This window comes from Lycium barbarum, chromosome 10, assembly GCF_019175385.1.
Source record: "Lycium barbarum isolate Lr01 chromosome 10, ASM1917538v2, whole genome shotgun sequence".
Taxonomy (NCBI): Eukaryota; Viridiplantae; Streptophyta; class Magnoliopsida; order Solanales; family Solanaceae; genus Lycium; species Lycium barbarum.
In genome coordinates this window covers 13,667,931-13,740,019 of record NC_083346.1, presented here as the reverse complement: position 1 = coordinate 13,740,019, position 72,089 = coordinate 13,667,931, and the positions used below count along the sequence as shown (strand labels likewise).

The window sequence follows — 72,089 nt, the reverse complement described above, 5'->3', positions numbered from 1 at the left end:
TCTGCTTTGCAAAAGAAAATTAAATTTTTGACTGAGCGGGAGTTCGAACCCGGAATCTATGGGTTTTAGCCGAAGGGCAAAATTTAAAGACCACAAATATGAGGGGCAAAATTTAAATACCACCCCAAAAAAAGGGCAATTATGCGAATTGCCCCTTATTTTAAGCACAAAATGACTTTAAGCTGGCCAGCCAAACACTCAAAAAAGCTGAAAAAAGCTTATAAGTAACTTATAAGCAACTTATAAGCCAATCCAAACGGGCTCTAAGTATATGTCATTTTCCAAAAAGTTGGTACAAGTTCCACTTGAGACCACCATAACGGGCAAAAAGAGGAATAAAGGTCTAAAAGATGGCACAACATAGATCATAGGGTGACTCTATGGGTATGAAAACAAAGTCTCGCGTTGGAAGTTGATAAACAAAGAGATCACATTTTTTTGGGATAACAGTTATGTCCTGACCAATTTGCCTAACGTGCATGATACTCTTTATGTTGTGAGATTTTAGACTCATAACACATATGTGCAATGTGCAGATTAGTAAATAACTTAATTAGTTCGTCTAATACAAAGATAGCCCAAGATGGTTCAAATGAATAATCAAGTCCCAAAATCTATATATATATATATATATATATATATATATATATATATATATATATATATATATATATATATATATATATATATATATATATATATAAAGCAGGGCATTAGCCCCGCTGATGTGGCATGCCTCTAAAGCCAGCATTGGGATTTATCTTTTACCTGGTTTTTTTGGACTTTTTTCCCATTTAAATTCTTTTCTTTCAGTTCTACCCACTTATTTTCCTTAATTAATATAACCACTAAAACCCGTTACTTTTAGCCAGCCACATGGCAGCACTAAATCGCACCGTTTCGAAAATTGACGGTCGGTCTTCCCCTTCTTCATCAATTACCATTAACCATACTTCTCCAAAAGAATCTACAATCAAATTATACCTTCACAAGCACATCAACTGCTTAACAGAGGTGAAAAATTCAACCCACCGGCTGCTTTATTTCAAATCATATACTTAAGTTTCCAATTATAATGGCAACAGAGGCTAAGAAGAAATCTGTTGAGGCGAAGAAGTTTACTTTTTGTATTCAATAATGTTTAATTTGGTATTATTAACGTGCCAAACTCACTTTATATCCAATATTTTGCTCCTCGATATTTACGGCAGTCTCACAATCCCCCTATTCACTAAAATTTTGGATTTTTTTATCCAAAAGTTGTGCTTCAAATATGATATTCACCTTTTATTTGTACAGGGAAAACATTTTGGATTGTGTTTTCAATATACCTGCCGCCAAAATCTCAACCTTTTGTTCATTTGCCTTCACTTTCTTGCAGGTCCGATCACAAAATGGACTAGAAGCATTTTCAGTCATTGGAGCAAAAGATAAATCATTATCATCGTTAATTGGTAATGTCTTCCTTCTTTCCATTTCCTTCTATGTTATTTTTTTGTATCAAGATCTACTTCTATTTAATTATTGTTCCTACTCTCTGAATTTGAGTCTATTAACAACATAAACTTGAGAATTTGTAAGGTTTCTTAAATAATAGTAGCTTTCTTAATGGTAAATATTTAATTGTTAAAATCCATTCACACCCGATATTTACACACCAACTCAATCAGTATATTAAACTATGTTTCTTTACGTTTTAGCACTTAATTATAGTTAATCAAGACGAACTTTGAGATGTAAAGTAGACAAACACATTAGTTTGATGGTTCTTTTGGTGGTCTTATTTTATTTGATTACGTGATAAAGTGACAGGGTGTTGATTTGTGCCGGAGGGTCACAATAGAAGCATCAAGTTCAATTGATGTTAGTGACGGTGGCTCTGCACCTAGGTTTGTCCATCTTTTCGTTTACGTTATTGCATAAAAGTTTATATATCTGTAATTTTGATTTTTTCCCTGAATTGATCAAGATTTTTTTTTTGTTGAGTTGTATAAGGGTCACAAATCCGCAACAATGTGTTGTATCGCCTCCCATAAAGCACTGATGTTATTGCCAGGGGACTGAGGTGCGCCTTTTTCCCCTTTGGGATTTAAGATGATTTTGTAGAAATGTGCTTACCGGACATGCCTTAGCAAGTGTATTTTAATTGAAATTTTAGCGTCCGTGTTTACGTAGTTGCTTCGGTGATTATCAAATTTTCAACCTCAAAATGCACCTTTTGGTTTCTGCTTTGAAAGTTCCTATTTAAGAAATAATATTTTGTTGTAGTTAGCCTCAGAAATACTCTTCTAATGAACCTGTAGAAACAATCAATTGTGAAAAGAGAATAAGCTAGCCAAGGGATAACACGATCAAATTTTGTCTCTGATAAAGATAAGCTACACCAACTTAAAACAGTAGGATACTTTAAGATGCACATTTTGGTTTCTATGTGTGATAGATAAAGCAGGGACATATGCCCAGTGATGTGGCGGTGGCGCTCTAAAATACTAAGAAACCTATTTATCTATTTTTTTTTTAAATTTCCTTTTAAGGGTTTCCGTCCCTTCTCCTCCTCACTAAACCAAACTATCTTCACTTAAAAGGCATCGTTTCTGGAGAGAAACAAACTAAACGTCTCTTTCAACAGGTAATTTCAACACCTCCTATCAAGTCTCTCATCCGTTCCTTCCACTCCGTTTTCTCACTTACAAAACAAAATATTTCTCTTTGATCTCTTCTTCCTCACTAAAGTGAGAGCCAAAATTTCTTCCTTGCTGTTAGTTAATTGTACCAAACAAATTTGCATGTTTTGGTGATTTTGTTGCCGCTTGGTGGGAGATTTAATTATTCTTGTGATCAGTAAAGAAAAAGTTTGATGAATACGGGCAATGCCCTTCATGAATTTTCGTTTGTCTTTTACCTAAGTTCTTTGTGTGGAATTATCAGCGGCCACCTCATCGAATGCTTCGAGTGAAGCGCCATCCCAAAACAAAAAGTACCCAAGAGACCTACGAAAAGTGTAGGTCTTTCTCCATGATCAGGTCTGCTATGTGATTCGGCTTCATTTTTCCCTCTTCTTAATTGTCCCTGATTGGGTTATGACGACAAGTTTGAAACTTTATGTGTTAGAAGGTAAGATTTGAGATCAACTGGTCTATTTCCTATTTATTTAACGTGAACATTCTATTTTCATTCAGCTATGGAGATTTTTAGTTTTTGTTCCAGATCTTTTGAAGATCTACAAGAGCCGTTTTCCGATTTGAGATATGAAATTTTGTACTCTGGATTTGGTGAAGAAAATTATCATTTGGGTAGAATTTTGTTGGGTCAATTATCAAAAATGCCGCTCAATTTTATTCAAATTCAAGAAATGTTCTTGCAGAAAAGTTTGCTTTGATCCGAGAAATCCTCGATGAATATCCTTACATTGATATGGAAATAGATTTGTTAACTCCTCCTTAATGACTAATCACACTCTATCTTCACGTGACTCCAAGTCTAATCGTCCCTTCCAAGACATCCCCTCTAACTTCCCTATTTCCAAAGAAAGAAAGAAAAGGTCGTAAGCTCTCTTTAAAGCCATCAATTCTCCAACTCTAAAATTCAGTTAGATTTTTTTTTTTTTTGGTATTATTAGGATGTTGTCAAGTTGTTGTTTCATTTCTTGTATTGTTGTTCTTGATTTAGTTCGCATTATTTTTTAACTACATGGCTTGACTAAAGTATTGCTTCATTAGGAACTTCTTTACCACAAAGAGAAGCTTCCTTAGAATGGTGATTGATATGGAAAACTCAGATTGCAGAGAATCTAGGATCTGTGTACTTTTGGTTAATTTTTGAGATGAGATACAATGAAACTTTCTAGCTTATGAGGAATTAATTAAATAACGGGATCTGTTGCAGGATATTCTCTTTTTGTTCTTTCCGTTGCCTTTCTATTGACGACTCTATTTAGTCTACAAATAGATTGGTGAAAAACTGAAAATATGGAACAGCATCTTATTATATTTCATTAAGGTTGATGCTACTTTTTTATGTATTCAAGCGTGACAAGATGACATTTTGTGAAGTAAAGTTTTTGTCAATGTAAGTTGCTTCATCAATGAAATAACATGGTAGCTCTTTTAGTTTTACGGAATTGGTGTTTATTCATTGAGATGTGCAGCCCATGTTGTATCCATCTGATCCTCTATTTGGTCATTATTACCAAGTTTTCGGTATTTCGGTCTTACCGCTTGAACAATGTCTTATCAGTCATCAGCAATATTAGTGAACTTTTTGACCATGGAAGAGAAATAAATAAAACTTGGAAGTATTGGATTATTTCAGCAAACTCTTATTAGGTTCAACTGTACTTTGTTATAAATGTTTTTAAAATAATCGATTAGAATACGTTTGGAAACCAAATGTTGAAGCAAAGAAGGGGGAAGAGTTTGAAGCCCAGGACAAAAGAACATGGTAAGCTTCAAATTGTTCTAACAAAGTTGTAGAAAATGGAGTTAATAAAAGGTCCAGTGATTTGCTCGCCAAATGAAAAATACTCTGTTAAGAGACTTTGCTCACCGCCTATGCTTTCTTTGGATATACTTGAAGCATGTCAAATCTACATTTAGTTCAACAACTATGTTTTTGTACTTATTACTAATTAATATGTTATCTCTACATGGAGAAAAATACACTTAGTTAAAAGGTGGAGATGATGTCATTGACTTCAGGCTCGAAAAATTTTTGATCTCCGTGATCTTTAATCTTTGTTAACGAAAATAATGTACACCATGAAGTAAAATAATCAGTAATTTTTTGTGCATATAAAAATATAGTGAGTAATGCTTGACTATTTCACGACAAATTATTCAATATTGATAAATCAATTATATGGAGGAACAAATGCCCTCAGAATATATGTAATAAAAGACAAAATTAATCAATGAGTAAGACTTTTATAATCATTCATTAGAGGTTCTTACAATGCCAAATCTTCTAAGTTATGTTCAAAAGTATTATTTTAAATATCTTTAATTTTACAACAATCATTCTTTACGTTATTTCTGTTATTTAGATTTCGAGAAAGGACCGCTAAGCTTAATGAGGTCAGACATGACCGCGCGAAGCGCGAACAAATTACCTAGTTAATATGTATAACTAGTATTAGTATAAGAGAAAACACTGAATCAAGAACATGATGTTCCTCTTGATAGTTCTAAAAAGAAATTGTTAAGAACTTCAATATGTCAAAAGGTGATTCCTTAGGTTGTATCTCCTTGTAATTGACTTGCTTCCTACTGAATTCTCAGCAACTTCTTCAGGAAATACGAAGTCAGGATCCTTCAATTTGTCAACATCTTCTGGTAATTCAGCTTCAATCCATGAAGACCAATCCACGTCACTGTCCGAATCGTCGTTCTCCATTTCCCATGACAAGTACTCCTTGTGTTTCTGAATTCCATTCACCTTCTCCACCAGTGTTTGAAACATCTTATAGTTCAGCACTTCATAATCCCTGCAACATTTTGTGGATGTTTTATGAAAATTTGTTATGATAAAAAGAAGTTTTAAAGTTTATGTTTGTTCCGTTTGTATGTACCTGTATGTCCAAATGGAATATAGAAGCTGGCATGAGGCCAGTAGCACAAATAGTGTCCTAACTATGCTCACAATCCACGCCTGATTCTCCATTTCGTTCGTTCCGTATCGAAGTATGGCTAGCTCAATCAAGACTGTGAGTACTAATCCTACATCAAAGCAAGAAATGATGCAACAATGATGAGAAAAGATTATGAAGTGCAACCTTCCCGAGCTTAGAAATCCAAATTAGCGAAATAACAAAGTTGATTTTGCATTTTGGGGCTTAATATAGTGTACCACGTTTGAGAGGCACCAGGTTCCAAACTGGGCGCCCATTCCAGTGCCCGCTGTTTTCAACAATGTAGTGAATAAAAAGAATCTTTTTTGAAAGATGTGATATTTTACCTATGTAAAGCCTAGGTCACACGTCATACGTTTGCTTCGTACTAGTGAACATGTAGAGGAGAAAGATAAACAATGAATAAAGCAAGAAAGCTTTGAATGAGTCTTGATTCAAGAAGCATGGCATTGTGCAAGGTGAACAGCTTCTCTAATGCAAGAAACATGCTTGCTTGTTTAGATTCAAAGGTTTCCTGTTGAGACAATTGATGAAATTAGTGAAAAAGTACAAGAAATCCAAGTGAGTTTCTTTCTTTAATATGAAGTAACAAACCTGAGCAGCTAATATTGATTTTGATTTCTCAAATAGGTGATCATGGGTTTGCTGGAGTTGCTTTTGCCTACTAAGAAGCTCCTCTTGTTGCTCGTGCCCTAATTGAGCCAATTGTTTCAGAGTTCCCCTGTAAAAGTATAAGATAATGCATTACATCTTTTCCACGGATACGGCCAACATGCTTAGGTTAAGTTGACCTACATGTGGAGTAATAACCTGCTATAACCAGTTAAATTGCACTGATGGAGTAAATGGTGTATATAACGTAATTCCTTGAATATAAGAACCACACAAGTTATCCTTCATGGTTTTTACTTGAAGTCTACGTTCGGTGGTCAATGTTATAACTTTCCACAGTATCATGTTAAATTGAACTACAACAATTGCACATAGAAATTCTTTACATTGTGAACGTATATAACTTAAACTCTTTACCTACTCTCTTCAAGTGCTTGAGACTGAACTTTATTGAGGATTTGAAGGCCATCAAGAGCTTTAGATTGTCCATCCAAAACTTGTTTCTGTTTATCCAAAGCTTGGCCAGCAATATTCCCAATATCATCAGCTTTACTCTGCAATTTGTCCATCCTAGCACTCATTTCATCCCCAACTTTCACAATCTCATCCTCAATTCCCTCCGTTTTAGTCCTCAAACCATTGATCCCATGGTCTAAGTTAGTATACGATTCATGAACTATCGCCATGTTTTCCTGCAAAGTCTCCTTCAGTTTCGACTGGCCTTCGTTCAGCTCTATTTGTGAAGCTGCTATTCCTTTAGATTGCTCCAGAATCACTTCTGACTGACTCAACACAGCGTTCACCCGGCCTTCAACATTCTTGGAAGTCTCCTCTACTTGTTGAGTACGAACATCAATCGAGGTTAAAGATTCTTGGACATTTTTCGAGTTTTGCAATAGCGACTCCCCTACTTGTAATATGTTCTCTAATTTTTCCTCAGCAACTTCACCAGAATCCTTCAAATTATTCACCAACCTCTCTACTGCATTCTTCCACGCATCCCTCCTGCAATTATCAAAAAGCATAAGAGTAAGACCCTCAATTTATTAACAATACTTTTGGATGGTTGTTACCTATTGTATTGCATCATATTGTAACTTTAAATGCAATGTTTTTTTTATTGTTACTTAAACTTTATAGTATAGTATCGTTAAATCCATCGTCATATATCGATGAAATGTCCCTACATAACAGCCATTTTGGTGTGATTGGGTCATTACCTTTTACTTATAATAACTCTACAAGGTATCCTACTTTTTTTATTATTGTATTATTATTCGAGAAAAACGATACAATCTATCGTACCATTGGATTCATCGAAAGAATATCACACAATACAGTACGATACGTTATGAAACAATGCGAAACAATCATCCAAACAAGCTGTAACTTTCACTAAAGCAACAAAAAAAAGTGAGAAAACTTACTGCAATTGATGGCAAATGGCAGGGGTTTCAAGAAAGAACTGTAAATATATCTTCTGAACACCATCATCTATTTTCTTGAGACAATTGGTAACTGGTGTATTTGCATCACAATAAGGCAAAGGAGACCTTCCAGTGTGTTGCTGAAAGCAATCACATATATTCCAAGAAAGCCTAGACTTCATTTCATCATCAGGAAGAAAAATCGGATTCCACCAGTTGGGAAGATCCAAAAGAAGCTTAAACATGCTATTAAACTGGGACTATAAGCAAAAATCATCCCCACTTTGCTTGGGATTTTAGCTTTGGCTTGCTTCTGATTATTCACATTCCAGAACTTTGAATACTCAAGATTCTGTTTGCCAGTGGCTTCTGAAATACCCAATATTGCAGATATTATTAGATTCATCACTATCATGACTTTGATGAAGATTGGACTTGGTTCTTGAAATAATATTTGTGTAAATATTTGTGCCATGGGAATAATTGGTTTCTCTCTGTTCAATTTTTTCTGCTTTATTTCTCTGTTAATTTGTTTAGCATGTGTGGATGATATTTTGTTGAGTTAGGGGAAGAAAAAGACAAAAGTGAAAATATATGAGGACTGCAGTATTTACAACAATAGCATCTTAACAAGTGGCTGATGCCTGACCTTATAAGAGCATCTGAAATGCTATATAAAGAAATAAGACAAAACAAAAACAAAAACTTAATCTCTTGTTTGGTTGCACTGACCAAAAAAATAAACGAGAATGTAGCTACCTATTTGCCACGATTCATAACTATCAAGCATTTAAATTCTCAACAACGATAAAGGTTTATAGCCATGTATGTATTAGTATTATATATTCAGACACTAAAAATTCAAGTGCAAACTTGAAATCAGTATGTATCACAAATAACAATTCACAGTAGACGTAGAATTTGTGAATAGACAATTCTTGGACGCATATGTTTTGAAAGGGAGAGGGTCGTCAGAGATGGACCTCATTTCAGCAAATAAAAAAAATCTTTTAACTTGGTTAAATTTGAGATGGAGTTCTGTTAGCGAAGAGGGGCAAGTGTGGTCCCATTTTTAGACGGCGAGGATAATTTTGATACCAAAAGATAACGGAGGGCAAAAGTGCTCTATTTCTGATAGTTCAAAGCTATTTTTGGCCCGTTTCTGTTCTTAAAATAATGTGAGATCCAAAATATAATTTTGACTATAGAATATCGAAAGGTATAAAGGCTCTAAAGAATAATACTCCTAATTTGTTCTTTGAGAAAAGTAAGCGCAGCTCCTTGACAACACAATTAATTTGGGAGAATATCAAATAAGTTGACACATTCTAGTTAATTAAGATGATTTAAGAAACATGTTATTCGTATTTTTATTCAAAGTCAACCTTTTCATAATCCATTCCCAAAAGAATTAATATCAAACAAGCCAAGAGAGTTGCGTCTGAACAATTGTAAAAGTGAAAGAAAACCCCTCTAAATTTCACAATAATTTTCCCTATTTTAGGAGTTAAAAGAGGTAGGTTTCGCTCTGTCTAAACACTTGCTGCGAGTAATAAATTTCCCTCTAAACTTAACAGATAAAAAGAAATCGCATAGTGTTTGTTGTTACAATTGAAATTTAGACCTTGGACTTGCAGATATTTCTAACTTCATTGAGCACTTCGCCACACCTTTGGATGGTTAAATCTCACCATAACATCATTAAGAAAAGTGAGTCCTCCCTTTGGTACAATAGCACTTTGAGGGGTACTATATTCTCTCTCACTTAAGAATAGTCTTCCCCTAATATAAAAGTAGGTATACTTGTGCTTTGGAACAGGGGCAATTCGCGCGAATGCCCTTCAAATGCGTTGGTCTTTAATTTTTGCCCCCGTAATGGGTGGTCTTTAATATTTGCCCTTCTAAGCTAAAAAATAATAAGAAAAAACGTTACTACCCCTGCCCATCATATATAAAAACCTGAAAGTCTGTAACGAACCCCAAATATCCAATTAAACCTATCCATCATTCCAACAACAAACCTTTCAATCATTCCATCGTTCCAACATTTCACCGGAGAAATCTCCATTGATTTTGCTGCTACACCATCGGAAAAGATAAATACATAATATATAGCATTTCAATTGAACGTAATTCAACTCAATTTGATGCTTTATTAAGTTTAGATTTGTTAATATTTGAAAGTAACAACAAATCATCTTCTATGAACTAAACAACTGATATTCAGTTGAGATTCAACATTGCGAATCATAATTTTACTCAACAACATAGAATTGATCAAATTTATTGCTTTGTTCTGATTTTGATTAGTTTATACGTTCCATTTGATTAGTATACAATGTTCAATGACTGAGACTTGAAATTATAGTAACTTCAGTTGACAAAAAATAATCAGGCAAAGTTCTGAACAAGTATGCCGGAGGAGGCAGAAGTTCACCTTGCAAAAGAACAAAGTATGCCGCTAGAGTCAAACTTTCATTTTCATAAGCAAAACATCAAGTATACAAGTGTTAAGAACTAGAAAAGTATGCCGGAGGAAGCAGAAGTTTACTTTACAAAAGAACAAAGTATGCTGTTAGAGGCAACTTTTATTTTCATGAGCAAAATAAAAATTTACGCAAGTGTTAAGAACTACAAAAGTATGCCGGAGGAGGCAAAAGTTTACTTTACAAAAGAACAAAGTATGCTGTTAGAGGCAACTTTCATTTTCATAAGCAAAATAAAAAAGGTCACAAGTGTTAAAAATTAGACAAGTCTGCCGGAGGAGGCAGAAGTTCACTTTACAAAAGAACAAATTATGCTGTTAGAGGCAAATTTTCATTTTCATAAGCAAAACATCAAGTATACAAGTGTTAAGAACTAGAAAAGTATGCCGGATGAGGCAGAAGTTACTTTACAAAAGAACAGAGTATGCTGTTAGAGGCAACTTTTGTTTTCATGAGCAAAACAAAAATTTACGCAAGTGTTAAGAACTAGAAAAGTATGCCGGAGGAGGCAGAAGTTTACTTTACAAAAGAACAAAGTATGCTGTTAGAGGCAGCTTTCATTTTCATAAGCAAAATAAAAAAGTACACAAGTGTTAAGAATTAGACAAGTCTGACAGAGGAGACAGAAGTTCACTTTACAAAAGAACAAATTATGCTGTTAGAGGTAAATTTTTATTTTCATAAGCAAAACATCAAGTATACAAATGTTAAGAACTAGAAAAGTATGCCGGATGAGGCATAAGTTTACTTTACAAAAGAACAAAGTATGTTGTTAGAGGAAACTTTCATTTTCATAAGCAAAATAAAAAAGTACACAAGTGTTAAGAATTAGACAAGTCTGTCAGAGGGGGCAGAAGTTCACGTTACAAAAGAACAAAGTATGCTGTTAGTGGCAAACTTTTATTTTCATGAGCAAAACAAAAATTTACGCAAGTGTTAAGAACTAGAAAAGTATACCGGAGGAGGCAGAAGTTCACTTTAGAGGCAACTTTCATTTTCATAAGCAAAACAAAAACATTATTAACAAAACAACACCAAAAACACATAAGATTGCATAAAAAACAAAATTATTAACAAGACAACACCAAAAAACCAAGCACACATAAATTAACTTAATTCATGAAGTTATGTCGGAACAAGCATAACTTTATGCCGGAACCGGCATAACTTCAGTTTACAAATTACAAAGTATGCCGTGAGAGGCAAACTTTCATTTTTCATAACCAAAACAAAACATTATTAACAAAACACCAAAAACACATAAGATTGCATAAAAACCAAAATTATTAACAAGACAACACCAAAAAACCAAGCACACATAAGTTAACTTAATTCATGAAGTTATGCCGGAACAAGCATAACTTTATGCCGGAACCGGCATAACTTCAGTTTCAAAAACCAAGAACTCTGCCGGACCCGACATATGTTGCTTCAGACAAACACATTCTTCACAAAAACCAGATTATTAAACAAAAACAGCAGCAGCAACATAAAGCAGCTGTTCACAGGCAAAACTTCAACGATTAAACAAAGAGAAAACCAAAACGCATATCAAAATCAACTAAAACATATTACGACATTCATAATACGATATTCAAAAAACCAAAATATATACATGGGGAATGAAACTAAAGTTCAAAAAATCATACAAACACTATAACAAAACACTATAATTTTAAATAAAAAAGGATCAATTAAATATAAAAAACGATGAAGAAAAGGATATCAATTCAACAAATAACAATTTAACATAATAACAATTATTGAAACGAGCAAAAGATCCAAATTCGTACCTAAGTTTAGAACAGATGAGACAAACACAAAACAGAGGAGGAAAGAAGAAGCAAAAAAAAAAAGGGCAAATGACGAAATAAAAAGGATTTTAATGGGGTAAGGGTAATTTTGTCAAAAAACTTTCATTAAACAGGCGGCAAGGGAAAAATTTAAAGAAGACATAAATGAGGGGCAAAATATAAAGACCAGCCAAAAGAAGGGCACTCCGCGCAAAAAATTGTTGGAACAGGTGAGGATATATTTTCTTCATGTTCTCCTCAACTTCCATGTTGCCATGTCGGTCGAATGGTTCCGCCAAAGAACTTCGACCAATTTTTTAGTTACATAAACTTAGTACAAGCTAGTATATATTGAAGACGAGTATGAATGTGTACCCCTTACAAAATCGTTTTCTTTTTATTAAGATGCAATATTTTTGAAGGATCATTACAAATTAAGAACCCAGGATTATGCTATATGTAATACCCCGAACCTTTAACGAAAGTTTTGACCACGATCCTAGACATAAAACATCAGATAAAGAATGTGGGAATTGAAATTTTTCCGTTCAGTTGTGATATGGTGGTTTACGCCCATGAACAGTGGTCGTATTCCAATTTACGACCATGAACAGTGCCCATAAACTGAAACCAAGAATTTCTGAACATTCTGGAATTTGACATTTTGAGGTCATATGGTTAAATACGAACCGTATTTTACTTTACGGCCCGTATTTCAAAACGTGTTTGGAATTTGGGAAAACTTCCTTGATGAAAGTTGTAGAGCATTGAAATACCTTTCCAACGGTATCTTACGGGGGTCAAATGGACATCTGTGAAAAGAGTTATGGCCATTTTACTGAAGAGACGCAGTGCAGTCCGTATTACAAAATACGGCCCGTATTGCAGTTTACGACCCGTAAACTGAATTTACGACCAGCACTGTTCAGAACGTAAATTGCAATTTCACAGGACAGTATATATTCATCCATATCAGTTCAACTCATTATTTTTCATTCCTTCAAACCCTAGAACGACCTCCTACTCTCCTCCAACATCAAGAACACCAAGGTAAGTCCATTCTAATTATTCCAACTCAATTCTAACATATATCCTTGTAATCTAAACAAGAAATCATCAATCCTAATCTAGGGTTTTCAAGTAAACCCATCTCAAGATTCAAGAATCAAGATTTAGGAAATCTTCTCCAAAATCCAAGTCTTTAATTCAAGTTTTGGAGCAATTAAGGTATGTAGAACTTCCATCCACATGTGGGAATCTCTATGTTCTTCCCCATGCTTCGTTTCCTTGATATTCATGAAGTTCAAATCTTAGGGCATTAAACCCAACATATTGGTAGCCCGTATTTATGTATTTATGTACATGAATTTTGTATCTATATTCGTTGTTGTATTCCTAATCTTCTATTACGGTTATTAGGAATCCTAGCTTAATCCATGAATCATGAATTCTTCCTCATGTGTTCTCATTATGTTTATATGAAACTTTATGATTTCATCCAGCAAGTTACAAGCATGTTTTCAAGTCAAGTATATATATATATGATTATGAACTATTGTTATTACTCATGCATCAAAAACATGTTTTGCAAGACTATGACAAGTTATCTTATGAAACTATATTTACAAGTTATGATTTATGAAAACCATGTACACGCAAGTTATGATTTATGAAAATCATGTACAAGCAAGTTATGATTCATGAAAACCATGTACAAGCAAGTTATGATCATGAATACTATGTACAAGCAAGTTACGATTCATGATATACCATGGGCAGCAAGTGTCACTATTTTACATGTTCATGTTTTGGGAGTTGCATTAATTACCGAGGAGGGCTTCAGATAGCTTGAAACTACGTAGCCACCGTAGGATGAGGATCGCTCCACCCATGTCTCGGACGATCTCTCATAATGACTGGATTCTTTCATATTTTATTAAATCTCATGTTCCCTGGCAAGGACTGAGTGTTCTGCTGGCGGGACGCAAGCACCAGACCATGGATCGGTTATAAGTTATTGCTCTCCCTACTTATGATATTTTCACCATGTTTTATATATATATATATGCACTCATGTTCATGTCCAGGTTTTCAGTTTCAGTTCTTATCATGTTATTCCATGTCCCATGTTATTTCTTTCAGTTGTTTTACATACAAGTACATTCAATGTGCTGACGTCCCCTTTTTATTGCCCGAGGGCCTGCATTTCACGATGCAGGTACTGATATACAGGATGACACATCTGCTCAGTAAGACAGCATTCGTATCAGCTTATTGGTGAGCCCCATCTCATTCGGGGTTTAGTCAACTTTTGTTTTATGCTTAGTTATGCATCTGAAGGTATGCTGGGGGCCTTGTCCCAGTAAGTATGTTTTCCAGTCAGACTCATGATAGAGGTTTCATAGACTAGACAAGTCAGTTATGTCAGGCCAAACATTCGGAGTCATATAGCCATTTTGGCTCATTCATGTTATTTTCGCACTCATGTTTAAACAAGTATTTATATTTAATATTATGACTTACTATGTTTTTATAAAGGCTCATCATGCACTTCACGTTATATTTCCGCTCATGTATGCCTCATGATAGTTCAGCAAGCCATGTGGTTCGCTCGGTCACATGCAGTCAGGCACCGAGTGCCGTGTTACGTCCAGGCCATGGTTCGGGGCGTGACAAAACTTGGTATCAGAGCCTAGGTTCAAGAGTCTTTAGGGAGTCTATGAAACCGTGTCCAGTGGGGTCACTTTTATATGTGTGAGGGCCCCATACATATAAATAGTTGACCACCAAGACATTCAGGATTTGTCTCATTTCTTTCTACTCTAGATCGTGCCATGAAGCTTAGAGCAATAAGTAACTTCTCTTCCTCTCGAATTACGTTTGTTTCGAATGCGCAAGAGATGAACAGGTAATTCAAGGTCCAAGTAAGGATGTTTACCCATAGGGAGTACAATTGTGCAGCACTTGCTGGTAACGAATGAGACTTCAAGTGCTATTGAAAGTGGAATACAATGTAAGTTGCCCGAGAAGGGGTGTAGTGGAATGAATAGTATGTTGAATGATAATGATGTTCTTGAGAAAGGAGAATGGGATACCACAGGGAGAGGATATTAGAGAAATTAGAAAAGGAGCTAAGTTTGCAAGAAACGTAAATCATGAAGGATCTCAAGAAAGTGGTGGCAGACAGTTTTCTACCGGAGGTCATCAGGACCCACTCCATCTGCTGTTAAAGATTGAAAAGGAAAATAAACAGGAAATTGTAACAAGTATAGTTGAGTTGGACATATGAGGTAAGTTCATCATTTTTATACTGTTGTTGAAATTGGGAGCCCTGTGTGGCTATGATATGATATATATATATATATATATATATATATATATATATATATATATATATATATATATATATATATATATATATATGTATATATGTTGGCCTTGTGAGGCATTGTTGGTATTTCCTGCGTGCAGGTTTTTGGGATAGTAAGAAATACAGAGGAAACTCTGCCAAAATTTTCCTAAAAATAGAAGGAGAATGAGATATAAGTTCGTAATATGTCTGGAAAAGCCATGTCAACAGTAATGATAAGATTTGACTTTACTAGTACGGCTGACTTTGAGAAATATGATTTTATTTCCTATTCAGATGAATACCTTGAGTAGGTGACAGTTCGGATACATCCGAACGTGTGTTAGAAACCAAGGGCTTACGTTAAGCGTGGAGTAGAGTGATTAGTGAAAGAAGAAATCAGCTAAACATTAAGAGAACAAACTATAGAAGAATAGCCTTTAAGAGTTGTCAAAAGGGGTTGACCTAAGATTTACAATGTGAGCAGAGTAAAGTCATTAAGATGGAGTATGCCAGTTATGAATACAGTAGCAACCGTTCATGTAAGTAAATTTAGTTTTTCCCCACGAGAAATTGCTCAAATGGGAGTCGAAAGATTCATCAATGTTGTAGAGTACAAAGGAATTACAGAAGATAAGGAATGTTAATTGGATCCCATCAAAGGAGAAGAGTTTGTAAGTATAAGATGTTAGCCTTGATCTAAGGGGGAGATGCATAAATCTCCAGTAAGTCCAGTGAGATAATTGAAGACCCGAAGGGTTAGTATGAGATATGAAGAACCTTAATTCAGTTAGGTTGGCATAATGAGATAGCCTCCATAGGGAATATGCCTAACCCGAAATGAGTAGAATGATCGTCAAACGAATCGTGTCAAGTTCAATTACTATCAATTAGGCGATCACAGAAAAGCTATAAGATCATGCCCAGTTATGTGTCACAAAGGTAGTGTCATTGCATAAGACTCTAATCTTTAGGGTGCTAGTCATAGACTTAGCGCACAACAGTACTATGAGTATTTTAGGAAGTATCTAAAATCAAGTATGGGAAGTATGGCTCATGATTTAGACAGACAAGAGAACTATGGTGAAAGAATTTCACCGCTTATCCAAGCTAGGAATTCGACTTTCAGGCTCCGAAGTAGGTGGAGTTGTTGCCCAGAACATGGCTTATTCCTCCTTAGTCATCGAAGTTAGAGAGAAGCAGTTTGGTGATTCCTACTTGCTGCAGATGAAAGAAGGGATTCATGAATAGAAAGCCTTAGCTTTTGAACAAGAGGGAGATAATGGTACCTTGAGATATCGAGGCAGATTATGTGTTCCAGATGTAGATGGGCTCAGAGAGCGAATCATGTCAGAAGCTCACAACTCTAGGTATTCCATTCGCCCAGGCTCCACTAAGAGGTACCATGATCTTAAGGAGATTTATTGGTGGAATGATATGAAGAAGAATGTAGCAGAGTTCGTAGCTGAGTGTCCGAGTTGTCAGCAAGTGAAAGTCGAACACCAGAGGCCTGGTGGCTTGGCTCAGGATAATGATATTCCTGTCTGGAAATGGGAAATGATCAATATGGGCTTTGTATCAGGTCTACCTCGTTCAACTATGAGGCATGATTTAATTTGGGTGATTGTGGACAGACTTACGAAGTCAGCGCACTTCTTGCCAGTTAAGACCACAGATTGAACAGAAGATTATGCCAAGTCATGTGTTAATGAAATTGCGGGATTGTATGGGACCCTAGAGTCCATTATTTCAGATTATGGTGCTCAGTTCACACCGAACTTCTGAAAATCCTTTCAGAAAGGATTGGGTACAGAGGTGAACCATAGCACAGCTTTTCATCCTCAGACAAATGGTCAGACAGATACGTTATTCATATCTCATGTTATAATATTCATGTTAGTTCAATACTCAGATATCAGTCCAGTACTCACGTATTCATGCCAGTTCAGTATTCAGCTAATTCAGTATTCATCTAATCCAGTATTAAGTCAGCTCAGTATTCAGCTAATCCAGTATTCAATTAGCTCAGTATTCAGTCATCCCAGTCTTCAATCAGTACAATAGACATTCAGTTTAGTATCTCAGCAGTTTAGTAATCTTGTATTCATTCAGTTCAGTAACCGTGTGTCCTTGATTTCAATGGTAATTGGGATGACCACCCGTCTCTTATTGAGTTTACTTACAACAAAAAAAAGGGAATTACCATGCTAGTATTGGTATGGCACTGTTTGAAACCCTTTTTGAGTGAAGGTGTAGATTACCAATTGGCTGGTTCGAAGTTGGTGAAGTAGAGTTGTTAGGACCAGATTTGGTTTATCAGGCTATGGAGAAAGTCAAGTTAATACAGGAGCGTTTGAAAACGGCTCAGAGTCGCCAGAAGTCTTATACAGATGTGAGGCGAAGGGACTTATAATTTTCAGTTGATGATTGGGTGTTCCCTAAAGTCTAACCTATGAAAGGTATTATGAGATTTGGCAAGAAAGGGAAGCTAAGTCCCAGATATATTGGACCTTACAGAATTCTACGAAAGGTTGGTCTAGTAGTTTATGAACTTGAGTTGCCACAAGATTTGGCTGCTGTACACCCAGAGTTTCATGTATCCACGTTGAGGAAATGTATAGGAGACCCATCGTTGGTTGTTCCTGCTAATACTATAACTGTTAAGGATGGCCTCACCTATGAGGAGATCCCCATAGCCATTCTTGACCGTCAAGTTCGCAAGTTGAAAACTAAGGAAGTAGCCTCAGTGAAAGTCCTGTGGAGGAGTCAGAAGGTTGAGGAAGCTACATGGGAAGCCGATGAGGGTATGAAATCCATGTACCCGCACTTGTTTCAGCCCGCAGAAGAGAATTATGATGAAACACCAAGATTTTGAGGTATGTAAGCTTTCTTTTCATGTTTTTGGTCGTGTGTGGCCAATTTATAGTGCTATTGTGATGTAGCCCTGTGAGGCAATGATATTATGGGATGTTGTGACAGGTTGGTAGTGCCATATTACAGGGGAAACTCTGGCGAAATTTTTGTAGAATCCCGAATGTTTAACATTCGAGGACGAATGCTCCAAAAAGGGGGGAGAATATTACACCTTGGAAATTTCCCCGTTAGCGTACCGCGAATAGAACCACAAATGATATGAAGTATACGATATGTTGACGAGTAAGAAGTAATATTTAATGATTCTAAATGAGATTTAAAAGACATTTGAGGTAAGAGACGAAAGTTGTTAAGGAAAGCAAGGTATATGTTGTGTGTCGGGCAAGAATTACAAGTATCGAATTAATGATGGCTTAATGACATTTTGGAAAAGATTTATAATGTCCCTTATGTATTCATGCCTCACGTTTCACGTCCAAGTTCATGTATTCTCTATTCATGTCTCACGTTTTAGCACTCATGTTTTCATGAAACTATGTCATGTCAGTTTTCCATGTTCCGTGTCATGTTTCTTCAAGTCCATGTATTCAAGCCATGTCCATCCATATCCTTAACCATGACCCATCATTCGAGGACGAATGATCCCAAGGGGGAGATATTGTAATACCCCGTACCTTTAACGAAAGTTTTGACCACGATCCTAGACTTAGAACATCAGATAAAGAATGTGGGAATTGAAATTTTTCCGTTCAGTTTTGATATGGTGGTTTACGCCCATGAACAGTGGTCGTATTCCAATTTACGACCATGAACAGTGCCCGTAAACTGAAACCAAGAATTTCTGAACATTCTGGAATTTGACATTTTGAGGTCATATGGTTAAATACGAACCGTATTTTACTTTACGGCCCGTATTTCAAAACGTGTTTGGAATTTGGGAAAACTTCCTTGATGAAAGTTGTAGAGCATTGAAATACCTTTCCAACGGTATCTTACGGGGGTCAAATGGACATCTGTGAAAAGAGTTATGGCCATTTTACTGAAGAGACGCAGTGCAGTCCGTATTACAAAATACGGCCCGTATTGCAGTTTACGACCCGTAAACTGAATTTACGACCAGCACTGTTCAGAACGTAAATTGCAATTTCACAGGACAGTATATATTCATCCATATCAGTTCAACTCATTATTTTTCATTCCTTCAAACCCTAGAACGACCTCCTACTCTCCTCCAACATCAAGAACACCAAGGTAAGTCCATTCTAATTATTCCAACTCAATTCTAACATATATCCTTGTAATCTAAACAAGAAATCATCAATCCTAATCTAGGGTTTTCAAGTAAACCCATCTCAAGATTCAAGAATCAAGATTTAGGAAATCTTCTCCAAAATCCAAGTCTTTAATTCAAGTTTTGGAGCAATTAAGGTATGTAGAACTTCCATCCACATGTGGGAATCTCTATGTTCTTCCCCATGCTTCGTTTCCTTGATATTCATGAAGTTCAAATCTTAGGGCATTAAACCCAACATATTGGTAGCCCGTATTTATGTATTTATGTACATGAATTTTGTATCTATATTCGTTGTTGTATTCCTAATCTTCTATTACGGTTATTAGGAATCTTAGCTTAATCCATGAATCATGAATTCTTCCTCATGTGTTCTCATTATGTTTATATGAAACTTTATGATTTCATCCAGCAAGTTACAAGCATGTTTTCAAGTCAAGTATATATATATATGATTATGAACTATTGTTATTACTCATGCATCAAAAACATGTTTTGCAAGACTATGACAAGTTATCTTATGAAACTATATTTACAAGTTATGATTTATGAAAACCATGTACAAGCAAGTTATGATTTATGAAAATCATGTACAAGCAAGTTATGATTCATGAAAACCATGTACAAGCAAGTTATGATCATGAATACTATGTACAAGCAAGTTACGATTCATGATATACCATGGGCAGCAAGTGCCACTATTTTACATGTTCATGTTTTGGGAGTTGCATTAATTACCGAGGAGGGCTTCAGATAGCCTGAAACTACGTAGCCACCGTAGGATGAGGATCGCTCCACCCATGTCCCGGACGATCTCTCATAATGACTGGATCCTTTCATATTTTATTAAATCTCATGTTCCCTGGCAAGGACTAAGTGTTCTGCTGGCGGGACGCAAGCACCAGACCATGGATCGGTTATAAGTTATTGCTCTCCCTACTTATGATATTTTTACCATGTTTTATATATATATGTATGCACTCATGTTCATGTCCAGGTTTTCAGTTTCAGTTCTTATCATGTTATTCCATGTCCCATGTTATTTCTTTCAGTTGTTTTACATACCAGTACATTCAATGTGCTGACGTCCCCTTTTTATTGCCCGGGGGCCTGCATTTCATGATGCAGGTACTGATATACAGGACGACACATCTGCTCAGTAAGACAGCATTCGTATCAGCTTATTGGTGAGCCCCATCTCATTCGGGGTTTAGTCAACTTTTGTTTTATGCTTAGTTATGCATCTGAAGGTATGCTGGGGGCCTTGTCCCAGTAAGTATGTTTTCCAGTCAGACTCATGATAGAGGTTTCATAGACTAGACAAGTCAATTATGTCAGGCCAGACATTCGGAGTCGTATAGCCATTTTGGCTCATTCATGTTATTTCCGCACTCATGTTTAAACAAGTATTTATATTTAATATTATGACTTACTATGTTTTTATAAAGGCTCATCATGAACTTCACGTTATATTTCCGCTCATGTATGTCTCATAATAGTTCAGCAAGCCATGTGATTCGCTCGGTTACATGCAGTCAGGCACCGAGTGCCGTGTTACGTCCAGGCCATGGTTCGGGGCGTGACACTATGCTTGTTCAACATAGGTACATAAACAAAAAATGAAGGCCCCTATATAAAGTAGCCTAAAATATGTAAGGAATAAGTGCCTTGATATCCTTTGGAAAATCATCAAACTTTGACTTGTACCATCTTCTTGTAGCAATGCTCCGTCCCATCAAGTAAAAGGTAGAGCCCAATGTGAAGGAAATTGCATATAAGGTTTGAGAAGTGCAAGAAATTCCTACAAAGATAAGAATCTCAAAGAGATAGTGTGGGCATATGGCAAACTTGAATAGGCCACCTTGAGGAATTTTGTACTCTTTTTCACCCTTTGTTCTCAATTTAGAAAGCAAATAATGATGGTATAAGTTGCCTATTATACCAACCAAAAATATTATGAATCCACCATACTTGAGATCAATTGATGGCTCTGGCAAACCTTGAGTTAGGTGTTGACTATAAATCATGGTAACTGTGAAGAGGAAATAACTAAATGATATTCTAATTGTAGCTTTAACATCCATTGAACCGCTGTATTTGTGAACAAATAGGACCTGGAATCAAAAAAGTAAAAGCATTACAATTTATTCAAGATAAGTTAGCAGCTTCAATCCTGAAATATCTATTATAACAACTGCATGTAAAAGAGACTCGTTAGTTTTCCCAAAAGTTAACAGGGCATACAAATTTTTAATTTGGCTTTGGGGCACCAATAGTTCGGATTCAACCTTGAAAGTTCCATTTTGGAGGTAAAACTTTCATTATCAAAGGCGACTACATTCTCAGGGCTTGAGACCTATGTTGCTCTGACTCTCTAAAATGATGTCGCACCTGTGTTGAATCCTCCGAAAATGCACTATTTTTGAAGAATTCAATACGGACCCGGCGGTGCTTTTAAAGAGTCTGAGCAACATAGCTCGCAAAATTTGATTAGCGAGGGAAGAATATTTATTTCTCCACCATAATCTTTAGTGGTGTTAAAAGGACACATTAATTCACAAGTACCCAACTACGTAGTGGTGGACCTTGTTGTTCTCAGGTTTAAGGAGCATAAGGCTATAAATACACTGAAATTGGGGCCACAATCATGTCTGGTGGCAATAACACTTTGGCATATGGTTCAAATTAGCTCGAATTGTAGTTTAAATGATGACCTCTTGATGACAGGTTTGTTCCTTAGGATTTAATACATATTTTAAGTATATTGTTATATGCTTGAAGTTAGAATGAATTTAAGTTGTATGCACTAACGTCGTTGTAAAAAGCACAAACTGGTCACTTAGAACGTAGTTATATTTACATCTAATCTTAATAAGCATTGGCAAAAATGATCACTAACTTGTCATCACAGGTTAAAATACATTGATAGCATTTAATAAGTTTTTACATTGTCGGTATTTATAACATAAATCCTAATAAATAAAAAAGCAAATTAAAAATAACAAAAAGTATATAAAGAGACTAGTTGAACAGTACCTCAAATACTCTCTTGAAGAAATGTATGGTTAAAGCAGAACACACCAAAGCAAACCTTAAATCCCCATCTGGGAAAATTGCAAAAGATGCAACACCAGCAAGAAATGCAGGACTATACGACAAAAGCATGCCTTTTTTACTCTCAATTCTTGCCTTCTCATTTTCACTTTTAGTTGTTCCAATGAACTTGGAATACTGCATATGCTTCCCTTTGATTTCCGAGAATCCACCATTTGCCATTGCAGCAAAGCTTATAACAGACATTGTATTAATATACAAAGATGGGGGTGGAGGGTATAGAAATTTCAACAATGTAGACATCACCATTTTTCAATTTCTTGAAATGTAGTATTTTTTTTCCAGATGTTAAGGAAATATGTGTATGTGTATATAAGTAACAAGACACCCTAATTTTTGTGCTACTTGTGCTCTTCTTGGATTTGGTGTATTTGACGAGTTGGAAAAGCAGAATTTTAAGTGCTACAATTATGTGGGAGTAACAGATTTGGAGAAAGAGAGGGAAAGAAGATAAGATATGTATCTAAAGTTGTGAATGGTATTTGGACAGTTGAAAGACCTACGCGGTCACAAATTTTGCCAGTAAAATTTATAGGTTGGCCTAGTGACAAGTGTCCAACGCATGGACTACTATTCTTCCTTGTTTAAGTATATGTCATTTTCCAAAAAGTTGGTACTAAGTTCCATTTGAGACCACCATAACGGGCAAAAAGAGGAATAAAGGTCTAAAAGATGGCACAACATAGATCATAGGGTGACTTTATGGGTATGAAAACAAAGTCTCGCATTGGAAGTTGATAAACAAAGAGATTACATTTTTTGGGATAACAGTAGTGTCCAGACCAACTTGCCTAACGTGCATGATACTCTTTATGTTGTGAGCTTTTAGACTCATAACGCATATGTGCAATGTGCGGATTAGTAAATAACTTAATTAGTTCGTCTAATACAAAAACAACCCAAGATGGTTCAAATGAATAATCAAGTCCCAAAATTAATATATATAACTAGTATTAGTATAAGAGAAAACACTGAATCAAGAACATGATGTTCCTCTAGATAGTTCTAAAAAAAATTGTTAAGAACTTCAATATGTCAAAAGGTGATTCCTTAGGTTGTATCTCCTTGTAATTGACTTGCTTCCTACTGAATTCTCAGCAACTTCTTCAGGAAATACAAAGTCAGGATCCTTCAATTTGTCAACATCTTCTGGTAATTCAGCTTCAATCCATGAAGACCAATCCACGTCACTGTCCGAATCGTCGTTCTCCATTTCCCATGACAAGTACTCCTTGTGTTTCTGAATTCCATTCACCTTCTCCACCAGTGTTTGTAACATCTTATAGTTCAGCACTTCATAATCCCTGCAACATTTTGTGGATGTTTTATGAAAATTTGTTATGATAAAAAGAAGTTTTAAAGTTTATGTTTGTTCCGTTTGTATGTACCTGTATGTCCAAATGGAATATAGAAGCTGGCATGAGGCCAGTAGCACAAATAGTGTCCTAACTATGCTCACAATCCACGCCTGATTCTCCATTTCGTTCGTTCCGTATCGAAGTATGGCTAGCTCAATCAAGAATGTGAGTACTAATCCTACATCAAAGCAAGAAATGATGCAACAATGATGAGAAAAGATTATGAAGTGCAACCTTCCCGAGCTTAGAAATCCAAATTAGCGAAATAACAAAGTTGATTTTGCATTTTGGGGCTTAATATAGTGTACCACGTCTGAGAGGCACCAGGTTCCAAACTGGGCGCCCATTCCAGTGCCCGCTGTTTTCAAAAATGTAGTGAATAAAAAGAATCTTTTTTGAAAGATGTGATATTTTACCTATGTAAAGCCTAGGTCGCACGTCATACGTTTGCTTCGTGCTAGTGAACATGTAGAGGAGAAAGATGGACAATGAATAAAGCAAGAAAGCTTTGATGAGTCTTGATTCAAGAAGCATGGCATTGTGCAAGGTGAACAGCTTCTCTAAGGCAAGAAACATGCTTGCTTGTTTAGATTCAAAGGTTTCCTGTTGAGACAATTGATGAAATTAATGAACAAGTACAAGAAATCCAAGTGAGTTTCTTTCTTTAATATGAAGTAACAAACCTGAGCAGCTAATATTGATTTTGATTTCTCAAATAGGTGATCATGGGTTTGCTGGAGTTGCTTTTGCCTACTAAGAAGCTCCTCTTGTTGCTCGTGCCCTAGTTGAGCCAATTGTTTCAGAGTTCCCCTGTAAAAGTATAAGATAATGCATTACATCTTTTCCACGGATACGGCCAACATGCTTAGGTTAAGTTGACCTACATGTGGAGTAATAACCTGCTATAACCAGTTAAATTGCACTGATGGAGTAAATGGTGTATATAATATAATTCCTTGAATATAAGAACCACACAAGTTATCCTTCATGGTTTTTACTTGAAGTCTACGTTCGGTGGTCAATGTTAAAACTTTCCACAGTATCATGTTAAATTGAACTACAACAATTGCACATAGAAATTCTTTACATTGTGAACTTACATAACTTAAACTCTTTACCTGCTCTCTTCAAGTGCTTGAGACTGAACTTTATTGAGGAGTTGAAGGCCATCAAGAGCTTTAGATTGTCCATCCAAAACTTGTTTCTGTTTATCCAAAGCTTGGCCAGCAATATTCCCAATATCGTCAGCTTTACTCTGCAATTTGTCCATCCTAGAACTCATCTCATCCCCAACTTTCACAATCTCATCCTCAATTCCCTCCGTTTTAGTCCTCAAACCGTCGATCCCATGGTCTAAGTTAGTATACGATTCATGAACTATCGCCATGTTTTCCTGCAAAGTCTCCTTCATTTTCGACTGGCCTTCGTTCAGCTCTATTTGTGAAGCTGCTATTCCTTTAGATTGCTCCAGAATCACTTCTGACTGACTCAACACAGCGTTCACCCGGCCTTCAACGTTCTTGGAAGTCTCCTCTACTTGTTGAGTACGAACATCAATCGAGGTTAAAGATTCTTGGACATTTTTTGAGTTTTGCAATAGCGACTCCCCTACTTGTAGTATGTTCTCTAATTTTTCCTCAGCAACTTCACCAGAATCCTTCAAATTATTCACCAACCTCTCTACTGCATTCTTCCACGCATCCCTCCTGCAATTATCAAAAAGCATAAGAGTAAGACCCTCAATTTATTAACAACTTGTTGGGATGGTTGTTACCTATTGTATTGCATCGTATTGTAACTTTAAATGCAATGTTTTTTTTATTGTTACTTAAACTTTATAGTATAGTATCGTTAAATCCATCGTCATATATCGATGAAATGTCCCTACATAACAGCCATTTTGGTGTGATCGGGTCATTAACTTTTACTTATAATAACTCTACAAGGTATCCTACTTTTTTTTATTATTGTAATATTATTCGAGAAAAACGATACAATCTATCATACCATTGTATTCATCGAAAGAATATCGTACAATACAGTACGATACGTTATGAAACAATACGAAATCATCCAAACAAGCTGTAACTTTCACTAAAGCAAAAAAAAAAAAAAAAAAAAAAAGGGTGAGAAAACTTACTGCAATTGATGGCAAATGGCAGGGGTTTCAAGAAAGAACTGTAAATATATCTTCTGAACATCATCATCTATTTTCTTGAGACAATTGATAACTGGTGTATTTGCATCACAATGAGGCAAAGGAGACCTTCCAGTGTGTTGCTGAAAGCAATCACATAAATTCCAAGAAAGCCTAGACTTCATTTCATCATCAGGAAGAACCTTTGAACACACAGTAAATAAGTTCTGATATGCTCTCTGCCAACAAGAACTGGAAACTAACATCTTTTGTTTAGCGTTTTCGACGAGTTCAACTCCCTTTTGATTCTCAAAAGCATCCATTGAGAATTCAGACATCAACTTAACCATTTGGTTTTTAGAAGAATATTTGCCTGAATCAGTCTCTTCTTGTTTATAATCATTCTTTTTATTATTATTAGATGAAAAGAACCAACCCCATGATGATGAACTTTGTAACAATAAAACCAATATCAAAATCGACAATTTTCTTATACGAAACCGATCCATTTTTGTTCTCAATCTGCACAACAACTCTGCAATATCAGAAACTCAAAATCAAAAAGCTTATGATTTTCTTTTTCTTTCTTTACTTTAACAAAAATATGAGACTTATCAGTTATACATACACTAGAAAGTAAAAATCAAACTACAAAATCAAAGTGTATATAAAGGTTTTACAAACTTGGGGAGAAAGTATCGGATGTATGCATGTATGTATCATAATGCTTTAAAGTGAAGTAAAAGAAAGAGACATAAAGAATTTAATATAAGAATCTACAAATATCAGGAGTCAACAATTTGGAAATTTTATCATAACGTAAAAGGAAGAAACTTCCATGTTCGCATTATTTTATGTTTGATGCATGACCTTATTTGATATGGTAAAATTAGTGAAAAACAAGAATGTCAGTGTCACTAATAATTAAAGTATTTCCAAGTGAACACTTGCCTAGTTAGTAAGATTAATAAAAGGAAACAAAACTTTCCTATTAGAGAGGATTAAAAAATTTAAGAAAAGAAACTCATTGAATTATTTTTCAATTAAAACAATAAAGGGAAGACAACTTATACCAGGATTAATCCCTAAGACGATGAATCTAATAATTAAGCCTCTGTCTTTTATTAATTATTATTATTATAATTATTAATAATAAAAACCACGAACAGTTATGAGTTTCGCGGCCTTTCATTACCGGTTGTGTCTTTTCCCTTTTAATCCCTCTTTTCAAAATTGAAAAAAAAAAAAAAAAAAAAAAAAAAAAAAAAAAAAACTGTGTTGTGGTTGTTTTTAATTCTTTTTAGATTACACTAATGCTGCGTATTTTATGGTGATTGTTTGTATTCATAATCTTCTTTTGTTTTTTAATCTGCTTTTGCATATGGCGATTGTCATTTGAGGTAGGTAATGGAACCGTGGAAGGCAAGTTTCAAAAAATATTAGATCCATTTAGTGGGGAAATATAATATACGCTGTTTGTTCCAATTTATATGATACAATTTGAATTTCGAGAGTTAAACTTTTTTATTTTGACCGTAATTTCGTACCTACAATCTTTAAGTTTTTCGAAATGTAATTTACATAGTTAAAAACTACATAAAAAGTACTATAAAATATAAATCACAATAGTTAATAATTTAAAATATTTAAAGGAGATATGAATAAATCGCGGTGAAAGATTTTTTGTTTTTTTCTCGAAATCCAACTTCACATAAATTGAAACAGAGGGAGATATATATATCGGAAACATGTTGTGACAACTCGAATTCCTAATGACCAGAACGTCACAGCGGCTCAAACCTTGTCTATCCCCCATTAAATACGTTAGAAATAGAACGTATTGAGGAAATAATGAAAAATATATTTTTGAGCGCTCTTAAAGAATGATTCGTTCAAATATGAGTATTAATAAAGAGGTTTGAAATTTGGAAATTTCTAACAAAATAGTTATGAGTATCATTTTAACTTTTAAGCATCGAATAAATTGTCATTGACAGCAAGACATGATAGATTTCAACTGCATAGTAGTATAGTACTTGCTGCGTCCCATTTTACCTAGGGGTGTACAAAGTAAACCGATAAACCGCACCAAATCGATAAACCGAATCAAACCGAGAAAAAAACCCAAATAGTGGTTTGGTTTGACTTGGTTTGGTGTTGAAAAAAAAAAACCCGACCATACTTGGTTTGGTTTGGTTTTAGCTAAAAAAAGTCAAACCGAACCAAACCAACCCGACATTACATGTATTCAATTTTTTAAATATTTTATACATAAAAATATTTATTTGTAATGTAATTTATAAATATTTCTTAAATTTTGTTTTTGTAATTTTTTTGTCTATTATCATATTATTCAAGCTTGAAATTAGAATTTTGAATGTGAATAGGTTTTATATCCTATGGATGTTATTAACTCATATAAAGTCCAAACCAAAATCAACTCAACACTAATACTAACAAAAGAAATTCAATTTACCACTAGAAATGACAATAATGTAGGATATATCTCCTTTTAGTTTTGCATAATTGATTTAGAGAGTGAAAATACACTACTTAAGTTTTTTTTTCTTGTCATGTAATTAATACTTATTAGCCGTACTTATTTTAGGATGACTTAGTATTTTTAGATTATGGTCATTTTCTTTATGGCTTATTAATTAGCAATATTTATTTTAACCGATTTTATTATCTTTTGTTAAATATCTTAATACAATGTCATCACTCTTCTCACATTTTGTGTTATTTTCTTATGAAACACTTTAATTACATAGTTGTATCTTACTAGGACTAAAGAAATATTTGAAGTAAAAGTTATATATTTTGTATCAAAACTATTCCGAAAACAACCCGAATAACCCGAGAAAACCCGAGGTTGAAAAACCCGAATTTTATTGGTTTGGTTTGGTATATAAATTTAAAAACCCGACGCAATTAGTTTGGTTTGGTGTTTAAGAAATCCGAACCAACCCGGTCCATGTACACCCCTAATTTTACCGTAGCTTTAGTCCAACACACTAAACTATAGCCTTTTTTTTTTTCGCAGATTTCCCTTCACTTGGGCTGGTCTTTAATTTTTGCCCTTCAAATTGGTGGTCTTTAAGTTTTGCCCTTCAAATTGGTGGTCTTTAAGTTTTGCCCTTCGTCTAACCCCCGAGGTTGTGAGTTCGAACCCCAGCTCAGTTAAAAAAAAAATTACAAGGCAAAATTTGAGCCTTAAGGCAGAATTTCTGCCTGAAGGGCAAAATTTAAAAACCACCATTTTGAGGGGTAAAAATTAAAGACCACCCCTAGCAAAGGGCAATCCTGCAAATTGCCCAACTATCGCTATGTGCGGCCTCCGAAAAAGGGCCGAACCACAATAATTAGCTTAAAAAGACTGTCCCAAAATAATAGCATTATTTTAAGAATTCAAGACTAAAGTTGACAATTACCTCCAACTATGCTCGATATGCTCTTAGCATTCGAGAAGTCTCAAAAAAACAATTGTCACTAATAAATAGAGGTAAATTAGTAAACTATACCTTGCACTTGTTGTTTTTCTTAACGGTGTGAAAGAGCTAAAGCAACACTTATGGAGGGAATAATTTTCCAGATTTTGGAGAAATTATATTAAAGGTCGATCATACGGTAGCAGATGTAAAAACAGATGAACCAAATTGTAGACGGTTAAGCATTCTGTTACCTCTTTTCATTTAAATTTAAAATAGAAAAATAGAAGTACAATTATTCTGACCTAAGCGACAACCATCCTCTTTTTGCGTTGACCTAATAAACTGAACATCTTACAAATCTCCCATCTCTACCACCTATGTGTTTATTTCGAATTTGGATAATCAATTGAATTTGTAAGTGAAGTATAGGATATGTGGGTGAACTTTAATCTATTTGGTTGATAGAAAATATATACGGATTCGCTGCAATTGATATGTGTCTATATGCGTGATTGCCGTGAGCAAATGGATCGATATTGACGATTTATATTAAATATATGTATTAAGTAGTATATAAATATTGGATGAGTAAATAAAGCTAAAGAACACACAAATCCGGACCAATATCAAAGAGAGAGAGAGATTTTATATATTTTGCTATTACAATGTTTTTGATCTTGAAAGGCTACCCTCAAAAGTAGGGAAATGACTCCTATTCATAGTTTTGCCTTATGGGCCTTCTAACAACATAAAACTCTTTTGAATAAAGAAAACCCTAAAAGGATAAGGTTAGGCCGTAAGGTCTGACATCCGTACGATTGGCAGTAAAATGTGACAGAACGGTTTTGACCCGTGGCAATTGTGTAACTGATCAACCGGACTAACGGTCACGATCAACCGGACTAACAGCCACGATCAACTCGGACTAACGGTCACGATCAACTCGGTTATGGAGAAACCGAACCAAACGATTTCCTTCGCTTCCTTCTGACCCACTTCTAGTGAGATACCTTCGGTCCGGGAGAAAGTCTTCATGCTCGTGCTTGTTTCTTTCTTCCCTCAATTCCCGGTCTCACCGGTCTAGCCTAAATCCAATTTTTACCGTATACACTATGACTTGGACATTTTGCAAGCAAAGACACTAAAAACTGCGATATATCCCTTTCAACTGTTCTACAACAATGTCACTATGGAATATCCCAGCCTTCTGTTCTTCCCGATCGTTATTTACGAGACATCTAATTATGGGAGAACTGAGAATGTCAAAAAGGAGGAACAGGAACTACGACAAAAAAAAAAAAAAAACAATGTCAAAACGAACATCTATACCCTCTATACATGCCCACCCGAAAATCATGTGCATCGCCTAAAATTACAATTGATCAACGTTTTCTGCCACCTAAACCTGCTTGAATCAAATAAGATGTTGCTTGCCAAATAGAATGTAAGCTCATATGCTCAACCACGTCCCCACAAAAGTTATATTACCACCGAGATGTCACTGCATTAACTGTCAGGCTGCTATCTTCTGATGATCCTAGTGCTGCTTCTTCGCGAGATCTTACATGCCCCATCAAAGATATTGATCAGTCATTTAGAAGACTAATTGTAGATCCGAACAGGCTTCTCAAAAGTTTGTCGATTCTGCAGTACCAACATGAGCCAGTTATACACCAACTAATTCAAGGTATTATCACTCGTGAATTAAGCATTATCAAATTGGCTTTGGGTTGGATTAATATATAACGATACGTTCTGATTTTTAATTTGAAAGGTAGGCCAAACGATATGTTCCTGAATTCTGTGATATATTGCAATACAAGACAACCACTGAGCCCACAGGTAAAAGATTAAGAGAAACCAATTTCAAGCAACCAAGAATCGTGAGCAGTGAAGTACTCTTATAATGCTAATATATGTTGACGTATATAAAAGTATTCCGGTCCAGCAGCATGGTGAAATCTAGTGTTTCCTTACGTTGACCGATGGGGGTAGTTGTCGCTCAACCAGCGTCAAAAGACATCCCAGAAAAAAGGACCTCAAAAAATATTTGCTGTTATATTTTTGCATTTCAATGATTAAAGACTTGGATGGTGGTCTTCGATGCCCCTCATCACCAGGATAACAGAAAAAGTAGCATACCTGGTTGGTAGCATATGACCTTTTAGGAGCATTGTCCGAATGCTCTAATCCAAGATACTGCTCCCAAGCACCATAAACATCTCTCCTCTGGAAACCAGTTAGGGAAACAGAATAACCAAACATTACACGAGGACTATAGAGGGAAGGGGTTTGGTGGGTGGGAGTGGGGGGATATGGAAGGAAAAGGGGCAAATACCTGAAAGCGACTGGACACAATATCTGAATCCTGGAGGTAGTCAGGACGGCCCAGGGACAAAAACGCAAACTTCCACTGCATAGTGAAAGTAGAACGTGTAAATAACAAAAAACAAATAAAACACATGAACCATTTTTTACTTCAAGTGAACATAGAAATTTTCCAAGACTACTCTCTATAGAAACAAGGAGGCAAAGCAAGGAAGCTTGAATACCTTTGAAAACTCCTCATTGGGAACCTGCAATTTTTTCTGAATGCGTGCTTTTACTTCAGTCAGTGTCTCACCCTCATGAATAACCAGAAAAAATGGCTCGCCAAAGTTTTGTACATGCTGCAAAATGACGGCATCAGAAACGATTAATTGAGGAAAGAACCTCCACCATATACACTGATGTAACTATAGCTATATATATAAGCACTTCTCAATTCCTACAGATGTACTTACTGCTTGATTTTGAGTTGCGTCCTTCGTAAAATGGTAAACATGAATCAAGCGATCATGAGGACCCAGGTTTTTCTCCTCTTCAGGGATCTGTAATGGAGAAAAGTTAGTCATTAATTGGATAACCATCTAAGAAATGTCCTACAAGATTACAACTCTAACTGAAGGTTATAAACTTAATTTATCACCAGACAAATGTTTTTTTTTTTTTTTTGTTGGTGAAGATTTTACGCCTTTGTCTTCCCTGATTTATTTGGTCGGTCCAGTCCATAAGTGCTACCATATATGTGGAGAAATAAACAGGACAACACAAATGACCTAAGCAAAGCCTATTGGACCAGCTGAACTGCAGATACTCAACCTTGCCCGCTCAGCACTCAGCAGCACCACAACATTAAGGGAAAGAAGTGCAGAGTAAAACTCAAAAGTTAAGTGCATCATCCGGACCCTTGGCTTCCCCAGCCACAAAGAGTTCTGACTACAACCCCCCAACCACCCCTGCTTCCTTTAATCAATATATTATCTCCCCAGACTACAGCTGTCCGTTAATGATTATCAAAGGACTAGTTCTAATTTTCAATTGATGAATATCCAGAAAGACTTTTGTGCAGTTGAATAACTACTTCATTAGCACATTGTCGCACTACCAGTATTATTTCTAAAATTTTCTTCATGATGTTCACATATTTATCAGGTAAATGACACATTAGAAAAACAACAGGTACATGATTCAGCAGATAAACCATTCTGAGATTTGTGCAGCTTTTTGAGGCCACTGAATTGCAAATTTCCGCCCAGGACTTCGAATTTGATATTTACCTTGGGTTTATGGAATATCCAAGGCATCCACAAACAATAAACCTTACATCTTAAATTCCCAAAACCAAAAATTCAATAATCTTTTCCATACCCAAAATAATAAAAGAGTTTCCAATTATAAGAACGAGAATAAAGTAGGTGTATCTGGTATTTCATAGCTTTTGCATAGGGTATAGCAAGCAAAACAGACTTACAGCACAACAACGACATCCAAGAATGGTCGATTGAATTAATTTAAGAAAAGAAAGCGAGAGCAAGAGAAAAGAGCCCGTATAATTATTTGATCAAAGTATACTGGATGGTCTAGTTGACAAGAAATGAGACAATCATAAAGATTACAGCAAAACATTCAAATAGATGCACAATCACCCCTAACTGCATATCCCCAGTAAAATCGGGACCTGCTCTTCTGCATAAAATAAACAAAAATACCAACAGAACATTTGGCGTACCTCCTCTGCACGCAAAGTCCAGTACTGATCATTTATGTTCTCAATCCTTTCAGTAGGTGGAAAAATCTGCAAAACAAATGTGAAGGATATGTTACAAAGGCTACCAAGAAGCAAAGCTGAGAAGCACGATGCCACGTGTCCTTTCATGAATTCTTATCTACTTCAAAATACATCAAACTGTTTGTGTGTGTTTTGTGTGTTGTCCTGTGTGTTTATATCTGTCTCTGTCTGTCCGTTTGTATATATCTAATGTATATCTGTATGTATGGGCACACAGACTGAAAGATCATTTAGAAGACAAAGAAAGGGTATCGTGCAATACTCCAACAACTTTATCTGAACACTGAAGAAGCATTTTCAGAAGATACAAAACTACAGCAGAAGGAAGTTATGCAACATAAATGGTACCTTATATATCTTGTGATAGAAAACTTCCAGCAATCTCAGTTCAGCCTCTGGATGTGACAACTCAACCTATTCCATAACATGAGACAAGATCAGCAAAAACAACAACAACAACAACAACATACCCAGTGAAATCCCACAAAACGGGGTCTGGGGAGGGTAGAATGTACGCAGACCTTACCCCTACCTTGGGAGGTAGGAGGTTGTTTCCATCAGACCCTTGGCACAAGAACACGCAATTCAAAGCAGTATAAAAAGTCATGGCGAAAGATAAGAGACTACAAGAATAATACTACGCCTACTAGTATGACACACTCAACTAACTACTAACCTTCTACCATAATCTGTGTCCTCCATAACCTCCTATCTAAGGTCATGTCCTCGGTAAGTCGGACCTGCGCCATGTCCTGTCTAATCACCTCTCCTCAATACTTCTTCGGCCTACCTCTACCCCTCCTAAAACCGTCCATAGCCAATCTCTCACACCTCCGAACTGGTGCATCCGTGCATATCCCATGTACATGCCCGAACCATCCTGCATCTTATCCTCCACAGAGGCCACTCCCACCTTGTCCCGGATTTCTCATCCATCGCAACATCCTCATTTCCGCAACTTTCATCTTCTGAATGTGAGAGTTCTTGACTGGCCAACACTCCGCCCCATAAAACATAGTTGGTCTGACCACCACTCTGTAAAACTTGACTTTAAGTTTAGGTGGCACCTTCTTATCACACAAAATTCCGAATGCGAGCCTCCATTTCATCCACCCTGCACCAATACGATGTGTGACATCATCGTCAATCTCTCCATTTACTTGAATAATAGACCCAAGATACTTGAAACTTCCTTTCTTTTGAATGGCCTGAGTACCCAGCTTCACTTCCCCATCCACATACTGTGTCCCGCTATTGAACTTGCACTCCAAGTATTCTGTCTCGGTCCTAATCAACCTGAACCCTTTAAACTCCAGAGTCCGTCTCCAAACCTCCAGCTTAGCGTCAACACCGCTGCGAGTCTCGTCAATCAGAACGCTGTCGTCCGCGAATAACATACACCATGGCATCTCACCTTAGATTTGCTACGTTAGTCCATCCATCACTAAGGCAAACAAAAATGGGCTAAGAGTTGATCCCTAGTGCAACCCCATCATCACTGGAAAGTGCTCCGAGTCTCCTCCCACTATTCTTACCCGGGTCTTGGCTCCATCGTACATGTCCTTAATCGCCCTAGTGTACGCCACAGGTACACCTCTAGCCTCCAAGCACCTCCTCAGAAATGAATCTAACAGTGTACTGATCAGAAAACCTTCCAATAAAATAAGTTACCAGATGACATATCTCAATGCAGACATCAGGTAGTTCTTTCTAAATTAACAGTGACATTGTATGGCTGGGGCGTGACATGAAATGTTTTTCCTACATTTCTTCCTAATTTCTACTTCCAGGTTTAATAGTTTAGGGCGGTAAAAACAATTTTAAGAAGGCATCACATTTTTTTTAATCGAGGCATTACATTTTATAGCAGTAGAAAAATTCAAAAGTACCTTTGTCTTCAGATGATTAAGGACATCACCTACAGTACTTTGTTTGGGCAATCTAATAGTATGGATTGTCACCTGAAAATGAACAGCCCAAGATTTTATATAAGAGTGTAGGAGACTGTATAAACCCTTATCAAAGGGCACTCTGCATAAAATGTATCAAATACTTACTTCATCTTTTGCAGCATTATAAAAGGCAACTTTGAGAGTTTTTAAGCACTGTAGCTCTGGTAATGGAATATCGAGGACTTCATAATACAAAATGTCTGAAGTCTATCCAAAGAGAAAGGATGGTAAGAAAATGTAGTTGCTGGTAAATAACTACGAGACGCAAAATTTTCTTTACAAAGAAAAGTTCCAATTAGCCCTAACCAGAGTAGATACTGTTCCAACAATTACCTGATTATAGTGAACAAGCATTTCCGTAAGACGGTCCACTCCTCGATACTTTATTGGCTGAGGTTTTGGCTGCTGTGAGTAGCAGTTATGTGATGTAAGCCTTATTTTTGATGGGTCATCCAAGCCGAGATGGCGAGCCAAACTTTCAACTACTTCATCATAATTGTTCTGCTTTGACCTAGAGTTTGTTTATCATCAGTGAGTTAACCAGTACAGGAAAAAGCTTCTCACTGAACTTACTGAAACAGATACATACAACTCAAGACTAAAATCGTCCTCCTTGGGTTTGTCCAATGAGCGGAAGCGAACAACCTGGGAGCGATCACATGGAAAACTCATAACCACGATAAATACAACATCTTGAGATTTACAAGACGATCAAGGTAAACTTTTATCTTAGCTATCAAGCCAAAAAAATTATTCAGAGCACTTTTGAAACTTAATACAAATGAAACAGTGTCACATGAATTAAAGTGAGTACAATGGAGTAAAGGCCTGTACTACCAGAGGAACTGCCTTCATCAAAGGGGAACAATTCTATTTCAGAGAGAACTACCCATCTAGCTACAAGAGGCAATATGACATATCAAGGTGCAACACATACCTGGCGATTGTGCACATACTCTAAAAATGAGGGAACGTCAGGAAATCGATACTGTTCACTAGTTTGACTTCGAAGAGGTTTCTGAATGCAAATAATGTCCCCATCTTCAAGCTGCAAAAGCAGAGGAGTATCATATAACAAATCCAGCACAAGAAATGAAAACCAGAACAATTGAAAGCAATTGGTCAAGACGGCGAATGGATAATAGTATACAAATGGCAAGTAATAGCACATACCTGACTGCCACGAAATGTTTGCTTCCGGTCAATAGGTTCACACATCACATTGGGTTCAAATTTTATTTCCTGTCAATAGAACATGGTATTAAGCACAACCTGAAAAGTCACGTTTATTACTACTGCAGGTCAACAAACTGGTAGCAAGATAAGAAAGACATGTACCTCAAAGAGTTCAATCTCTTCATCAGGTGAAAAGCCAGCCAACTCATTTAGCTTGGTCAATATCTCCAGTGGCTTGCCACTGCCTTCTACAAAGAGCCGCCCAACATACCTGACAACAATAAGGAAAACCAAGTAAAGAATAGACAAAGCCCCATCGATTGCATGGCCACTTGTATACAGACACCAAAATACGTGGACACTGACATCACAAGTTTCAATATCTCAAATACGTTTAAAATTTGAATTGTTCCCTATGACATAGAATTTACAGAACGAGGTTTCAATGATAAACTAATATTTTTCATGACAATAATACCTATAACAAACTATATTTAATGTCTACATCAACTCATCAAGTACAAGAAATTGCATAGACTGCAATGGAACTGAAGTAGTCTTTTTCCCACAGTAATCTCAGGTTAACTAAATATAGTTAGAGGAGTTAGATGCCCACCATGTTGAACAGTCTGACATCAAGTTGTTAACCTTAGTCGCTATGCGAACACTTAACACAAGACTGAAAGATTAGTGGTTTATGAATCAGCCATCAAGGATTTTAGCCAAACGATGACCTGCTGTGTGAGCTCTTTGCGCTCAGGTTTCTCAATCGGACTTGACAAATTGTCATTGTCACATTTCATATACCTACCATGTCTGCAGGCTCTAAGAATGAGAAGAAGATGATGCACTTTCTATTTTTCTTTGATAACCAATGATGCACTTTCCAGTTAAAAATCATATTTAGAGATCCCAAATTAGACAAGCATGGAAATAGCTACTCTTTTAAGGCAAGGATTTCGACCTATAGAGAGGCAAGAAGAAATACCTTATCTCCTCTTTCAGAGGGTCATAGAGTTTGAAAAATAGAAGAATATTGTCTTTGGTCTTCTCAGGTGGAGGACAAGGTAGCAAATCCTGCAACAATACACAACACAAAAATTGCAAAAAATAAAACTTGATATACACAAAAGTATAGCACCTGCGCCCACATAAATTCCAAGCATGAACCCTAAATAGAAAAATGAGTAGGCAATATTCCATTACCAGGCCAACTTCAACCTCCAAATAAAGTTTTAGCTCAGCGTTATTTGTTTTAGTAGAGACATCTTTCAATTGTCCAACCTGAAATACATTGAGCAAGATCATTAGCACCAAGTCAATCAAGCACCAATCTTAGTAATTCGACAGACAAAAATACCATTCATAGGAAGAAAAAAACACCACTGAATATAAGTGGCCGAAATAACTGCAGCAGCTGTTAAACAATAACATTTGTCGACTTCATAAGGTAGGATGAGTCCTGCACGAATAAACCTATCATCCTGGGATGATTACTACTTCCCCTCCCCAAGATTAATAGAATGCTCATCCTGGCAACTTTTCCACATCCAAAGAGGACTAGTCACCTTATTAATCAAAAAAAAAAAAAAAAAAAAAAAGGATGAGTCATCTTAATGACTCCCCATCTCACATCCAAAGACAGGATGAGATGATGACTCATCCTGATGTCTCCTCATCCACTCTCATCATGCTAAAAAAGGGCAGCCCGGTGCACTAAGCTCCCGCTATGCGCGGGATCCGGGGAAGGGCCGGACCACTCTCATCATGCTAATTGTTACAAAATGGACCTTAGGTCTAACTTAACAATAAAACTAGATCATGAGATGAGGATTGTCCAAGACCATATAAGAAAACGAGAGTCCACACCCTCAACCAATGTAGGCACTCTGAACATCCCCCACCCCCCCGCGCCTCTTCTTTTCCCCCAAGAGCAAGCCACCCAAGGCTGGACAATTGGAGCATGGGCAACATAACATTGAACCCAACATTGAGTAAACCAAAAATAAAGATGGTCTAATACCATGTAAAGAACATGGAACTTGGATCTAACTTAAGTCGAAAGCTAGCTCATCGCCCTATAACATGTAAAAGACAACTGCCCATACCATCAACCGATGTGGGAAACACTCACACAAACCATGGCAAACCTTCCACACCCAAAGAGGATGAGTCATCTTGTTTATCGGGAAAAAAAGGATAACTCGTTTTGTTCACATCCAAAGACAGGATGAGATATGACTCATCATGATGTCTCTTCACGCAAATCAAACATACACTAAAAGGGAAGCTCTAATGTAAGAATGTCCAAACACTGAATATCCCCAAAAGCATATGTTTCGTCCCTTTTTCCTGAGAGGGAGAGGACAGCGGAAAAGGGAGAAATCATCTGTGAACAAAAATAAACAGCCAAGCGTATCCAGTTACTCAGCAATAAACTCTGTTTAGACACTCTATTTTGCAGAGCAAGACAAGATCTGGGCGAGAAGCTCATAATCAATTTTAGGATAGCAGATTTAAGATCACCACAAAAACACATATGATACTCAACGACTCAAGGAAACATACTACTTTTTGTGTTACAAATTAAATCAGTGCAAGGTACGAGTACAGAAATATCAATATGCAGAAGGAAGATCAGATGTCTCCCGCATAAGTAAATATGTGTTTCACAGAGAAACAACAGAAGCAACAACAACAATTATTAGGTATAAATGGTAATAAAAAAAGGTCAACAGTTATCCCTATTCCCTAATTGTTGTTTTCCTAGCCATTTACACCTACTACAATGCAATAGATACAGATAACAAACCATCGCACTAACAAATCCCACGAAATTTCATGCTTGATCTTAGCATTTTTTTTGCTGACAAGGGAACCCGCAACCGCTACCCTTTAGGTGCGCACAGGGTAAACCCCGCTCATGTGCAATAGCCCACAGACCACACCGGAGAGATAACCCGCACTAGGCAAGCCCCCGTGTCGAGCTCGACCCAGAAGGCAAATCCCTGCTGTCATAGGCAGGGGGTTTCGAACCTGAGACCTCCATTATGAAAGCCCCATGTTCAACCAACTGAGCCACCATTGCGGGTATTTTTCTTTGCTTGTGTAATTACGGGACATTCCCTTGATTGATCTGCAGATGTATATGAAAGTATATATTCATTATTTCTCTCTTACTCTGTTTCTTAACAAAAATCTTTTTTTTAACCGAAGTTTTATTTCTACTAAATGTCAGTCAAATTGTACTGATAGATGGCACGGAGAGTAAATATGACACTTATCCTGGAATCTTTTGATCAGTATGTCAATACAAGCAGAATAGTAGAAGTGATTGGAAAGCTAGCGGGGTTTAAATATGGCAGCTGCGCACCACTTGAAAACAGAGGACACTTTCTAGAATCTGGATACAACTGCAGTGTACTCTTAATTCAGCTCCACAGAACACAATATAAGTCAGATAACTTACAGACTGAATTTCCTCTTGAGGTGTCAACGGCCGATTAGGCCGATATGTGTGGTTTTGTCGTTTTGCCCATAGCCAGTACCGCTGAAATTGCACCGGTATACCCAATTCCTTAGCAACCTCCTCCTGGAAAAAGACTTGCCATTAAAATAATTACAAACATAAGAGGTACAAGCATTGACCAAATACACAAATATAGTCTATAACTGTTTGACTTAGCATAGAGCATACAAAAAGCTGAACCATCATATTCCAGCCAAGAGATCCCATATTTTCAAGAATCATTCACCTAAATTTGCAATCAGAATCTGAAGTTTATCTTTAACTCAAGGTTAGATATTAAAATCTCAACACCGAAATTGACATCCCATTACCCATATTTCAGAAGACATAAAAGTGGCACATGAACCTCCATTGTTAGTTACTTGGACTCCAAGAGTCTATATGTTCTTGTTGAATTACGTTATCACATCATCTAAAAGCCTATATTGTTTGAGAGGGGCACTTCTATCCTATTGTTTTATGCATCAACACGCCCCTTTACGTGTGGACCTAATTCTTTTTCTCGGGCCCAACTTTTTTCTTGAGCCAAGCGCGTGAGAATATCTTATTCAAGGGTATCCGTGGGACTCAAAATCCGAACTTTTGTCAGCTTTGATACCATATTTAATCATGTAACTACGCAATCTAAAAAATCAAGTTGTTCAAGAGGAGACATTTCTATTATGTTCGTAATTCTGAAGCATATTTTGTGCAGTATCTACAGATTATGCTTCAGAAGAACAACCAAAACAGCAATGACGATGTGTAAGTAAATATGTACAAAAATAAATTGCAAAACAATACCTTGAATTGCGTAAATGCCATCTGTTTCTGGATACGGAAACTACGGACTTTGTCATGATCCACAAGATCAAAATAAATCTCGTTTCCAATTTGTTCACCAAGGTCTTCATCACGAGCAACCTAAGTATACAACACAAGTGTTTTCAGTAATTTCCAATTTACAAAGATGCAAGCAGTAAGGGATGGAGACCAGGTTTTAAAGGATACCTTGATGATAGTATAAAGGTGAGCCTCTGATTTTTCCTTTCTCTTTTGCTCCTTTTCATCTTGCTCTTTCTTTAGCCTTACCTGCAATATAATGTTAGATAGAAGATGACACGACTCAACCATATTATCATGAATTAAATGGACAGAGTTATGTAGCACACACACCCTGAGATGCTCCGCAATGTCCTTCTCGTCCACATTGCAGACAATCTTTTCTTTGTCACTTTCACGTATATAAACAAGCATATATGCGTTTGAATATTTTGTAAATTTGAATGGTGAATTGTTGAACCCAGGGTTTGCATGAGGTAACTGTTGCAAGAACAGTGAATGAATAATAGCTATAATACAAGAAAATAATGCATATGCAGATAACTTAAAGGACAGCAAGAATTGGACAAATACCTCTTCCTCACCACCATACTGCTCTTCCAAAGCCCTCTTTAAATCTTCTTTTGTCACACGCTCATCATCAAATTTAAACCTAAAAGTAATAAGCAAATAGTGAATCTTAAAAATCAAGACAGGCAGCAGAAACCAGAAAGATTCTGTCAAGGAAGTGAACTAGCTATAAACAATGCTCGAAGGGTGGCTGCTGCCTGAAATCTATCATGCATCATTTTATTTCGAAAAGAAAAAAGGACAATATAATAAATTATATCGCCTTAAAGATGATTAAACTTTCCTTCTGATGACCCGGATTAAGTGAGAGAACGCTAAAAATTACATGGCACAGAAAAACCAAAGAATTAAAGGATAAAGAAACATGTCTACCGACCGCAACATAATACATACCATTGATCAGAGAGTGTTGGCCTGATATAAGCATAATAGTGTCCCCCATGGACTCCACCACTGTGAACCAAAACACTGAAAACAAAAATAAAAGGATCAAATAAAACTCATTACCCAGTAATCCTGTCATTCAGAAATATGCCAAGTATACAAAGATTAAGAATCAAAATATATCATAGTCTAGACTGCAAAAACAAACCCATATATCTTTCTTTTTTCAGAAGCAGAATATATCAAACTACAACGCAGAATGGAGGGGGAGCAGATGATAACAACGTTCACAATTTCAAAAGCAGTTAGTTGAAGGCGAGGGAAAGGAAGAAAGGAAGTGGGGGAGACAAAAAAGGAGGGTGCTATTTCCATTTAGACAGTATCATCCAATTATATAGGTATTTCAATGAATCCCCACTGCTCTAATTAAGCAAAAATAGTAAAATATTAGTTTAACTCGGAGTCCTCTTTAGATGAATAGGACACTAAGAACACTAGCTGTGTAATCTCCTATTAGGAGCATAGATGGAATGGACTCACCTCTGACCAATCGAGCTACTAAGCTTTTAGTATATGAATAGGACACTAAGAACACGAGCTGTGTAATCTCCTATTAGGAGCATTGAGGGAATGGACTCACCTCTGAGCAATCGTGCTACTAAGCTTTTAGTGTGTAGCATAATATAGTAGCAGGATGATATTCAAGATTAAGCACCGCTAAAAATTAGAAAGGTGTAATAGGAAGTACAGAAACGATTTGATCAAAATAAACATGTACTAAACCATGAGGTAGGAGTGTTCGAAGTTCTATGATACAGTATGTGGCCATTAAAATAAGGTTACAAATTGAGGTAGAGTATACAGCATAAATTCAATGCCTAAGTTTTAAATCCTACAATCCTTCAGGCAAAAGCAAGTGATGTCCACATTATCATATCACTTGCATGATGACCAATGCATGATTTCTGACGTTAGAATTCTAGTGGACAACAGAAATCAGCATTGAAAAGAAAACAAACGAAAACAATTAAGGTATTAACTTGGAAACAGAAGATGCACACAGGCAGAGGCCATACCTCATGTACCAAAACTCAAAACTTGCTAGGGGGTAAAAATAAAACTTGGTTCACTGTGGAAGGGCCTCAATTTCCTAATTACATGTTTACTGAAAAAACTATACTGTTCTGTGAAATGTTCTGAGTAAAATCCAAAGTGATGGAATGCTGCAGTAAGAGTCCTTCCTATTGCTACCATTGCAGTGATGTTAGATTATTCAAATAGAGAAAGTTCACAAAGGTGGAAATAATATAAACCCAATTTGACAAAGGGAATTAAGAAGAAATTATATTTCTCGACAGATGGCTGATTTTGCACCATGGAACCAGTGGGAAATCAAGTTGTTAGTACTTAAAAGCAATCTTCTTATGTTAAATAAGCCACATTGTCAAGTAAAAGTTGATTGGCCATGGAAAACAACAAAGAATTATGCATAACCGCAGGCAGAAAAAGAAGAAGTAAACAGAATGATCAAATTGATGTAATGTGGCTCTTATGATTAGAATATCCAAATCTGTATGCAAAAATGGGTAGATCTGACATGCTCAACTAATCACAAGCATAAAGAAAGCAAATTAACCAGGAGAAATTTCTCAACACGAAGAATGCGAGATGATGAAGGAATTCTCTTAATGCAACCACGTGCCAGAGCATTAAGAAAATAGAAAAACATTTATATCATGGAAAAGAGATTGATACCTGTGAAGAGTATAGAGATTCCGAACGCTTCGATCTGCATCAGGAGATAAATATTTGCCATTTTCTCTATCAAGATCGAGTTGTAAAGGAAACTCATATCTGTCATTTATCTATTTAATCAATTCAACAAGAGAATCAGTAATTATCATAAAATATTTTCTTGGAATGTAAGGGGGTTAAATATAAAGAATAAAAGAGCTTTGGTTAGAGGAATAATTCAACAATGGGTGCTGATTTCAATGATTTGGTAGAAACTAAGACTCAAATTTATTACAACATCTGTGGTATAACACACGGATGGGTGAATTACATATGGATGCAATAGGAAGAAGTGGAGGAATAGTGGTGATGTGGGACAGAAGGTACTGGAAAGGGGAGTTAGTGGACTGTGGTAAAGGTACTGGAAAGGGGAGTTAGTGGACTGTGGTAATCAGATGATAACTTGCAAGTTTGTGGGCATTAATCGGGAGTTGAGTTGGTTCCTGAGTGCAGTATATGCAGATTATGATAGAATTGAGAGAAGGGAGCTCTGGTAGGAGTTGTCTGCTGTTAGAAGTATATGTGATGGGCCTTGGGTGATATATGGAGATTTTTAACATTACCAGATACCCTTCTGAGAGAACAAATTGCCACAGAATATCAGGGGCAATGGCTGAATTCTCAGAGTAGATTAATGATATGGAACTGTTTGATCCTCCTTTATTTGGAGGATCTTATAGTTGGAGAAGGAGAGAAAACCATAGGAGTGCATCAAGAATTGACAGGTTCCTTTACTTTTAAAGTGGCAGGAACTGTTCCTACAGATCAAACAGTCCATCCTTCCTAAGCTTGGTTCTGATCATAATCCAATTTTGTTCGCATGTGGTGTTTGGGAGTACAAGAAGTCTTGTTTTAAGTTTGAACAATGGTGGCTTGGACTGGAAGGATTCAGGGACAAAGTTCAAGAATGGTGGCAGTCCTTCAATGCCACTGGTCCGCCATGTTTTATTTCGGCATCTAAAATGAGGCTTCCTAAGGAAAAACTAAAGGAAAGGGCCAAGGAAAATAGGAACAACTTGAAGCAGAGGAGGGATAATATTATAAGCCAGATTCCCAGTCTTGAAAGCATCCAGGAGCAGAGACCACTTTCAGAGGATGAACTACTACAGAAACTCATCTAGCTATGGACATTGAAGAAGTTGCTAGGAATGAGGAGGTAGCATGGAGGCAGAGATCAGGAATTCAGTGGTTAAAAGTGGGGATAAAAAGACCAAGTTCTTCCACAGAATTGCCACAGCTCATAAAAGGTTCAACTCCATTGATACTTTAGAGGTAGAAGGGGCAACAATCACTGACCGTGAAGACATTAAAGTGGCCATCCAAAGCTTTTACCAGAAGCTTCTGTAATTGATAATGAAGAGCAGGAATGACTACAATGACAGTTTGAAGAGCAGGAAGTTTTTAGCTGTATCAATTATGTGCCAGGGATAAGGCTCCTGGACCTGATGGCTTTCCTATGAGTTTTTTCCAGTCTTTTTGGGAGATGCTCAAAGTAGATATCATGAATCCTTTGCATCACTTTCATTTACTCAGGTTTTTGAGAAGAGTTTTAATGCTACATATGTGGCCCTCATACCCTAGAAGAATAGTGCTTCTGAGCTCAGAGGTTTCAGGCCTATAAGTCTCATGGGAGGTGTCTAAAAGATTATTGCCAAGGTGCTAGCAAAAAGGTTGAAAAGGGTGGTGAGTAAGCTGATAAACAAACATCAGATGGCATTCAAAAAATGGAGACAAATAGTGAATGCGTGGATTCAAGATTAAGAGGTGAAGATCCAGGTATTATGTGCAAAATGAGCATTGAAGATCCAGGTATTATGTGCAAACTGAGCATTGAAAAGGCATATGATGTTAATTGGGAGTATCTCCTTAATATTCTGAAGCAGATGGGTTTTGGAGTGAGATGGCTGAATTGTGGGTTTTTGCATCAAAACTGAGAGGAATAAATTAAATACCTTGACCATAGTATCCCGTGCAAAATCATATTCAAATCGTTTTAACTGAAGCTGAAGAACAGGGGGGAAGTCAATGAAAAGGACACCTTTCCTAGCATCCTGAAAAAAAGGAAGTTCAGGTTAACAGCAATAAACATAACAGATATCATTATCCTTCTCAAAAAGTAAACAGAGACCATTATACTAATAACCAACCAACTACCGCCTCATTCTATTTCTCTCTCTTTTTTTTTTTTTTTTTTTTGGATGAATACAAAGGAAGGTAAAGAAGTGCTGTTTTTTTCTGATAACTAATCAAAGGTAAAAAAGTGCAGCTTGCGGGACTTGAATCTGCATTGGCGGCGAGACTCTTTAAAAAGGCGACTTAGAGCAATTGAGCTAATGCTGCCCTCAAATGTAGAAAAAGCAGCATTATAAGGTGCGTTTTCCAAATTTCACCTCCTTGATTTTTGTTATTTTGTGACTAACAGTTAGTAGCATCTTTTTGTCTCTCCATATACATCTGACTTCAAGTACCAAGTTATATCCTTCCTTTTATGGCTCACAGTAATGGCACGAATTTAATATCTAACCAACTCTGCAAACCATCATCCAAAAATCAATGAAGGGATTTGACCTGTAAACCATATTTCTCTGCATGGTATTTATTATCACCCTCAAGGCGTTCTACTTCAACATACTTGTCAAATGAAGCATAGACATCACGACACCCTTTGACGTCAAGCTGCAAGTCTGTCAAAAGAGATATGATTGCAAGTTAAACTGATAATGAGGCATTCCGTGTTTTACAAGAAAAAACATGAATAAATAAATATTGGTTCCAAAAATACCATAAAAAGATTCTTTTCTTGTTGATCTATAGTCCACATTGATACATTCAATATAATTCATATGATGCCCCTCGAACAGTTGTTGTATTGTGCCTTCTACAACGGTTCCCTGAGCCAAACAAACCCAAATAATCCATACAAACTAGTCTCGAATCTAAATAAGCATACCATCTATGGTACTATTTCTTTTAAGTTCACGTGTGTTACACAATTACAAATTACCTTCATTTTATCTTCAAGTTTTTCACAAAGAACCCTGTTAAGTTCTTGTACATCATGCTGCATGAAAGAATCATATGTGTCCCATCCAAAGGACTTCGTCAACTCTTTTGTTGCTACACTAGTGTCACTGTACTGTAGCTTATAGAACAAACTCTGCAAAGCCAAAGGGATGCTCCCAGATGGATTGTCATTCTCAGTTGTTGGCATATGATACACAGCCTGAAACATGTGTGAATTAGTCATCTGTGGGAAAATAATACCAAGGAAATTACTCATGCTTTTCTAGGCTAACCTTTCTAAAATAAGGAATATGGTACAACGTTTGGAGGAGAGAGTTCATATAACAAGTGGCTCCCTGATTCTTAAGGCCAACACAACCAGTCTCCTTCTTAGAGTCATGGGACCAGTAATCAACGACCCTACGAACAGCAACATCAGCTTCAACTATGACTGTATCATCCATAAGATAGCCTCTGCTAGGATCATATAATTCACTAAGGGGCATGAAGGATGTGAAACCCCAGTCACTCTCTCTTGCATTAAACTGGTGTTGAGTATCTACCATAACAATCATTTTTAGACGTAAGTTTCATAGATTGCAGCAAGAAGATGCCAATATCTACAGCAAATGTCTGCCATAAGAATCATAACATCAACGAAATAGCCAGCAGTTTACTTATCAAATCATAATAATATTTGGCACAAATTAGAACCTTCAAAAGGGAGAGAACACCAAAAACAGCATCCGTAAGGATTAAAAAGCTAAAGAGGCATAAATTAGAGAATGCTCGGACTCTTGCTTATTGCAAACTAAGAAATAGAGATTAAAGATACTCTCAAGAAAAGAGGTCAGTAGAACTAAGATTATTCTTCCAGGCATCCCCCAATCGCATCAGTCTATATTCCGATGCAAAGGTATGTCAATCCTGGCATCATCTAATTTTCTCTAATAAGCTACTTCAAAATCCGTTATCCGAGCTTTAATGCTTCATTTCGAAGCTCAACAAACCTTTATAGCATTTCCACATTTGACTTCACGAAACATCATAGGCTTAAAATAAGGTCAAGAATATTGTCAGCAAGACAAACAAAGCAAATGAAGCAACAGTTAGTAGTAAATATTGAAGAATTCTACTATGCGAATACTAAATAATACTACTAAAGAAGATGAATCACCCTAACCAGCAGATAGCCAACTGGCCTTGGAAACACATCTGGAAAACTAAAATTCCCCATAAGGTTGCATGTTTTGTGTGGTTTCTTGCTAAAGAAGCAGCTCTTACACAAGAAAATGTAATGAAAAGAGGACCTCCTTTATGTTCCAGATGCTATTTGTGTGGAGTAACAGCAGAGACAGTTAACTCAACTGTGGAGAATTATTCTAAACCTCAAAGGAATCTCTTGGAACATGCCGGGAAAGGTCACAGATGCTCTCAAAAGTTGGGAGGAAATAGGCTTACAGGCAAAGGACAGGAGCAGATGGAGAATTGTTCCTGCCTGCATTTGGTGGACAATTTAGAAGGAGAGAAATTCCAGATGTTTTGAGAATGTGGAGAATGGGTTGCAGAAGATTGAGCTAAACTTTATCTTGCTTTTGTGTTTTTGGTGCAATCAGATCTACTCAAATGACACTATCTCTATAATTGATGTTTTAGATTCAATAGAAATTGGACAGTAAGATTTACAGTTTGTTGTAAATATGGTTTCAGTACTACCTAAGTACTGTTTTGCTACATTTGAAATATAAAAGATACCAGTTTCAAAAACAACAAAAAAAAAAAAAAAAAAAAAAAAATACTACTACATAAGGAGAAGATGAGAAGAGGAGACTAGCCCCCTGCCTCTCCCACATAAAAGTACGACAACACTCGGCTACCTACTACCCTTCTACCCTGATCGTCGACCTACATACATTCCTATCCAGGGTCATGTCCTCAGTAAGCTGAAGATGTGCGAGCAAATGAGCAAACCATTCATGTAATTCGTTTCGGGATTTGACCGGTTTGACTGAGAGTTGACATTTAGGGTTGACTTTGACTAACTATTCCTAAAATTATTTACTTTAGGAAAGGGGATATTTACTTGTCCAAAAAAAAAAAAGTTAGGGTATATTTAATCTGCTTTCCTGAAATGAATGAAAAACTCAGATAATCAACTAAATCCGTCAGCGCAAGCATGTACATTAGGCAGAAAAGCAGAAGAAGACAGAAAATAGGTAAAGTATAGAATATAATCATTTTATTTATTTTTTATTGTTTAAAGTAGTACTATATGATTTTCAGCAGCAAGAATTGTGGAGATAATTATGTGTGCGTTTGTGGGGGTGGGTAGTCCAAAAATTTACATCTGGAATAGCCAAATTGTTGAAAAGAGTCTGCCAATGTTAGTAACTTTTAGCTTTTTTCCAATTTTATGCATTAGCATTTTCCAAGGTTGTACACACCTATTCCCCATGTGCTTTAAAAATACCCCTTTTTTGTTCTTTACTTTGTTTAACACCCTATATGCAATGCTATACATAAAATATACATTGATTATACATGTAATAACATACATTATTTTTTGGATGAAGATACATTTTTGGATAATGTAATAACATACATTATTTATACAGTGAATATACATCACCTGAAGCCAAAAACTCTAAACTCGACTCTATCATTATATACACTACTCCCTCCGTTTCAATTTATGTGAACCTATTTCCTTATTAGTCCGTGCCACTAAAGATTGACCCATTTCTATATTTGGAAACAATTTACCTTTATGCAATGATTTATAGCCACACAAAATATATATGTGACTCATTTAACACCACAAGTTTAAAAGTCTTCTCTTTCTTCTTAAACTTTGTGCCCAGTCAAATGGGTTCACATAAATTGAAACGAAGGGAATATTGTATATTATATATACAGTGTATAAATGATGTAACTGCTCTGTATAACCATATAAAAATATAAATATTGTATAACTGTGTATAATCATTAAAATTTGGTAAACGTAAAAAGAAACATGCATTGGGGTGAACATAACCTTTCTGATGTGTGAATGTTAGCCAGAGATCTCATGACTCATATTCCTATAGAACATAATATTTCACACCCCAATGCATAGGGTTGTAGGATAAATGCCCTCAATTCCGATTTACAAACAGTTTGGTAGCATTTTTCCCATTTTAATACCAATAAAAGTGTTAGATTCAAGCTTCTTCATTGATTTTGAAGTAACTTGCTATGGGATATAAAAAACACCATTGGAGACCTTGAAAAAACTTAAAAGAAATTTGAAATGAGTCTCTTTAATTTCGTTGATGCTAGCACAAATCAATATTTGGGGTTTGATCCTAGAATTATTTGGAGCTTGTGGTTGAAATTTTAACACTTAGGAGTAGAGAGCAATGTTATCAAAGGCGCGCTTTAAGCACGCTTAAGCCCTGAAGCGAGGCTCAAAACATGTTGAGCGCTTCGCCTCGCTTTATGTGCGCTTCAATGTCATCATCAAGGCTGTAAGACATACTTTTCTTTGCCAATGAGCCTCTCTTGGAGAGGTGACACTAGAGGATTGATATTTCACTTTATCGTACTATTTTTACAATTTCTTTGTCCATATATTTGTTATTCATGCTTATTATTTTCAATCTTGGACTAAACATATATATATTTGTATTTTTGCACCATTGCGCTTTTTTTCATTAAAGCCCACGCTTTATTTGCGCTTAAAGCCCCAGCAGACCTTAGAGCTTTTTTGCGCTTTTCGCTTTTGATAACACTGGTAGAGAGAGAAGGCAGAGATAGAGAGAGAAGAGACAAGCGAGAAGCAGTCATGCGTGAGAAGAAACAGCTGAGAAAGATTAAAAAATAGGTTTTTAATTAGGCTGAAAAAAAATTCAAAACATATACAATGTGGCTAAAACTGGGACAAATAAGGAAGTTTGGCCATTTTTGGTAGGCTAGATGACCGAAATGTTCTGGGACGTAATTATCTCCAATTACAGGAGGTGCGGGTGGGGGGGATTACATTATGAAATATAGACTAATTATATACCGGAGATGTGGGGGAGGGGGGGGGGGGGGCGGGTGGAATACATTATGAATTATAGACTATAATAATTTAATGCAAGACTTACCTCTAAACATAAGAAGAAACAATTAGAGCTTCTTGTACTAGTGAAAAACTCAACTGCTTGTTTTTCTTATTCTTTTTCTACTTCTATTTTTACGATAAGTAAGATGAATTTCAGTACTTGAACCATGAAGGTGCTACCGTGCATAAGCCTTGCTAACTATAAATCTACACAAAGGAACAATGATTCCTCGAGGTAATACAGAAAACTGTTCAGAGCATCCAATAAGATATCACAGGACGAACAATGTCAAGTGCAAAAAAAAAAAAAAAAAAAAAAAAAGGATTGCACATAAATAATAGTATCGTCTATGTACGCAACAAGCTAAATATATTTGGAAACTCTGTTAAATGACTGATTAAGAAAATATAGTCAAGATCCTAAAATGACTAAGACGGGGCGGACTAATGACCAGATATTGTAAGAATTAATGAATCTACCTTTCATCAATGTCATCCCCACGAAGTCCAATTGTCCAATATTAAATAGGCCCTCTTAAGAAATATCAGAAGTGCAGATTACGGTGATAAAGATGAACCTGCTACTACGTCATAAGCACTGAAGCGAGGCTCAAAACATGTTAAGCGCTTCAGTGTCATCATCAAGGCTCTAAGACATACTTTTCCTTGCTAATGAGCCTCTCTTGAAGACGTGACACTAGATAATTGATACTTCACTTTATCGTAATGTTTTTACAATTTCTTTGTCCATATATTTGTTATTCATGCTCATTATTATTAGTCTTGGCTATATATATATATATACATATATATTTGTATTTTTGCACCATTGCGCCTTTTTTCATTAAAGCCCACGATTTATTAGCGCTTTGCGCTTAAAGCCCCAGCTGACCTTAGAGCTTTTTTGCGTTTTTCACTTTTGATAACACTGGTCATAAGATGAAGCACACTTACAAATTAGCATTCACACATGTCCATACCAACGTGACAGCTATGCAACCTCTCTTTCCCTTCACTTATCATTGTTGAAAATGCATTGCAAAATAAAAAAGGGCAGCAGCAGAGTCCGGGGAAGGGCCGCACCCCAAGGGGTATGATGTAGACAGCCTACCCTACTACAAGCACTTGTGGCTACTTCCACGGCTCGAACCCATGACCTATAGGTCACACAGAGACAACTTTACCGTTTCAAAATATATAATTCTTTATCAGTATAGAAAATTTCATTCCAAAAGACAGCACTAAGAACACACTGAAATATGTACATTTAAACTAAGTAGCTCAGACACGAGTGCAGGTGCGGATCTAGAGGTCGGATCCTTCATGACCTAAATTTTAAGATTTGGGGGTACAGATTCGGTTAAAATAATTCAAATATCAACATAGAGTTATAAAAATATGTCTAAATTATGAGACATTATGTGAAAAATTTATAAGGTATTCTAGCAGAAAATATTGATCAAAAGGAGAATTTTGTGAGGAAATAAAAGGAAAAGGACTAGCATAGAAATTTATAGATAGAAGGTATTCCATTTTCTTCTATTGAGCCGAGGGTCTCTCGGAAACAGCCATCCTACCTTGGTAGGAGTAAGGTCTGCGTACATTCTACCCTCCCCAAACCCCAAGATGTGGGATTTCACTGGGTTGTTGTTGTTGTTGTTGTAAGGTATTCCATTTTCTTCAATTTCACCTTAACTATTCTTTTTATCTGTCTCGAATTTCTCCGTCGATTTTGGTCCAAGTACCCAAGATCGGTTGACTAGATTGGATACGGATCCCATACCCACACCCATGTCGTGTGGACACGGGTGCGGCACCGAAAGTGAAGTGTCCGATCAACTTAGCATCCAAATCAAAAGAGGAATTTCATTACTCTTGTATGGAACTAATGAAATCTGTTAAAGTTTCAGGCTCATTTACATTTCCATGCTACATCAAAAACTAAGCAAAGGTATAAAGTTAAGCTTGATCTGGTACACTCTGCTTTTCCCTGAAAACATATTGGTTTCTCTCTTTCCACAATGTCCACCAAAAGCAGGCTGGTACAGTGTTCCAGATTCTTCTCTGTTCTTCGCTCAACCCTTTCATTACACTCGGTTCTTTATAATCAAAAAGCTAACAGTTACGCACGTGACACGCCTGTACTAAGTAAAACCTGGAGAATCTATTATTTCACAACCTATCTCCAAGTAACGAGCAATGTCTCGAAAGGCTCAAACACATCACTTCTTCAACCAACAGCCAATCTTTTCTCAGCGGTTAAATTTCACAAATTCATGTCTCTTATTCAATAAACAAGATTTCTGTTCATGTCTCTTATTCAATAGACAAGAATTCTGACCTTTTCTCACTGTAAACTTGTTATGGGCTTGGTTGAGCACAGCTAAGCTAAACTGAGCATATCTACTCCACCCATAAGGCAATGACGGTGAATCTGCAACATCCAAATACATTGACAAATGGTCCACGTTGTTCCCTTTAGGAAATATCAATATCCTCCTGCCATACATAATGCACCATTAAGTACATCTAATCACTTACATATTAAAACAATAAAGCAATCCAGCAAAAGAAACACCTAGATACTTAAAAGATTACCATTTGTATCCTCCCACATGGAAAACTTCTGAGTATAGCTTCTTCACATTCAACCTCGAAAAGTTCTCTATCGTCCACGAAAACCGAGCAGATGGCGGATCATCCACTGGTGGACCATCCACCGTACTAGCTGTATCCGCAGTCGCAACTACCAACAATAAAAAGTGCAACTTCAAAACGAAATCTCATAATCCACAAGGCCACAAATAGACGTTCAGAAACATGCTAGTAGCAGGAAAAAACAAAGGCATAACACATAGATAGACACTTAAACTTGGCCTCTACTGTGTCAATTGAATACTACAACTTACTAAATGATCATATAGACACCTCCAAGATTTATGTGTCACGTCAGCATCAGGTGTCCACGAGACACCGTGGAAACGAGTTGAGGTGTCTAGATGTGCATTTTCAAAGTTGGAGAATTTAGTTGTTAGTTGAGGCCAAGTTAAGGTGTCTATCTATAAATTATGCCAAAAGCAAAAGTGGATTCAGATAACTACAATCAATTACTGCAATATATCAGTGTAAAGAAGGTAAAAACTACCTTCCATTGGCTGAGGACCTTCAACAGGAAAATCTGAATTAGGAACAAGCATCCCGTCTTCTTCAGGCTGCCAAAAAAAAAAAAAAAAACTAAAGTAAGATATTAGATCTAACAATACCTCACACTTCCGATTAACCTAATCCCTAGAAATTCACCATTGCCGCGTTTAAATCAAGGCGTTTACATAAATTTCACCCTGCAATTGCTTGTAAATGAAAATTCACTACTTATCCAATCCAAGAAATATCAAAAATCTACGAAACTCCACCATACGAAGCTCCTTTTCAAAGTTAAAAAAATAAAACACTCCACGACAAAGTGAATTTCACCATTGCCGCGTTTAAAATAAAACAAAGCAAGTAAAGTGAGATATTCGATCTAACAATAACTTACACTGCCAATTAACCTAATACCTAGAATTTCACCAATGCCACATTTAAATTAAGACGTTTGACAAAATACTTCACTCCGACATCGCTTTTAAATGAAAATTCACCACTTATCCAATCCAATGACTATCAAAAATTTATGGAACTCCACTAAACGAAGTTCCTTTTCAAAGTTAACAAAACAAAACAAGGCAACTAAAGTGAAACATTACCTTTCACTTCCGATTAACCTAATCCCTAGAATTTCACCATCGCCCCATTTAAATCAAGATGTTTTACATAAAACTTCACCCCGCCATCGCTTTTAAATGAAAATTCACTACTTATCCAATCCAATAACTATCAAAAATCTACAAAACTCCACTACATGAAGCTCCTTTTCAACGTTAACCAAATAAAACACTCCACGACAAAGTGAATTTCACCATTGTCACATTTAAAACAAAAACAAAGCAAGCAAGTAAATGTTACCTTTCACATCCGATTAACCTAATCCCTAGAATTTCACTACTGCCGCATCTAAATCAAACACATTTTACATAAAAGTTCACTCCGCCATCTCTTTTAAACGAAAATTCACCACTTATAAATAAACATAAAAAATTTATGAAACTCCACTACACAAAGCTCCTTCTCAAAGTTAAACAAAACAAAACAAAGTGAATTTGTCCTGTAAGAAGTGCACGACAACGTGAATTTCACCATTGCCGCATGTAAAACAAAAACAAATCAAGTAAAGTGAGATATTCGATCTAACGTTCCTACCACTTCCAATTAACCTAATCCCTAGAATTTCACCATCGCCGCATTAAAATCAAACACGTTTTACATAAAACTTCACTCCGCCACCGCTTTTAAATAACATTCACCACTTATCCAATCCAATAACTATCAAAAATCTATAAAAAACTCCACTACACAAAGCTCCTTTTCAAAGCTAACAAAAAACCAACTAAAGTGAGACATTCGATCTAACGCTACCTTTCACTTCCAATTAACCTAATACCTAGAATTTCACCATCACCGCATTAAAATCAGACACGTTTTACATAAAACTTCACTCCACCGCCTCTTTTAAATGAAAAGTCATCACTTATACAATCCAAAATAAACATTAAAAAATCTAAAACTCCATTATACGAAGCTCCTTTCCAAAGTTAACAAAACAAAATAAAGTGAGATATTCGATCTAACGTTACCGCCGATTAACCTAATCCTTAGAATTTCACCATTGCCGCATTTAAATGTTTACTCCGCCATCACTTTTAAATGAAAATTCACCACTTAATACAATCCAATAACAATCAAAAATTTACTACACGAAGCTCCTTTACAAAATTAAACAACAAAAAAAACACTCTACAATTAAGTGAATTTGGCGTGTAAGAAGTATTATTACGTACATCAACTGAATGAGTATCAATGAGAGTCATTTACAGTGACCCGAAAATGGGCGAATCGGTAAAAACGAAGAAGAATGCAAATGATGGAATGGATCCTTGGGCTAGGCGACGAAGAAAAGAAATTAGTAGTTTAGTGTGAAAGAAAGAAAAATTTAAAAAGGGATTTTAAATTGTTAAGGGTAAAATGGGTATTTAACTGGTTCTTTTATTATTTTGTTAGAGAAATTAGTATAGTGAAAGGAAAATAGAGGGAGTTAAAATTGCCAAGGGTGACTTGGGAATTTAACCGGCAATTTTTATTATTTTGTTATCCTCTTCTTTATGGATTTAACTTCCTTTTGTTCCCTCTTTTGGGAGTTGTTTATCTCATAGATATTTGCAATCTTGATTTATTGTTTTACCTCCATTTTATGATTATCTTGTTATAGTTGATCATTTAATTTACTTCCAATTAGGGGTGGGTTTTTGGTTAATATCATAATCAAATAAATTTAGTCAGTTCTTTAAGTACTTAATTAGCATATTTAATATATAGGAATTTAACATTTTTTTTAATTTTAGATTGCTTTTTCATTATCTCGCTTGAAATTATTTAAAATTTACTTTATCAACTGAATATCTGTGCGTATGATTTTTACTGTATAAAGGTTTAAAGTGTTTAACTTTAAGAAACAAGGATATACTAAATGTTGTAGCATTTTCATTATATATGTCGACATATAAGTATTTGATTTAAAAATATAAAAAGTGTCTTTGCAATAGAGTCAAGTAATTTACACAAACATTAAATGATAACAAAAATGTTAAGGTTAATGAGCGTCATATTTTATTGGAGATACTCTTGTTCTTCTATTTTACTTGTCTAGTTTGTATTTTGCACCCCGTCAACAAAATAAAAAATAATAATTGTTTTACAAAGCTGTCCTTATTAACTATGATAGCAAATCTAAACTAGACAACTAGTACTCTAATACAATGACAAAATGGTTATTTTAAAAAAAAACTTTAATTGTTAAAATGGATTAATATAGTAATAAACAACCAATTTTTAGTGTACGACACAAGTAAAAAAGGACGGACAAAAAGCAGTTTAAGAAAAATCAATCTACTGTGGCCGGTGGGTATTATATTTTTCAGATTTTATTCTCTTTTTCACTTTTTTACTTTTATTGTTGTTGGGAAAATAATTTGTACTATTTTTAAGGAATAATTGTTGTCAATGTTAAGAATGATTGAATGCATTTTGTTCAGGACAAGTCATGTCATATTCTCAGAAAAAGTTAACCAAGATAAAAGTTATCAACTAACCAATCAATCACTTAATCTTCATTTTCAAATTACTAACTGAAGTATCCCAGTCAATCACTTTAACTTTTTATTTTCAAGTTAATTAAGAGTGAATTCCACTTCAACCGTTAAAATCTTTTAGATTTGTAAAACAATAATCTTTCACTTCTTCAATTAAATGGGTTGCTCCTTCTTTAACCAGAGGTCTCGTGTTCGAGTTCTGAATATCAAAAAATCTTTGGTCCTACGCGGCGCGAAGCCGGATATAGTTGAGCTCCAATACGGGTATCGGACACGGGTGAGAAAAAAAAAATGAACCCCCATTGACTTAAAAGTCAACGACAAAAGACAATATACTCATTGTCAAAATACCACCAATTTTATGGATTATAATACGTTTGGTTTATAGAGAAAAAGCATAAATTCACTCCTAAACTTGCACCGAAAACTCACTTTAGCAATTAAACTTAACTTGTAATTCTTTACCCCCCTAAACAAACTATACGTGTATTATATTAGACCTTTCAATGCCCAGACCAGTTGTGACCTGGGTGTTGTTACACCACGCGCCTATTGATAGGTACACGTCATTTAATGAATTTTTTTTTATTAATTCGCTGAAATTAATTTAAAACTAAATAATTAATTCCCCAACACGCCCCAACTAAATAACCCGACCCATTCCCACACAAATACCCCTAATCCTAAACGAATAGTCACTCTAAACCCAAAATCACCCGATCAAAAGTAATCGCACACCCAAAATCACCCACTAACACAAATCTTCACTTCATTGCTTCTTTGGTTAGTATTTTGCAGTGTTGAAGTGTTCACTAACGTATACAAAGAGCCAGGTTAGTATTTTGCAGTTAGGTTTGATTTGGATTTAGTGTAATACTTAGAAAAAACCGGATCTTCGACTTGTATTTCATTTTGTTTGTGAAAAATGTGAGTTACTAAGCTTGTATTTTGTTATTGTTTTCAGTTTGAAGATGGCAGACGTGTACATCACTTTAAGGTTTCACCATGGAGGAAAATTACAACAAAAACCTCGTATTAAGTACACTGGAGGTATTGTCACTGATTGTTTGAATGTTGATGTTGATAATTCTCATATTTTGAGTTTGTGGACTATGTTAAAGAAATTGGCTACAACTGTTCGTCTTGCATTGTATATATTAGACCACTTAAATGTCGACATTTAGTAGCAGTTATTAGTGATAGGGACATTATTGGTGTTGTACCTCAATTAAAAAATAGGGATATTGTTGAACTCTTTGTGACCCACTTAGTTGAAGAACCTGTTGTGGTTCCCCCTCCTCTTTCATAAGTAAAACATGTGGGTGGGGAATCTAGTGTTGTTTTTGATAAATCTAGTCAAACTTTTGGGGGTAGTGAAGGTTTAGGGTTTGAAGAGCCTGCACAAACTCAAAATTGCATTAAGGAGGCTATAGGTGAAGAGTCTTGTGCTTTTGATAATGAGGGTACTGAAGGTGTAGGTTTTGAAGAGGTTGGTATTGGGGATTAGTTGGGTGGGACTGCTGGTGTTGGGGAGGAGTTTGGTGGGGCTGCTGCTGCTACTCCTACATCAGTTGATGCTCCATCTCTTGATGTTTCAATAGTGGATTCTGATTGGGAAAGTGAAACTGAAGCTTGTTAAAAGTCATACAATGTAGTGTCAGAGGAAAGTGAAGAAGAACATGGTAGTGATGTTCATGAGAAGGATAGGATTCTTAGGCAAGAAAGAGTTGCTGCCAAAACAAAGAAGACTAGAGAAAAGAGGAAGAGAAGTGAAGGGGTTGATTTAGATAAAAAGGGGTTAGATATGGGGCATGATGAGTATTTGTCTAGAAATAAGAGTACTTTTGAAGGTAAAATAGCTAGTGATGAGCCATATTATGATTCATATGAATATGTTAGCTTTGAGATAGATACAGATGATGATGCTGATGATGAAGGTGGGGTTCAACAACCTAAAAAAAAAAGGCAAAGAGAGTAAAAAGAAACAGAAATTGGGTGATTTTTTATCCTAGTTGTAGTTTAATAGCTTGGGAGACTGGGCTTGCTTTTGAAAGTGTTAAACAGTTTAGAGAAGCCATTACTAGGTATGCAGTTCAAGAACATGTAGAGTTAGAAAAATATGTGAATGAACCAACTAGGGTGAGGGTAAAGTGTACTGCTGGTTGTCCTTGGCTGTTGTTTGGCAGTTATGATTCTAGGACAAAATATTTTGTAGTGAAGAATTACAAGCATGTGCATAAGTGCACTGGCACAACCAAGAACAAACTTGTGAATTCCAAGTATTTGTCAGAAAGGTACAAGGATAGAATTATTTCTGAGCCTGGCATAAGAGTTGTTCAGTTGCAACTGTTGGTAAAAAAGGAGTTGGAGGTGTATATTGGGAGGACAGTGGCTGGGAAAGCTAGAAATATTGTTTTGCAACAGATTATGGGTGACCACTGATAAGAATCGACTTGGGGAAAAAACCAAATCAATACCTAAACGCGTAAATTAAAGATAACAAGAAATTGGGTCGAGAATTGAAGAAAGGGGATGAGAAAAAGTGGGGTAGAAGCTAGACCCTAATGATAATGAATCTGTGGACAAACCTAGATATATCAAATCTAGACCCTTCCAATTAGATTCAATCAAGAGAACATAAACTACTTGAATTCCAATCAAGAGAAATCAAGTGAATCCACAAATGACAACTCTCATGAAAATCAATGGATAATGATTCATAGCCAACAAAGGAATCCACCTATGATGAACTATCACTAAATCTATAGCTAAACAAACTCTCAATATCCAAAGAGTATTCTCAATACATAATTCATCCAATCTAAGTAAATGAAATGACCAAGTATGGTCTTTATAGTAACACAAGCTAAAGAAGACTAGGGTAGCTATTACAATAATACCCTTAATGAAGTAAGGGTCTTGTTTGGTAGCCTTCTTTAGGGATGATAGGTTGAATTACGAAAATAGCCCTCTTGCATAGCTAGCCACCATAGTGTCCCATCTTCTCATCTTCACTCCACGCGACCAAGCAATTATCCACACGTCATATGATCTCATAGGAAGCTCCTTAAAGGTCTCCAACGCCTCTTTTTGAATCATCATAGCTTGTGAGGCTTGAAGTTCCTTGGCTTGGCCTCGGATGAAGGATCTTGAATCATGTGTTTCTTGGGATCGTATCATCCTCCCTTTCTTGAAAAGGATTCGTCCTCAAATCCGAACCTTGCAAAACATAGGAGATAATAAGCACGTACCCCTTCACAAAACACACAAAGTAATCATCATAAGGCAAATGATATTACCTAAAGTAAGCAAAGCATGCAACCAAAAGACTAAATGGCTCACTCTTATGAAATAATCAAGTATCAAATGGATCTAAAAAGAATATGTATCCAAATAATGCCAAAGACACTTGGCTATTCAAATCATTTTGACAAAAGGGTAAATCAAATAAACCAATGCAATTAGGAATCCTAACATGCAAATCCACATTGGTCCTAGCAATCAAGAAGCGTATATCTCCCCATAAGTCAAGAAACAAGTGATATCCCACATGGCTAAGTGCAATTCTACAAACAAGTCTAACCCAAGTCAAGGGTCTAATCATCACACTAGCCCACCTAAAGTAAGGAATCACTCCTAAGTCATCACTGGGGTCAAATCCAAAGGTATCACCCATACTATTTTGCTCACATTCCCCATGACATCAAGTAATAACACTAGCAAATAATCACATGAATGGATAGAAGGGCTACTACTATACTCAACATACAAAAAAGTTACCTCCATGGCTTTAGAAAGCCCAAGAATAAGCATGAGCCACGAATACATACCGTCTTTGAAAGAAGTACAAGATGTAGCTTCATACCAAATTGTTGCCCAATGAGGTCTCCTTAAATGGTCTTCATCTTCAAGACTCCTCTTTTGATGAAACTTCATAAGCAAGTTAGTCAAGTAACCAAGTTTATCAAGAGAAAGAGTTTTACCTTTAGGCTCATTGAACCTATGGCAAGTTTTGATCAACATCTCCTCACCCTTTAGGTTCGAAGATCTAGCATAGTCGTTCAAAAATGTGGGCTTCTTTTCTTGCATATTACTCCCTTTCTTTAAAGGGCTCTTACATTCGGAAGCCTTCTCCAAATCCGACGTTGGTCCATTCATTTTCATACGTCGAGTTTCGCCGAATGCTAATTGTCCTAGCCTTGGGAAGTAAGACAAATTTTTTCGAGGTCATGGGAATAAATATGTCCATCTTGGGTATATCATGGAGTAAAACTATGTTTAGTAAGCCTCGGGAAGGTTTAAGACTCGTCGGATCATCGGAGTTAAGTGTCACGACCCAACCCCGTGGGCCGCGACCAGTGCCCTAGCTGGGCACCTATACGTACCCGATACCCAAATTAGCATATTATCAGAATAATAATACAATAATATTAGTGGATGCTACAGAATTTATCAGAAAAAGCCGACTTGGCACACATAGGCCGATAAGGCCATCATAGAACAAAGTATCCCAAACATATGTACAGAACCCACACAGATGTATCCACAGACCTCTACAGAACATATCATAATCATAAGACGGGACAGGGCCCCGTCATACCCTGAACAAAGTACATATCCCGATAGCAGTAACAGACTGTACCAAAAGATGGGCTCTGTAGAAGAGAGCGCCCCAAAATAGCAGAAATGGGATCCTAAACGTGTGGATCAGCAAACCTGTCGTCTGTACCTGCGCGGCATGAAAACGCAGCCCCCGAAGAAAGGGGGTCAGTACGAAATATGTACTGAATATGCAAAGCGGAATCACAGAAGTCAAATCATAATGGTTACAGAAAATGAGTACAGAATCCAGAGTGTCAAATGCATATTTCCAAAACAGACAGAATGCGTACAGAAACATATGTCATATCATATTATATCCGGTCCCTGCCACGGGACTCGGCAGACAGAATGTGGCCACCCTCCCGACGCTGGTGCCACTATACAGAGAAATCAGAAAAAGGGGCGTGGCCCCGTATCATATAATGTCATATCAAAATGGCCATAACAGATCAGATCAGAATAGGCGGACATGGCACATCATACTCCACAGACCCATGTACGCGTATACCTGCCCCCTCACATCGGGACGCGGCGAACAATGCAGAGAATTACGCTTGACAACATATCCTGGCCCGGGCTCAGTGTGGGAAACATTGGGACATCCACGAATGGAGTAGTGAGAGACTAATGCAATTTAAAAATATCATAAGTATTTTCAAAGACTCGATGAGGCGTAGCAAAGACAAACAAATCAAATGGAGTCGGACGGAATCATAATAAATGTATTCCAGATATCATAATAAATTACAGAAGTCTAACTTTCCCGAAGTCATTCCGGGTGTCAAAATAATGTATAAGGTTTAATAGAATATTTAAAATAATATTCGTTAAGCGATTAGTAGGGTAATTAAAACATTTTTTTCAAAAATCGCTTAAAAAGGAAGCTTTAGCATATTAGGGGCAAAACCGTAAATAGTGGGCCCGCCTCGGGACAAATAAGGCGGCGGGCTCAAATTGTGCCCTCTAAGCATATAGTGTCACCTAAAGAGGTTATACAGACATTCTATGACTTTCTGAATAATTTAGAGCAAGTTTGCATAATTTCAGAAAAAGCGTATCAAAGAGGTTCAATTCTACTGAAGGAAAAACTGAAATTTTGTCTTGCGGATTCTGAGGGCCAAGAGGTCCTTCGAGGCCCGGATCCGACCCTAATACACTAAGGGCATGCCAAGGGAAGAATTGGGTTTGCTTTACATACCTTTCACGCTCCTTAAGCCTTTCCAATCTCACTTCCCGTTTCGTCGAAAAACTGCAATTGGTCAAGTTTACCAATTGTGAATTATTAATGCCATTATTTCAACTTTAAGTATATTTGGCTACCGAAATTTCGGCAGCACTTCCCCTATACATATGACACCCCGAGAATTCAACTCGGCTATAAATCATCAACAACAACCCAAACGACAACAACAATATCAACAATGAACATTAAAAACACAACCAAACACTTCATTTCCTTAATGTCGGAAAATCATACTAAAACGACATAAGTGTTCACATTCCAATTCAACACAAACTTATATCATTCTAGCTTAATTCACATTACAAACATCACAATACCAACACTCCAACACATTACACAACTTGATTCATATTTATTCCAAGACCATTACACCACACGGCCATATGCTCATTTTGCAACATCAACTAAATTCATCCAACTTTCAATTCCCATATGCATTTCATTACAATCATGACTAGATTATAACATAAATTCAACACATAGAGGCTATATATGTAGTATATACCCACGGCCACACACCCACTTTGCAAACTTCTATTTCTTCATACAATCAACACATTTCCATAAACTACAACACAATCAAAACTTCATAACACAAATAAAAGGTAGAAATTCTTACCTTTTCTTCAAGTTTTCTTCACTTGGACTTGTGTTCAACTTGGAGATTATAAAGCTCCCCACTCCAAACCAACTATACCAAGATGCAAAGAAACCTTGAATTAGTAGGAAATCAACAAGATTTGAATTTTTGGGACAAGATTTTTGAGGGCTATTTTTGCCCCTCAAACCCGAGAACCTCACTTTCTCTCCTCTTCTATTTTTTTTGCTCTTGCTTGCTTCTAATGGATACACATGAAGACTTTGTCTTCTTATATAAAGTTGTCACATGCCATGCACATGACATAATTAATTTGGGCTTGGGCCAAGGCCTACTATGGCCGGCCACCCTTGTCTCTTTGGGCTTCAATTTGTTTCACATTTTGCAAGCCCAATAAGGTGTGGATCGTATTTTGTAATTCCCGAAACTAATTTCCAAAATTCCAAAATTACCCTTAGCCTTGTCCCACGCTTTCATGATTCTATTCTTTCATGCATAACTCCTATGTTCAACAAAATATCAAATTTGACATTATATCTCCAAAAATCCAATATTTCCAAGTTTTTCCAAACGTGTGAAAACACGGGATATAACATTAAGTTTCTGTGGAAGTTTGGTAAAATGTCACATTATGGTGCACTTTGTGGCGCAACATGCGAGCAGCAAAGTGCGCTTTGCGGCCACGCAGTTGGGCAGCAAAGTGTGACAGTGAATTTTGGTGATGTTGCGAGACTTGCGACACAACATGCATCTAGCAAAGCACGCTTTGCGTCTAGCAAAGCAGCATCATGTTGTGTCGGGCCAGAATTTTCTGGACCACTATAAATAGACCAAATTCGACCCTAACTCATTATTTTACCATTTTTGGACATAGAAACCTCTAGAATTCTCTCCACTCTCCATCCACAAGAAACCAAGAGAAATCCATGATCAACTACATTAAACCCACAAAATCAAGTGTAAGAAACCTACCAAAGTTCATCTAAGTCAAGAAATCCTAAATGAAGTGGACTAGGGCTTTTTTTTTTTTTTTTTTGTGCAAGAAGAGAATTTCCACTCCAAGATTATTCTTCCATTATCTAAGGTGAGTTTTATGATCATTCTATTTTGTTTAAGGGGTTGAAAGTTAAAACACTTGGATTGTAGAAAGATATAGAATTTGGGTCATGAATGTGTGCATAGTGCCATTGTTGAATAGTAGTTTGGGGTGAATTATGAATATTGATGTGTTGTGATTGTAAGTATGTTTTGAATGACATTTAGAAAGTGGGATAAGTATTATATGTGAGAAAATGCAATAATGAACTATGACCACGATTATGGAGGAATTGAAGTGAAATTGTGAATGTTGTTGTGGATGTTTGGGAGTTGATATAGAATATGGGGAAAGTTGTATAAACAAAGGAAATGCTGCCCAATTTTCGTTAGCTTTAGTAAGTGCGTTCTTAGCATGACTCCTTTTGAAGGTAGAAACGCGAGCATCAAAGGAGAACGATCAAGCGATAAAACTGCTAAACGAAAGAGGTATGTAAGGTTGGTTCCTTCTTTCTATGGCATGACTCCTATGACACGAATCTCCTAGACTTCCATAATCTTCCTAAGCAAAGGAACTACGAGTCGACGAATGTAATGAGCTATATATGTATGAGGTAAAGAAAAGAGATACGACGAGCAAGATAATGATGACGATGAGTTAAGCATAAAGAATCCTAAAGTAAAGTAAGAGTTCCATGAAGCTAATGATTCTAAGTATGATTTCATTGACGCTTTTATTTATGTACACTCACCTTAAATTGTTAGTTCCTTCAAGGTGAGAGATGGTGTTGATGATTACTCTATAATATAATCGGGGGTTCACGACCTTATGTCACCCCGACATTGCCATAGTTGCTTCAAGTCCTAATGTATGTTTTGATGAAAAATGTATAGTGATGGTAAGTCAGGATATGTCTATGAGATATACGATAATGTTAAGTTTATGAATGATTATGTGATGATACGATTCCACCGCGCCTAGTTGGCCGGGCATGTCACTGCGAAGGCGGGCTGCATACGATTCCACCGTGCCTAAATGTCCGGGCATGTCACCACTAAGGCGGGCCGCTATGTTTACACCGTGCCTAGAGGGCCGGGCATGATCACCACTAGTGGGCAGCATATGATGGTTACCCGGACGCGGGTTAACGATGATGATGATGATGCGATGATATATGTGCTATGATGATACATGTACTATGATTATATAAATATACAATATATGTATGAAATGTATCCACCTATAAAACTCATGCGGGTTACATTTTCCTCTTATGGCTTATGATTCTTCCATTATGTTCATTTCCTTCATGTCTTACATACTCAGTACAATGTTCGTACTGACGTCCGTTTTCTTTGGACGCTATGTTCATGCCTACAGGTAGACAGGGAGGTGATCCAGACTCGTAGGAGTTGTTAGCTGACTTGAGAGTACCCCATTGTTCCAGAGGTGCTATTTGGTTTATTCTTTTGTGTAGATATATGTATATGTATTTTGGGCACGACGGGGTCTTGTCCCGTCCATATGTCTAGTACTCTAGTAGAGGCTCGTAGATACGCATGTGTGGGTTATATGGTCTCAAGATGTTACTACTATATATATATATATTATCATTTTGATGGCCGAAAGGCTTGTGTATATAAAAGTATTTATATTCTCAATGAAAAATGGTTTTCTTATGGTATGAGTATGATAAGTAAGGGAATGAGTGGTGCTCGGTGGTAAGCCCCGGGTACCCGTCACGGCCCCTAGTCGGGTCGTGACAATCAAGTGGGTCACAAACCCTCAAGAAGGACTTTTTGTCATCAGGGATGGCACCCAAAACTTTGACCACCTCATGATTGTCATCAATACTAAGCTCACTATCATTCCATAGTGGGATATAACACACATTATAGCCCCCAACAAAAACTAAATGCCCAACATTACCATACAACCCACTTGGTACGTTATTTCCATAAGTCATGTCAACATCACATAAGGCATTATTCTTAAAGAGAGTAGAATCAATGATCAACGAGGAATTCAAGCATGCAATCTCATTCTCAACAAGACAATTGTCATCTTTTGAAGCATTTTCATTTTCATGACTTTCCATATGATCAATTATATCAACATCTTCACTAAATTTAGGGTCATTAAGCATATCACAAGGTTCCTCAATTAGTGGACTATCGTAGCAATCAAATTGATCAACAAAACTATCCTCACTAGGTAGATGCAAATCGATCTTGCAAGAAGAATCAATTCGGTCATCGCTAGGATCAACTAATGGGTGAGCTATCATAACATGAAAATGTACTAATATGCAAATCACAAGTGTCAACACTAGGTGACACAAATTATTCTCACAAGAAGAATCAATTCGATCATCTTAGGATCAACTAGTGTTGGATTACCCATATCAACACCATTGTCAATAATCTTTAAAGAACTAAGCTCATCACATGGTAAATATTCATTAAGCTCACATAAAGACAAGCTATTACTCAAACTCAATTTAACAACATGATCATTCTCATTCATTGGAGAATTGAGATTAGCTATGTTACCTTGAAGTGTGCACACATCATCCTTTTTACCATGGTTTTCAATTTTGGAGTCCATTTGTTCCTTCGGGAAGCTTTCAACTACCTCATGAATTTTAAAGTTTGAGGCTCATCATTTGATTTGCTTCTAAGAATACCTGCACCATCATTAAGACAACTAGAGAAGAAGGAAAAGTTACAAGGGTTAGAATAGGGTTGTGATGACTCCCTCACATCATCTCCTTTCTCTGCTCTAGAGTTGTCACTTTTGACTCCTTTACTCCTCTCAATCTTTTCTCTCTCAATTTCATTGTAATTGGAACAAGTGGCAAGTATTCCTTGGAGAGGGTTAATATGGTGGTGAGCTAGGTTAGGATCTTTGTATAAGCCTTGTGAGTTCCCAACTTGACTAGGAATCTCAATTGGTTCACAACTAGACTCTAAACATCCTAGTTTCTCCTCCACTCCACCTATTTTCGATGTCAAGTCCGTCAATTTCTTAAGGATCAAGTTCAAGGAGTCCATCATGGACGAGCCCTCCATTTTTTGTGTTCGACCTCCTTAATTAGACGTTATGACCTTCGTATTAGGATAAGAAGTATGATTCGTGGCATTCCTTGAGGTAGGAAAGGTAATTTTCCTTCTTTCACGACTACTACCATCTCTCCCAATAGACATTCTCTCACCATCTTGATTAGGTTATGACATAGGATAAGACTTTGGACACGAGTAGTCGCCATAAGAATTCCCATAATCAACGTGATGGTCATCACCTTTCAATACTTCCCTCCTCCTACCTTCCACATCATAACCAATTAAGAACATGGAACATTCGTATTCAAATAAGAAGCATGATTCATGGTATTTCTTGAATTAGGGAATGCATACCCTCTACTTTTTCTAGGATGACTCCTATTTTGCCCAACCCACACACTTATACCATTTTTCTTGGAGTAGGAAGTATCACAAGTGAATGTGCGTGAATACCTACTAGAAGATTCGTCACAGGGGCCATGTTCAAATTCACTATATTCACCACAAAGCGCATAACCATAAGGTTCATATTCATCATAACTTCCCAATTCACGCAAGTTTCGACCAAGTGGTTCATAATGTAAGTGTGAGGAAGGAATATACCTCAATTCGCATCCATGTCCATAGTGTGTAATATGAGACTCTCCATAGCTCTCGTATACACTGTAAGACTCCTCATCAAGCTCTCCTACTCCTTCTTCTTCATAAACCCCATGAGATGGACTTGTTTCGTATTCATTGTAGGAGTAGTGATTCTCACTTTGATATCCATACCCTCTATTACTATCATAATCATACCCTCCATCACTCGGGATGTCACGCCCCGAACCATGGCCTAGACGTAACACGACACTCGATGTCTTACTGTATGTGATCAAGCGAACCACATGGCTTGCTGAATCATCACGAGGCATAACATGAACGGAATATGACATGAAACATGATGAGCCTTAATAAAACATGAAAATTCATGATATTTAACAAAATACTTGTTTAAAACATTAATGGGAAATATCATAACTTGATCCAAAGATGGCTACTCGACTCTGAGTATCTGATATAACTGACTGACTGGTCTATGAAACCTCTAACATGAATGTGAGTCTGCTAAACATAATTGTTGGGACAAGGCCTCCAGCATACATTTAATGCATAACTAGCATAAACTAAATAAATGACTAAACCTCGAAGAAGATGAGGCTCACCAAAAAGCTGATATGTGCAAAGTCCTACTGAGCAAATGCGTCGTCCTATAAATCTATACCTGCATCGTGAAATATAGGACCCCGGGCAATAGAAAGGGGACGTCAGCACATTGAATGTACTGGTATGTAAAGCAACTGAATGAAATAAGCCTGGCACATAAAATAACAAGATAAGAGTTGAAGCTGAAACTAAAACCTGGTCATGAACATGGACATGAATACATACATATATATAACATGATTAAAAATATTTGAGGGAGAGCATTAGTATAACCGACATGTAACCACTACGTTAACACGTAACGTTTGATCTCTGCCCGATCAGCTAAGCCGTCCTGTACCTTGCCGGGGTGCAAGACGTGAACATGGCATGAATGGATCCAAATCGCTCAATGGGAAAAAATAAAAAGGTTATCGTCCTAAATATGGGCAGAGCGATCCTTATCCTACGCTAGCAAACGCAGTTTCAGGTATAAAACCTTCTCGGTAATCTGTGTAACTCCCATAACATGAATATGGATATAGTTGGCTTAATAGCCCATGAAATATATAACTTTCTTGTAAACATAATTCTTTCTTATATAACAACATGAAGATAATATATAATATAACTTGTATGGAAATATGGAAAACATGTAGAAGTTCATGAAAATAAACATAAAAGTTCATATCTAGCATTTAAGAACCCATGGAATGCAAAGTATGGGTTTTCATGGATTACAGACAGATTCTCAATAACCCAAAGGGAACATTAAGAACACAATAACGAACTACTAAAGCAAACATGGTACATCAATTTAGGGTTATCATGAACATGGCTAAAACCCTAGTTTTGGTAAACATCTGCATAACCATGAAGGAACGTGGCATGGGGAAGAACAATGATATTCCCACATGTAGATAGAAAATATACATACCTGGTAATGCTCCAATCTTGTAGTAAAGGTCTGGACTTGAAGAGGAACTCCTAAAGCCTTAGTCTTGAATCCCTTTAATTATGTTTTCTTGAAAACCCTAGGTTAAGAACGTTGAATTTCTACTTAATAATCATGAACATATGTTGGAATTGACTAGGAATGCATGGAATAGGCTTAAATTAAAGTATCTTGAAGGTTGGGAGAGAAGAGCTTCGTCCTTAGGGCTTGAGAGACTTCTTTAGGATTCTTTTCCTCAGAAAAATTGGTTTAAAACGAAGTGGGGATGAATATAACGAAGTTAGGCTTTTAAAACGTAGTGTTTGGTGCACGGCCGCGCAGCTGGAGGCCCACTTCGTGCAGATGATCATGCAGCGAAGACAGTAACACTGCCTCTGGTGCGCGATTGCTCACATGAAGGGCATTTTACGCAGCACTTCGCGCAAACTGCGTAGCGTCCAGTAAAACAAGCATAACTCATAGAACAGAGCTCCATAATATATTTTTGGAAAGGTATTTCAAAGACCTACAACTTTCATTTTTGAGTTTCCTCAAATTCCTATCGCAAATACCCAAAAATTGGCCATAAATACAGAATGTCTCAGACTTAGACGGATTTAAAAGGCCTAAAGAACTTCACTTTTTGGTTTGACTTCAAAACGACTGTTTATCACCCGAACTCATACATAATGGATTCATATAGCTAAAATATCATCTTTATACTAGTTTCATACATTCACACCTAACTCGGATTTACGGGACGTTACAGGATATAACCTCTCATATGATCACCATAAGACTTCGAGGCTATGGAACACATAATCCCTTATCTCTCCTATTCTTATGACTTCCCTTCTTGTACCTACAAAATGAGCAAACAAGATTAGTAGAAAAAGTTCCTCACGTCACTCGTATTTGCACTCAAGCTTACCTCTCAACCCAAAGCTTCTTCCAAAGTTGGCCAAGAACCGCTTATCCAAATCAATTCACAAGGTTGATAATCTTTGTGGAAGAATAGATTCTTGTTAATTGAAAGACGGAAGACTCAATTAAACGAAAGGGCTTGAGCCAAGGAAGTTTCAACAAAGTTAAAACGAGAAAATCTTGAAAGAATTGGTACGAAATAAATTCGGACTCAAGAACTAATCAACAACTAAGTAAGGTCAATTACTAGTGTTAATTAGCTTGGAAGATCAAAGAAAGGATGAATAAATACCTAACGAAACTTAGAACTGAAAATGAAATGAAACGAATCTGGATTGCAGAACGAACTTGCAATGCAATTTCGGGAAATGCGGTTACATCCAGGGGTTGTGGCTTTGCATGTAGGTTGTGGCTTTGCATGTACGTTGTACATGGCATGTAATATGATCCTGCAAAGGGTCGTTACGGGCCCACAAGTGTAAGCATAAAATACATTTGTGGAATGCATTTTACGGTACGTATTTTGTGACCGTGAAACTGGAACAATGAGCTCAATTTGGACCCTCCAATTCACGCTGGGCTTTCACGATTCGTGGATTTGGGGCGTGAAATCGCTTCAGTGGTGAGCCCTGTACGCCTTTCTTTAGAATTTGTGCTAGATTTTTTGAATTTTCTGAATGTCTTGGGCCCACACAACCTTGTATTTACTCTTTTGGGGTAGAAAAAACAAATTTCCACTAATTTGACTTGGACTACTTGGATCAAATGACCCCTTTAGTCATCTTCTTCCTTATGAATTTATGAAGGAGCTCAAGAACACTATGAACACCTAAAATTCAATTCACCTCCAAATCAACTTATTTTTTCACCAAATTTCAAATCTAGACTCCCTTTCACCTAGAGAACAAAGCCCAATAACAATTCGACGTCAATTTATCCTCAATCACCAAGACCCAAGTTGTGTTCTTCAAAAAGCTTGAAGGTCTTCAATGGTGATTTTTTAAAACTTGTCCAAACACTCCGAAATTTTAGATCTAGGTAGATTTGATATCAAGGAACTCAGATCTATACTCAATTTCACACAAATCCAATGAACAAACCAATTTTTTGTTTTTTTGGGAATTTTTAGATTCTTTAATTTTTATGAGATTTTCGAAATAAAATGAACCTAGGATTGAGGATTGTAGAAACAACACTCTAGCCTAAGCTCTGATGCCAAATGATAAGAATCGACTTGGGAAAAACACCAAATCAATACATGAACGCGAAAATTAAAGATAACAAGAAATTGGGATGAGAATTGAAGAAAGAGGATGAGAAAAAAAGTGATAGAAGCT

At 36.5% G+C, this 72,089-nt stretch overlaps 3 protein-coding genes, 1 long non-coding RNA gene and 1 pseudogene across 10 annotated transcripts; 1 reads left to right on the top strand and 4 right to left on the bottom strand.

Annotated features, from left to right (window-relative positions):
• The first annotated feature begins 885 nt into the window (after nucleotides 1-885).
• LOC132614095 (uncharacterized) lies at nucleotides 886-4,843 on the top strand. 5 transcript variants are annotated; one of them, XR_009572180.1, is made up of 4 exons: nucleotides 886-1,014; nucleotides 1,382-1,454; nucleotides 1,807-1,889; nucleotides 1,996-4,843. It is a non-coding gene; the product is annotated as an uncharacterized LOC132614095 (long non-coding RNA). The 5 variants fall into 5 exon arrangements; XR_009572178.1 differs by having other exon boundaries at nucleotides 1,987-4,843; XR_009572181.1 differs by having other exon boundaries at nucleotides 1,807-3,114; nucleotides 3,720-4,843.
• A 260-nt stretch (nucleotides 4,844-5,103) lies between these two features.
• Nucleotides 5,104-8,372, bottom strand: LOC132614093 (protein GAMETE EXPRESSED 1-like; annotated as a pseudogene).
• Nucleotides 8,373-20,625: 12,253 nt separating this feature from the next.
• On the bottom strand, nucleotides 20,626-23,040 carry LOC132615850 (uncharacterized). Its single transcript, XM_060330446.1, has 2 exons — nucleotides 22,495-23,040; nucleotides 20,626-21,572 (listed from the first exon to the last, which is right to left on the bottom strand). The coding sequence occupies exons 1-2, from the start codon at nucleotides 22,819-22,821 to the stop codon at nucleotides 21,102-21,104; spliced, it is 798 nt and encodes a 265-aa protein (XP_060186429.1). The 5' UTR covers nucleotides 22,822-23,040; the 3' UTR covers nucleotides 20,626-21,101.
• A 373-nt stretch (nucleotides 23,041-23,413) lies between these two features.
• On the bottom strand, nucleotides 23,414-26,678 carry LOC132614235 (protein GAMETE EXPRESSED 1-like). Its single transcript, XM_060328649.1, has 6 exons — nucleotides 26,071-26,678; nucleotides 25,049-25,636; nucleotides 24,614-24,740; nucleotides 24,347-24,533; nucleotides 23,961-24,108; nucleotides 23,414-23,876 (listed from the first exon to the last, which is right to left on the bottom strand). Exons 1-6 carry the CDS (start codon nucleotides 26,574-26,576, stop codon nucleotides 23,600-23,602), a joined length of 1,833 nt encoding a protein of 610 aa, XP_060184632.1. The 5' UTR covers nucleotides 26,577-26,678; the 3' UTR covers nucleotides 23,414-23,599.
• A 3,444-nt stretch (nucleotides 26,679-30,122) lies between these two features.
• LOC132615832 (ubiquitin C-terminal hydrolase 13-like) lies at nucleotides 30,123-56,017 on the bottom strand. 3 transcript variants are annotated; one of them, XM_060330421.1, is made up of 32 exons: nucleotides 55,861-56,017; nucleotides 54,069-54,135; nucleotides 53,522-53,669; nucleotides 53,265-53,422; nucleotides 47,133-47,398; nucleotides 46,841-47,059; nucleotides 46,619-46,727; nucleotides 46,405-46,520; nucleotides 45,789-45,887; nucleotides 43,798-43,907; nucleotides 42,052-42,126; nucleotides 41,662-41,740; nucleotides 41,422-41,568; nucleotides 41,257-41,337; nucleotides 41,050-41,169; nucleotides 40,207-40,329; nucleotides 37,944-38,021; nucleotides 37,726-37,814; nucleotides 36,900-37,008; nucleotides 36,735-36,803; nucleotides 36,499-36,609; nucleotides 36,151-36,206; nucleotides 35,895-36,072; nucleotides 35,667-35,768; nucleotides 35,499-35,570; nucleotides 33,958-34,023; nucleotides 33,550-33,615; nucleotides 32,282-32,368; nucleotides 32,051-32,167; nucleotides 31,837-31,911; nucleotides 31,641-31,727; nucleotides 30,123-31,142 (listed from the first exon to the last, which is right to left on the bottom strand). In XM_060330421.1, the coding sequence occupies exons 1-32, from the start codon at nucleotides 55,888-55,890 to the stop codon at nucleotides 31,101-31,103; spliced, it is 3,351 nt and encodes a 1,116-aa protein (XP_060186404.1). In that variant the 5' UTR covers nucleotides 55,891-56,017; the 3' UTR covers nucleotides 30,123-31,100. The 3 variants fall into 3 exon arrangements, with proteins under 3 accessions (XP_060186404.1, XP_060186403.1, XP_060186405.1); XM_060330420.1 differs by having other exon boundaries at nucleotides 41,422-41,740; XM_060330422.1 differs by lacking the exons at nucleotides 53,522-53,669; nucleotides 54,069-54,135; nucleotides 55,861-56,017 and having other exon boundaries at nucleotides 41,422-41,740; nucleotides 47,133-47,472; nucleotides 53,265-53,401.
• Between the last annotated feature and the right edge of the window lie 16,072 nt (nucleotides 56,018-72,089).

What these genes read in the sequence shown, in the direction of transcription:
- LOC132615850 (XM_060330446.1), bottom strand. Translation starts at nt 22,821, where the DNA reads ATGGTGATGTCTACATTGTTGAAATTTCTATACCCTCCACCCCCATCT. An exon ending in TCTTCAAGAGAGTATTTGAG is followed by an intron (nt 21,573 to 22,494) that starts GTACTGTTCAAC and finishes TTTTGATTCCAG; the next exon opens with GTCCTATTTGTTCACAAATA.
- LOC132614235 (XM_060328649.1), bottom strand. Translation starts at nt 26,576, where the DNA reads ATGGATCGGTTTCGTATAAGAAAATTGTCGATTTTGATATTGGTTTTA. An exon ending in GCCATTTGCCATCAATTGCA is followed by an intron (nt 25,637 to 26,070) that starts GTAAGTTTTCTC and finishes TGATAATTGCAG; the next exon opens with GAGGGATGCGTGGAAGAATG. An exon ending in AATCAATATTAGCTGCTCAG is followed by an intron (nt 24,534 to 24,613) that starts GTTTGTTACTTC and finishes TTGTCTCAACAG; the next exon opens with GAAACCTTTGAATCTAAACA.
- LOC132615832 (XM_060330420.1), bottom strand. Translation starts at nt 55,890, where the DNA reads ATGACTCTCATTGATACTCATTCAGTTGAT. An exon ending in CAGAGAAATATGGTTTACAG is followed by an intron (nt 45,888 to 46,404) that starts GTCAAATCCCTT and finishes CCTTTTTTTCAG; the next exon opens with GATGCTAGGAAAGGTGTCCT. An exon ending in TTGTGTCCAGTCGCTTTCAG is followed by an intron (nt 31,728 to 31,836) that starts GTATTTGCCCCT and finishes ACTGGTTTCCAG; the next exon opens with AGGAGAGATGTTTATGGTGC.